Here is a 72,089-nt window from a genome sequence, read left to right on the forward strand (position 1 = left end):
TGATTTAGTTATCACTATTAGTCATAAAGCATCACAAACTGCTAAACTGGATTAAATCTGAGTGGCCTAGACAGAGACTGCCTTTCTTCATCACCTGGGAAATTGCAGGCAATACAGTATGTAAACAATCTAATTTTAACTATTGCTTAGAAAAGGTTATGCCTTTTATTAATTATGAGCTCTATAAATTCAATTGATAAGACATCCTTCTTGATTATTAAAACTGAATTAAACCATAATAATAATAATAATAAAACAGATTTCATATGGCCCCAAAAATCATTTTGTTTTTGTCAAGCTTTTAATAAAACACTGATAATTTGTGTTTGTTGTAGAATTTCAATCAATTGGACATGGTTTTTGATTACAAGGGTACAAACTGTAGCAAGCATATGTTTAATCACTGTTATAATTATGAGGGGTCCTGGAAAATATCTCCCTTCTAAGTGGTTCCTGGCCCCAAAGATTTAGCGAACCGCTGGCATAGACAATACATTCTAAAAAACAATAAGTGGAAGGCTAACATGTAAGGAGCAAGCGTTTGATCATAAATTTGATTTAGAGATGGCAGTGAGCACCCTCTTGAGGACAAACCACCAGAATAAAACCAAAAATCAAAAATAATAATTATAATAATAAAAAAAAACAGCTCATGCTACATGCACCTATTGTATAATGAAGGACACTGAAGATGTTTTGACCCTTGTATTGAGTGCTAATTCATTCATATATTTACATTACACATGTCTGTCTTAGTAACTGCACTATATAGTGCTTGAATACACTTGTTTGGCGTTACTGCATGTTTTGACAATTATTTATGACAAGATTTCAGCAATATTTAATTCTTAGTTAAACTTGTCAGTTCTACTACAAGTCCAGTGTGTTGACTGACCACGAGATGATTAGACATCAAGTAAGGCTTGCTCTTTGGAAGACTTGAAATAATGCTGCAGCTCTTTTTGAGCTTTTAATCTAATATACTTGTCCTTCTCATGTTGTTTGTAAGTACTAGAGTTGTTCTTCCATCAGAGGTTTGCTTTACTCTGCAAAAAGTAGTTTTCTTTTTTTGTCTTGTTTACGGTTCAAATATTGTTAGACAAGATCAAATTTAATTAATGATTTAATATCACCTCACTAAATATTGTTAGATTTTTGCCAATTTATCCAAAGTTAAAGTAAAGGGGATAATCCAAGGCCAACTGTGCATTAAACAATTTTAACGCATGATGTGGAGGCAAAGAACCTCACTTTGTGTCATTTCTTTTGAAGATATCTTAATATACGTGTTACATGCTGCATGGTTATATATTTTTATAACCATTTTTATATGAATAAAAATGTCTGCCTTTGATTTCATTTCACTGTTGGAATTTTAGTAGTGTTTTTTCCCCCTTTATTACTGATGTGATCTCAGTCTCGGTCTGGTATTTCAATTTCTACTATTTACATATCTCAATGCTTTTGCTAGCCAACAAGTTTCTCAAGCAAATGTAAAAACAGCAATAATATTTTTTATTTTTCTTTCACCTGTATATGTTCTCTCACAAACATTTTTATGAGGGTTTGCTAATTTCTCAGGGAACACAATATTTTTGCTGGTAAATATAAATATCCATAGTATATTAATCAAGGACATAAGTCATAATGAAGTATAATTTTTAATTTCTCGTATTTTTTTTCAATCACCAAATTCCCTTAGGGAACAATACAATATGAATTAGAAATGAGAAAATAATCTAATTTTGTAAGTCTCCTTTTAAGTCAGCCACTTTATTTATTACTTTCTTAGTCACGAAAATGGATGAATTTTAAACACAACAAATAACTGCTCCACTGGTCTTGATGCTGTGGTCACTGCGCTGGATGCTTGGTGTCGATGAAGAATGTGGTCAGCTGTCCTTTGCCCTTCACGTTGACCACTCCTCTCAGAGTTATGATGTAGCCCATCGTTTGAGCCACCTGTGCCGTCTCCTCTGTCACCTGAGAACACAACAAACATACACCTGAATGAGAACATCTGGAGCTGTATTTGTCTCATCAGACCCAATTAATCAATTGACGTTTACAGCTAGTACTGTATTAACATGCATCTCAAATTATGCTGGAGATCCCACTTAGACTTTTTATTTCAACTTCAAATATGCTATTTTGATCATATATTTAGAATTGATATGGATTACTCTAATGCTGTGTTTCTATGTTCTTATATTGACATTTACATTTATGCATTTAGCAGACGCTTTTATCCAAAGCGACTTACATTGCATTCAAGTTTTTACATTTTATCAGCTCTTACTTTCCCTGGGAATCGAACCCATGACCTTGGCGTTGCTAGCGCCATGCTATACTATTTGAGCTACAGGAAAGCTCGCAATATTTACTCCCAGATCATTTTTTTTCACTCAGGTTTTGTGTTCACTTACAAAAGTTTAGCAAATTTCATGGTGAATGCAAAATATCTGTGAACAAATGCAAATTTTCTCAGGAAACGCAGAGTATTTGTGAACCATTGCAAATTTCTTGGGGAATAAAATTTGCGAGCAAATCCAAATTTCTCAGGGTACACAAAATATTTGTGAAAAATTTAAATTTCTCAGAAAACGCAAAACAATTGCGAGCAAATCCAAATTTCTCAGTGAATGCAAACGTTTTGCAAACAAATACAAATTTCTTAGGGGAATGCAAAATAATTGCGAACAATTGCAAATTTCTCAAGAAACGCAGAGCATTTGTGAACAAATGCAAAGTTATTTTTTTTTTATTAGTTTTGAAGCAGTACATTAGACAAAACATACTTAGACGATACCATAAACACAAAACGTGGAACACAAAGTAAGATGTACATGTAGTTATGTGGGATATATGTAAAGCAATTGTTTGGTGTATGTGTATATCTCTGTTATGCATTTCCAAATATATATGTGGAACAGCCTATTTGCAAAATGTCATCGCAGGATATTTGTAGAGGAAAAGAAAGAAAAAAAAGGAGAGAAAAGAAAAGAAAAAAGGAGAAATATATATATATATATATATATATATTTAAAAAGTAAAGTAAATAAAATAAATAGAAAGGGAAGAGAAGAAAATAAATAATTAAATGGATATACAGGTACATCTCAAAACATTTGAATATCATGAAAAACTGCATTTTTTTGTAACTTATTTCAAAAAGTGAAACTTTCATATATTTTAGATTCATTACACGTAAAGTAAGACATTTCAAAAGTTTTTTTTGTGTGTTAATTTTGATGATTAGAGCTTACAGCTCATGAAAGTCAAAAATCTATTATCTCAAAACATTAGAATATTTCCTAAGATCAATCAAAAAAAGGATTTGCCAAACAGAAAAGTTCAAGTTCTTTAAAGTATGTTGATTTATTCACTCAATACTTGGTCGGGGCTCGTTTAGCACAAACTCCAGCATCAGTGATGAGTGGCATGGAAGCGATCAGCCTGTGGCTCTGCTGAGGCACTATTGAGCCTTCAGCTCGTCTGGATTGTTGGATCCACTGTTGCTCATCTTTCTCTTGAAAATATACCATAGATTCCATATGGTCAGGTCAGGCATGTTGGCTGGCCAATCAAGCACAGTAATATCATGCTCAGCAAACCACTTGGAAGTGGTTTTGGCAGTGTGTGCAGGTGCTAAAGTCCTGCTGGAAAAGGAAATCAGCATCTCCATAAAGCTTGTCAGCAGATGAAAGCATAAAGTGCTCCAAAATCTCCTGGTAGATGGCTGCGTTGACTGTGGACATCAGAAAACACAGTGAACCAACACCAGCAGACGTCATGGCAGCCCAAATCATCACTGACTGTGGAAACTTCACACTGGACTTCAAGCAACATGGATTCTGTGCCGCTCCACTCTTCCTCCAAACTCTGAGACCTTCATTTCCAAATAAAATGCAAAATTTACTTTCATCTGAAAAGAGGACTTTGGAGCACTGAGCAACAGTCCAGGTCTTCTCTCCACAGCCCAGGTAAGACGCTTCTGATGTTGTCTCTGCTTCAGAAGTGGCTTGGTAGCTCTTTTCCTGAAGACGTCTGAGCGTGGAGACTCTTGATGCACTGACTCCAGCTTCAGTCCACTCCTTGTGAAGCTCTCACAAGTGTTTGAATCAGCTTTGCTTGACAGTATTCAATGTTCGAGCAGCCTTGTCAGCGCGGACATCTGCCTTTAAATCCGGAAACTCTGACGATCACAAACAAGCCAGTTATGATCTCAGGAAATCAATCAAAGCTGCCAAACGACAATATAAAAACAAAGTTGAAGAACAATTCAAAACCAACAACGCAAGAAGCATGTGGCAGGGTATCAATAACATCACAGATTTCAGAGGGAATAAACCAGCTACTGTGAACATTGCCGCCTCTGTACCGGACGAACTTAATCACTTTTATGCTCGTTTCGAGGCTCACAACACCGCCCACACAGAGCGCGCTCCCGCGGCTGTAGCAGAAGAGGCGAGCGCACTTTCCTTTTCTGTCGCAGATGTAACCCGATCCTTCCGACGGGTGAACATCCGCAAGGCTGTGGGTCCCGATGGCATCCCAGGCCGTGTGCTCCGAGCATGCGCATTCCAACTGGCCGGGGTTTTCACAGACATTTTTAACCTTTCCCTCTCTCTGTCTGTGGTTCCCGCATGCTTCAAAAAATCCACCATTGTGCCCATACCAAAGAAAAATAAAATCACATGCTTGAATGACTGGAGGCCCATTGCTCTGACACCCATCTTCAGCAAATGCTTTGAGAAACTCATCAGAGACTACATCTGCTCTGTGCTGCCTGACTCACTGGATCCCCTACAATTCGCATATCGCAGAAACCGTTCCACAGACGACGCTATTGCCTTCACCCTGCACACTGCTCTCTCCCACCTGGAAAATAAGAACACCTATGTGAGAATGCTGTTTGTGGACTACAGCTCAGCATTCAATACCATAGTGCCTGCCACACTGGTTGAGAAGCTCCAGACTCTGGGACTAAACGGATCTCTGTGCAGCTGGATCCTGGACTTCCTGACAGGCAGATGTCAGGTGGTCAGAATGGGCAACAACACTTCATCCCCGCTGACCCTCAACACTGGTGCTCCTCAGGGCTGCGTCCTCAGCCCACTCCTGTACTCCCTGTACACACACGACTGTACAGCAACACACAGCTCCAACGTCATCGTCAAATTTGCTGACGACACAACGGTGATAGGCCTGATCACTGACAACGATGAGACGGCCTACAGAGAGGAGGTGAGAACCCTGACTAAGTGGTGTCAAGAGAACCACCTCTCACTCAACATCGACAAGACCAAGGAGCTGGTGGTGGATTTCAGGAGACAGAGCAGAGAACACACACCCATCACCATCGACATGACACCTGTGGAGCGAGTAAACAGCTTCAAATTCCTCGGTGTTCACATCACTGAGGATCTCACATGGTCCGCTCATACAGATGCAGTGCTGAAGAAGACACACCAACGCCTCTTCTTCCTGAGACGGCTGAGGAAGTTTGGAATGAGCCCCAGCATCCTCAGATCATTCTACACCTGCACTGTGGAGAGCATCCTGACAGGCTGCATCACCGCCTGGTTTGGAAACAGCACTGCTGGCAACCGCAAAGCTCTGCAAAGGGTCGTGCGAACTGCCCGTCACATTGTTGGAGGTGAGCTTCCCTCCCTCCAGGACATCTACACCAGGCGGTGTATAAAGAAAGCCCGGAGGATCATCAATGACTCCAGCCACCCGTCCCACAGACTGCTCTCTCTGCTGCCCTCAGGAAGACGTCTCCGCAGCATCCGATCCCGCACTAGCCGACTGAGGGATAGCTTTTTTCCTCAGGCTATCAGGCTAATAAACAGTAAAAACTAATACACCCTACAGCACACTCCCACTTTACAATATACCACGCACTGCACTTTAATTCCAATACAGTTCAAACTGGACTACCAGTACACTACTGCACTAATACAACAATCTTTTTGCCAGCACTGGATACCCTCCAATGCACATCCATGACATTGCACACCCGGTTTATATATAATCTGCTGCATCTTCGCATATTACTGTGTGTATATAACGTAGAATGTGTACTACATACTGTGTATAATGTGTATCGGTAACTGTATGTCTGTCTAATAGTACACTATGTGTACTGAGTATATGTATGTGTATATTACACATTGTCATCTGTATAAGTCTGTACGTATGTATGGTAATGTCTATATGTAAATTGTTTATATGTAAATTGTCTATATGTAAATTGTTTCTGCAGTGTATGGAGCACGCTCTCAAGAATTTCACTCACGAAGGCACACGTGCTGTGGTGATGTGACAATAAAAGTGATTTGATTTGATTTGATTTGATTTCTCAAGCTTGCGGTCATCCCTGTTGCTTGTGCACCTTTTCCTTCCCAAATTCTTCCTTCCAGTCAACTTTGCATTTAATATGCTTTGATACAGCACTCTGTAAACAGCCACAGCTTTCAGTAATGACCCTCTGTCACTTACCCTCTTTGTGGAGGGCGTCAATGTTCGTCTTCTGGATCATTGCCAAGTCAGCAGTTTTCGCCATTATTGTGGTTTCAAAGAACAAGAAAAACTTTTGAAATGTCTTACTTTACATGTTATGAATGTAAAATACATATGAAAGTTTCACTTTTTGAAATAAGTTCCAAAAAAATGAAGTTTTTCACAATATTCTAATTCACCCCGTCAAGGTTTTTTTTTTTTTTTTTTTTCACAGTCTTGAAAATCCTGGATATATGATAAAGCCTCATTATAAAAGTGTGATTTCTAAATAGTAAATGAATAAAACTTCATAATTTCATGGGCATTTTTATGCCAGGCTCTAAAAAGGTAGAAATACTGAGTAAAACATTTTTGAGTTTATACGAATTAACGTGAGAATCCTTCTCCATAATCTGTGTGAAGTAAATAATGAACAGCTAGAAATGAGGCCTGAATATTTTAATGGATAATACAGAGTCAAAAAGGTTGGGAACTGCTGATCTAATTATCAATCTAAAACATTAAATGCAGTTTAACCAGTTTTTATAGTATGATTTACATCAAAATGAATTTCAGTTTTGCATCCTCATGTCTAACTTTTAATTGTTCATTTTGTTCATTTTCTGGTGTAAATAAATAAGCAAGTTGTCAGAGTTTGAGCAGAGCAGATTTCTGAGGCTGACACAGAAATGCTTCCTTAAATTACATCACAAACAGATTTATATTTTTATAGTAAAACATACATCACCTGTATTTTATCCAGGACTCCTGTGCTGTCCATCCTGCTGGCCACATTAACTGTGTTTCCCCAGATGTCATACTGAGGTTTATGAGCGCCGATGACGCCTGCGATCACAGGGCCGTGATTTATACCTGAACACAACACAACACCAAACGCAAGTCAATGTTATGGTAGATAAATACGGTTTTTCAATGTTTTCAAAAGAAGTCTCTTCTGCTCACCAATGCTGCATTTATTTAATGAAAAATCCAGGGACAGCTGTTTTCTATGTGAATATCTGTTAAACTGTAATTGATTGCTATGATGCACAGCTGTATTTTCAGCATCATTACTCCAGTCTTCAGTGTCACATGATCTTCAGAAATCATTCTAATATACTGATTTACTGCTCAAGAAACATTTCTGATTATTATCCATGTTGAAAACAGTTGTGCTGCTCAATATTTTTGTGGAAACTGTGATACATTTTGTTTTTCAGGATTCACAGATGAATAGAAAGAACAAAAAGAACAGCTTTTATTTGAAATAGAAATAGTTTGTAACATTATAAATGTCTTTACTGCCACTTTTGATCAATACATTTTGATCCTTGATGAATAAAAGTATTAATCTAATGTCTCTTGAGCAGTAAATCAGTATATTAGAATGATTTCTGAAGATCATGTGACACTGAAGACTGGAGTAATGCGCTCACAGAAATCAATTACAGTTTAACAGATATTCACATAGAAAACAGCTAGTTCAAACTATAATAATATTTCACAATATTTACTGTACTTTTATCAAATAAATGATGCAGCCTCGGTGAGCAGAATGTTTTATTTTCTCTCTCTATATATATATACATATATATACAGGTGTAACTTGAACTTTTCTGTTTTGCATATCCTTTTTTGATTGATCTTAGGAAATATTCTAATATTTTGAGATACTGGATTTTTGACTTTCATGAGCTGTAAACTCTAATCATCAAAATTAAAACAAAAAAACGTTTGAAACGTTTTACTTTACATGTAATTGTCATTAATCTGGTCTATGAACTTCCGTTAACTCACCACCAGAGGTCACTCACTCACCACAGGGACTCTTGCACTACACTAACTGTTGCACGCCACCTCAGACTACAATTCCCATCATCCATTGCACTGACGACACACACAGCTGATTGCACTGATCACACACCCTACATAAACCATGGGCTTCCTCTCTCCCGAGTATTGGTTAGCATATATCCTAGCGATAGCTACTCTATGGAGGCCACTCAGTTGTTAGTCTTTCCTTGCTAGTTTTCGCGTGTTTGATACCTGCCCGTGTTTCCTGGATTAACCCTTTGCCTCGCCGTTTGGACTTTGTTTGTACCTCGTTTGGATTATTGCTGTGTACCTGGATTATCTCTCTTTGCCTTGACCCTGTTGGATATTGTTCGGCGATCGAAGACCCACGCTTGCCCTAGGACTACTCTTTGTCTTGCCATTTATATACTTGTTTGACCCATGTCTGTTTGATGACCGCGCCTTTTAATAAAGCTCTGCAAATGGTTCCTCTTGCCTCATGTCTCGTCGGCCCCATAACAGTAATGAATCTAGAATATATGAAAGTTTCACTTTTTGAAATAAATTACAAAAAAAAAACTTTTTCACGATATTCAAATTTTTTGAGATGCACCTGTGTGTGTGTATATATATATATATATATATATATAGGGTTACATATATGTAAAAAAAATCTATGAGTAATAGGGTTAAAACATTTATTTTATTCTATTGTTTGTTTGTGTGTATGTGCATTGTCCATTCATTTCTAAATTGGGGATGATGTTTTTTATAGCTTTCTATACTTTTACATTTCTACATATGTATGTCATTACGTAATGTAGCGTAAAAGTTTGTTAGAAATACACATGTGAAAAACCGTGGTGTGTACAATCAAAAAGGCTTAACTTTAGTGATTGGACGCTTAATGGCTTAAACCCGCCTTCCCAAATACGTGCATGTAACGCAATTGGGTAAATAAGAGGAGGGGGGAGAGAGAGAGAGGATGGAGAAAAAAAAAAAAAGCGTCATGAGAAGTGGGTCGTGAGTGAAAAACTAACAATATAAGAGAGAAAAAAGTGATTTTAAGTTTGTTTAATTTTGTTTAAATCAAAGTCTATTCGTTATTGGACTGTTGAGATACAGTTAACTCACAATATGGGTTAACATCGCGGTTCTTATGAGTTATACTGAGTTTCTACAGACGTTGCTGCCTTTAATCGAGACAGCTCACCCGTTTGCATCGTCTGTACTGAGGTGCGTGTTGAAACTTTCACATAAACGCTGTCGTGGGATGTTTCTTCGTGGGACACCGGGGACTGTGAAATGCACTTTTGAAATCCGAAAGGCAAGCGAGTCTTCTGGCTACGAGGGAGAGAGAGAGATGGCCATCATCCGGATAGCGCACCCAGCCACCGGAAGCGTTGGGTGTTCCTCTGGCAACGGGGGATGATTTTTGCTTTCCAGGAGGATCAAATTATTAAGGCTCTAACAGATTGCGATCGACAAAAGAACGAAGGTACCGTGTTTTCGTTGTGTGTTTGCTCACTTGAGTGAAGCGGGCAGTTTAAGTTTTCAGGGCCTCACCGCACTCAAGCCACGACACAGGCCTGCAACGGGGGGGTGAGTACAGTGGTGTGTGTGTGTGTGTGTGTGTGTGATTGTGTGGGCCCACTGGTTATTAATGTTTAATTCTGTTGACATTGATACTTAGAGGATATTTTCTGCAGAGTTAAGTTTGAGTTATTCGCTCGTTTAAGGACGCTGTCATACTTGAAACTAACCAAATCATTTACTGTGTCATTAGTAAACTGTGTGCACTGCATAAGTGTAAAACGCCGTTGGGTGTTAAGTGGTTTCAGATAAATTGTAACTTCGCATTTCCTCTAATTTGAGCAAGTATTTTGCTTAAGTTTCATTATTTCACTTTACTATTTCATTAAATTTAGTATCTTTATTTGTTAAATCCTCTCTTTATTTGTTTGAGAGTATTGTATTTGGGGAATACCTCTTATTGAAGTAGAGCTCATACACATATGTAAGTTAAAGAGATCTTTATTCAGACAACACGTATAGTAAGGAAAAGAGTATATAGTGTAGTCAAAGAGGGGGGCCTTAATCCAACAACATAAGGCATTTAGTTTCTGAACCTGGTGCTGCTCCTTACAACTTCCTAGTTCAGAAATGTAGGGGGCGCTACACACACACACACACACACACACGCATATATATATATATATATAATATACTGAATAAAGTCTGTGTTGTACCGATCCTCAGTTTGAAGCTGTTGAAGGAGTGTATGTTGATGTTCTCCAGTCTCCCCATCAGAGCGATGGCGAAGTCCAGCATGCAGCGGATGTTACTGCTGAACATGTCGTAGATCTGTAGGCGGTAGAACCAGATGAAAACTCACACATGCAAACATGTCCTATAAAACACACACACATGCACCAGTGCTATACCTCTCTCTCCTCTGCTTTGGTAGGTTTGGTCAGTCCAGCCGCTGCCATGTAGGTGCTGCCGATGGTCTTGATCTTTTCCACGGTGCTGAACTTGGGCTTGTTAAGGAGCTGTAAGAGAAGATTACAAGGCAGGTGGGTTAAAACGATTACAAACAGATGGATAAACAGACATCAGATAGATAATCACCTCGTCAAAGTCTGAAATGATCTCGTTGAGGAAGCGAAGGCACTCCAGGCCGTCGTTGTTGACACTGCTCTCGTTGTAATACTCCTTGAAGAAATGCGGCACGGACGCGAACATCACGCAAACACACTCGCACGACTTACTGTACAAGTCCTGAAACACACACACAATCAGTACTATCACAGAAAACTAATTCACATCATATTTGAGCCATCAGACATTTATGGCTCATATAGTGAGAATATGGAGGAAAAAACAGCTAATTTTTATTTAGACTCAAACTGAGCAAAAATATGCAATTTGCTACAGATGCTGATGTTTATATGATGAAATCAATGAGATCTTTCTAACAATAGAGCAGATACTGATATAAAATGATCTAAATATCAGTGGTCGCTCTATATCCCCAATAATATATCTTAGTAAGATGAGATTGAAATGATCCAAACATATAATGCAATGCTGATTGAGAGATGAAGAAATAAATGCTCCTCAGATGTGAGATGTTTTGGAGGCTTGTGAAGATCATTCCTCCGCTGAGGAACAGTGAAAGTAAAGCTTCTGGAAACAAACGCTCCTCAAAAGATCCTGATGATCAGATTTGAGACGCACTGATTTTTCTAGAAAATGATTGATGGAGAATCAAGTAAAGCTGAGCTGCTTCAGTCCAGTAAGAGTTCATCTGGAAATATGACTGCAGTTATTCTGACATTTACTTGATCAAAATCAGTCAAGATTTAACACGAGAAGCAGCAGCTGAAGCTGGACGCTTGTACAATTACACTAAAAGAGCTTTTACTGGATAAAAAAAAACTCTAAACTATCAATCATACAACAGAAGACATGAGGAGATTGTCAGTAAAACTGCAAATATCGAGGCCTTTATGTATAAAATATGATACAGTAGTGCTGTAGGGTTAGCATCCATCCATTCAGAGATGTTAATAAAATATATTAATACGCCTCTAGGTGGCGCAGTGGAGTCAAAGCGCCTCCTCTGTGATTGTTTGACCTGGTTCTGGATGTCTTTGCCGATGAAGAAGTCTGTGACGTGTTCTGGCAGAAGGTTCTGCAGCAGGAGTCTGTTGACGTTCTTGGTCGTCTCCATCTCCTCCATCTCTTTATTAAAGCACTTCTCCAGCAGGAACTCGGCCCGAGAGCCCAACTCATCCTGCACCATATCAAACACACACAGATTACTCCAATGACACGGCCTGATCAAGTGGGAGGCATTTTTCCATTAGTTACTTCCAACAAAACAAAAATATGTGTAAAAGAGAAATGTTCCACTAAAACTATTTTGTGGTTTTGCTATTTTGAGATATAAAATGGTGATATTTTATCATCATCTTCATGCTACTATAGATTTATATATATATATTATATATATATATATATATATATATATATATAATTATTACATTTTTATTTTCTGCTTTATTTTAACTTTAAAGTTTAAATAATGTTTTTGTGCTTTTATTATTTTTTCTATTAGATGTATTTATATCTGAAATATGCATGTAGTTTTTTTTTTTTTTTTTTTAGCAATTTTCAGTTTTAGTTCAGTTTCAGTTTCACTTTTAGCTTTTATTTTAGTACAAACTAAATTAAATTTAGAAATGTTGTCTTGGCAACTGTTACTTGTGTGTTCTTCCTTCGTTTCCTTTTTGCCCTTATTTGGTATTTCCTGTTCTAGTTTCCAGTCATTAGTTAATCATTCATTCTATTCACCTGTTTTGTGTTAATTATCTCGTTTACTCCTTTGTTCCTGTTCCTTTATAAGCACTCAGTTTGATTTGTATCTTCGTCCTGTCTACATGTTTAATAAAGGGAAAAGAGTGAGTTGATGCATCATCGTGTTCCTTATCTTTCCTTATCCTACCTACAACCACATATCCCGTAACAGAAGACAGGACCAATACCGAGGATGAGGTTGGAAATAGCCTCCATAAACGTGCGGCCGAGAGAAGAGGGGATGGGATATCTTTCCAGGGGATGGGATATCTTTCTCTTCCCGAATGGATGGTGTGTGGAGGAGTACGTGTAGGAATTCATAGCGACCAGCCACCAAGCCTTCTGCAACGATCTTACGCTTATGGAGGGTTGAGAATATTCTCGCCGTCTGGGAATATGGCAAGCCCGCCGTCCGGGAATATGGCAAGCCCGCTGTCCGAGAATATGGCAAGCCCGCCGTCCGAGAATATGGCAAGCCCGCCGTCCGAGTATATGGCAAGCCCGCCAGAGAAGCGCAAGTGCCCTCCAGTGCCTGCTCCTCGCAAGTGCTCTCCTGCGTCTCCGCTGGTCCCGTCCAGCTCTCCTGCGTCTCCGCTGGTTCTGTCCAGCTCTCCTATGTCTCCGCTGGTTCCGTCCAGCTCTGCGCTGCCCGAGCGCCCCCAAGAGTCTGCGCTGCCTGAGCGCCCCAAAGAATACGCTCCTCCAGAGCGCCCTCAAGTGCCCGCTCCTCCAGAGTGCCCTCTACTCCCCGCTCCTCCAGAGCGCCCCACAGAGCCCGCTCCTCCAGAGCGCCCCACAGAGCCCGCTCCTCCAGAGCGCCCCACAGAACCCACTCCTCCAGAGCACCCCACAGAGCCCGCTCCTCCTCAATGGCTCCCAGAGGGGAACTTCCCCAAGAAAATGTGGGGGTGGGGGCATATAGTCACGACCTGTGTGGCCAAGGCCACGGAGCTCCCTGATCTGCCATGGCCATCCAAGCTCCCCCCTCCCCAGTGTTACTATTATGGCGCGGGACGCGCCTTCCAGGAGGCGGGAGTAATTGTTACGTGTGTGTTCTTCCTTAGTTTCCTTTTTGCCCTTATTTGGTATTTCCTTTTCTAGTTTCCAGTCATTAGTTAATCATTCATTCTATTCACCTGTTTTGTGTTAATTATCTCGTTTAGTCCTTTGTTCCTGTTCCTTTATAAGCACTCAGTTTGATTTGTATCTTCGTCCTGTCTACACGTTTAATAAAGGGAAAAGAGTGAGTTGATGCATCGTCGTGTTCCTTATCTTTACTTATCCTACCTACAACCACATATCCTGTAACAGCAACAAGATGAAAGAAAATAATTTAATGTTTTTATATATTTTATTTCAGTTAATGTTTAAGTAAAAATGTTTAACGTTGTTTAGTATAATTACCCAATAAAAGGTTTTCTGCTATCCAATGTTAATTTATTTACTATTACAGTTTTTAAAAAAAAATTAGATTATTTTTTTTTTTTTTTCTATTTTAATTTTGGTCCAAGTTTTAACAAAATTTTGTTGCGTGTTCCTATTAGTTAAAATATGTATATTTGATACAAGTTCTAATTTATTTAGTTTTACTTATTTTAGTACTTCAACTTAAACTAACTGAAAATGAAAAATGTTTCAACTAGCTGAAACAGAAAAGTGTTTTTTTTTTTTAAGTAATAAAATTATATTTTTTTTAAATATAGTTTCTATTTTTATTTTGGGATTTAGGTAACTATAAAAACCCTGCTGTGGTCAGAGGATTCTAACAGTTATAAATAAATATGAAGACCATAGTTGAAAGACACACTAGTTGAATACCATCCTTGACTCATCAGCTGAGCAATATATTTGAGTAAACAGCACTTATCTTGTTTCAGATATTTATAATGTATGAATCAGTTGCTGTAACACCCATGATTCCCCACAGATGAAGGAAGCAGCACCATTCAAAGACAAAAGCTACTGCGTTTCGAGAAGTAGCTAGTCATCTGGAGCGGATTACTTTTTATAAACTTCCCTATTACTGAATACATAATATCAAACTAACACACACACACACACACACACACACACACTCTCTCTCTTACCTGTCGCACAAGAATAAGGGAAATCAAGTAGAAAATGACCAGCCAAATGCCGGACATGATCTTGGGCTCCTTAAGAACTCCCGGCCTAAAACACACACAGTGAGATATCACAATAAATATTAATGTCTGCTCAATTTATTGACTTTAACAACAATCACGGGGTTTCTGGACACGTTTGAGTTAAAATGCAAAGAAACATAGAAACAGCATCTGAACCTGGACTGTTAAACAAACTAAAGTCACAAAATCAATACTTACTTTATTTACCTTCTTAATTCATGTTCTTGCTCTTATTATGAATGATTAATCAGTGACATAGTAATAAAGAAAAAAACGTTTGTCTTCATAATCTTTCATCAAAAGTCTGAGATAACTAATCCTTCTTATTTTTCAACTGCCTGTAATAAAAATAAACTTTATTCCTTCCAACCAAGTCCTCGTGAATTAAGTCCCACCTACATTAAATTCTCATTAACTATATGAAATACGCCACATTATTGAAGTACATTGGGCAGCATGTGCCACTTCATGGTGGCTTTATAACTGAATGTAATATGAATTTAATATATATTCAGATACCGGTTTCAACACATTCTAAACTAAACTTACAATTAACTGTGCTTATGCTAAATATTCATACAAATGTAACTGCATTTGTGCTAAATATTAATGCAAGTGTGTGAGTGTGATTCATTATTTAAATTAGGTCTGCACAATGAATCAAAATTAAATTAAATTATAAACCGTTTTTAATACAAATGTATTGTTAAAATAGTAATATATTTGTCTTCATTTTATAGTAAAAATTATGATAACTGTTAATATTATTGTTGTTCTAAGAGTTCAAATTAATAATCCAACAATAATAATTGTATTGTATCAATTGTATTTTTATCAATAATAATAATTTATTATAGTTGTTGTAAGTTAAAATTAATAATATAATAATAATGTTGTTTTGTATTATTATTATTATTATATATTATAAAAAAATACAATAATAATAATTTTCAAATTGATTACTTTTCTAAATATCACTGAGACACTATTACTGTCAGTCCTGTGTCTTGTTTCCCCCTCCTCCCGTGTCTCTATGTTGCCTTCCTGTTCCTGTCATTATGAGTTGATTAGTCCCTAGCCCTGTTTAATTAGTCCACACCTGTTTCCGTTGATTTCCTTGTGTTTATAAGCCCTGTGTTTCCCTGCCCCTTTGTCCGGTATTAATCATCATGTGTGTTCTTCCATCCCCGAAGCTCCACGTTCCATGTTATTGGTTTTTGGAATAAACCTCTGAACTGCAAATCTCCGTGTCTCCTCGTTCCTTGCCCCGAGTGCTACGTGACAGAATACCGGACCAACACAGTAAGCGGCGCTTCTCTTCCCCCGTTTGTTTCCCGTGCCGGCTCCACGCACGTGCCCTCCCGTGCCGGCTCCACGCACGTGACCTCCTGTGCCGGCTCCACGCACGTGCCCTCCCGTGCCGGCCCCTCGCACGTGCCCTCCTGTGTCTCCGCTGGTTCCGTCCAGTTCCGCGCTGCCAGAGCGCCCGACAGAGTCCGCGCTGCAAGGGTGCTTCCACAAGAAAATTTGGTCCAACTTTATATTAGGTGGCCTTAAGTACTATGTACTTACATTTAAATTAATCATTTGTTACAATGCACTTATTGTGTACATACATGTTTTTTTTATTATGTGTAATTACATCTGTAATTAATTTCTGTAATTACCTTTATAATTACGCTGTTGACCCATCCCTTACACCTTAACCCACCCTTAAACCTACCCATACCACCAAACCTGCCCCTAATCTTACCCATATCCCACCTCAATAGCAGAAATAGTGTTTTGCAATACAGTATGACCACAATAAGTACATTGTACTTATTTTTTGATGTAAGTACATAGTAGTTAAGGCCACCTAATATAAGGTGTGACCGAAAAATTTTTGGGGGGGGGGGTTTGGGGGTAAGAGGGTCACAGCCTGTGAACCCCTTTTCACAGAACCCCTCGGGCGGTCCGAGAAAATAGGGCCGTGGCCTCCCGAGTCCCCTGACCCGCCAGGGCCTCCCGAGTCCCCTGACCCGCCATGGCCTCCCGAGTCCCCTGACCCGCCATGGCCTCCCGTGTCTCCCGTCCCGCCATAACTCTGGGAACGGGCCCCCGCTCTGGAGGCCGGTAACCCTGGCCCCTGATCCCTGGAGGCCTCCAGAGCGCCCACCCCCCCTCCCCATTAGATGGTATGGCGTGAGGACACGCCTTCCGGAGGGGGGCGTAATGTCAGTCCTGTGTCTTGTTTCCCCCTCCTCCCGTGTCTCTATGTTGCCTTCCTGTTCCTGTCATTATGAGTTGATTAGTCCCTAGCCCTGTTTAATTAGTCCACACCTGTCTCCATTGATTTCCTTGTATTTATAAGCCCTGTGTTTCCCTGCCCCTGTGTCCGGTATTAATCGTCATGTGTGTTCTTCCATCCCCGAAGCTCCACGTTCCATGTTATTGGTTTTTGGAATAAAACGCAAATCTCCGTGTCTCCTCGTTCCTTGCCCCGAGTGCTACGTGACAATTACAGCTTAAGTAGGTTTGAGCCCACTATGTTTCAAAGTAAAAGCAAAGACATTTTGGCAACACTTTATTTTAGGGTCTCGTAACTAGTTGCTTATTAGCATGCATATTACTAGAATATTAGCCATTTATTAGTAGTAATTAAGCACATATTAATGCCATATTCTACATGACCTTATTCTCCATCCCTAATCCTACCCAATACCTAAACTTAAAAACTACCTTACTAACTATTAAGCAGCAAATTAGGAATTTAAAAGTTAGTTAAAATTGTCATTTTTTACACTCATTACAGACACTGGATCTTATATATCACATTTAAATAAAATACAATATATATATATATATATATATATATATATATATAATAAAATAATGGCAGTACACCGCGTGCATAATTATTAGGCACATCGATTTTCTGATGATATTTGTTGCAAGAACATTTGACCAATTCCAAACCACATCAATCTTAATAACTACTATTACTTTTGTATTTAATCATTTATAAGTGATATATAATTGTCCATGAAGGCTGGAAGTGAAAAACTCCTTATATTCAGGTGTGCAGAATTATTTTTCTTTTACAGATAAAATGAGCCAAAAAAAAGATAAATATAATCAGAATATCAACGTGCCTAATAATTATGCACTCGATGTAGTCCTGCAGAATCATGTGTGTGTGGTTGGCTCTTACATGCTGTTGTTGCTGTAGAGCTGTTTGATGTAGCAGTCGGAGCGTGGCGCGTAAACGTGCAGGAAAAGCGCAAGATAAACCACCAAAGCGAGGGTCAGGAGGAAGACTTTAACAGACACACTCACACGCACAAACACAATCACGCCCAACATCGCCAGCAGACAGCAGTAAAGGTAATACTGCACACACACACACAAACACACACACACACACACACACACACACACACACACACACACACACACACACACACAATAACATCATATTAACATATGATCAATATAACATCAACACTAATGCAAATGATCTATTGATCATTTATAATATAAGATAAAAGCTCACCGGGACAGTGTAGAGATTGAGAGTGTTCAGCACTGTTGCATTGTGGGAAACACTTGAACAGTTATCACCTGGGATAAAAACCTACAAAACAAACAGATGAAGTTTAACGCTTTGTGCAGACAAAAATACAGACATTCTGTACAGACAGACATTTAGAAATGTACTTTCTTTTAAAATAATCCATTTGATCTTTATGGGATAGAGGATTGATAGAACAACAAGAAATTTAGTTCTTCAGTAAAGGCTAAAACAAATTAAATGCATTTTGATAAAATATGTATATGATGAGTATAGACTTTTAGACTTTCTTAGAGGATGTTCAAGCTAATAAAAAGCAGCAGGTAATAGTAACACTTTTGTGCTGTAGTTTTTACACAGACATGTTGGATTCAAACAGGATTAAAATCACAGTGTTAGTTTGTGAAGAAATACTGAACAAACATCAATCAACTTTTAAGGCAAGAAACCCCAGGTGAATATTGAAAATAATGACAATACTTTCCCAGTTGATTGATTGCATTAAGAATTACAAAAAAAAAAAAAAAAAAAAACATTGCAATTACAAGTTTATTTAAAAATGTTTTGTTCAAATGTGCAAAATAACTGGATGAAGTCAGGTTCAAAATTCTTGTTTTATTTTGTTGACATATTAGAGTTAAGAGTTTTTCCAGAAGGGATTTAGGATTTCTCTTTTTAACACTCTATAAACCAGAAAATACTATCAATAGCCAAAAACATAAATTTTTTGCCATGCTTTAGCAATAAAATGTTGTATAAGTTCAGGTGGAAGACATCAACAAATCCCTCAGTAAAAACCTTCAGAATATAGAGAGGAATAAAAATGCTAAATTTGGTGTCTGTAAGTGAAGCTGAAATGGAGATAAAACTCACTTTAGGAATACTGCCTTTAGAGATATGCATTATAATAGAAATCTACAGATGCAAATAGATGAAGTGCATGATGAAGTGCAATGATATATCAACAAACCCCTCAGTAAAAACCTTCAGAACATACAGAGGAATAAAACTAAATATTGGTGTCCATAAGTGCTGCTGAAGTGGAGAAACAACCCCCATTTTGAGAAAACTGCCCAGAAAAACATGTTTTGTAATTGAAATCTACAGAAGCAAATAGATAGTGTAATAACAAAACTCATGTGAATGATATATTAATAAACCCCTCAGTAAAAACCTTCAGAATATTGAGAGGAATGAAACTGTAAATTTTGGTGTCTGTAAGTGCTGCTGTAGTGGAGAAACAACCTCATTTTGAGGAAACCTCCTTATAGATATATGCATCACAATAGTTGAAAAGCATTATAATGAACATTTAAACGTGTATTTTGGCTGTTTTCTTTCCACTGGTTTGAAAGTACATGCAGCATTACAAACATCTATCTGTGGTGTATAATCTGCTTTTATGGTTTTGGCAGCTTTGACTCTTTTGTCTCATCACAAACAGTCCTGCCGCTCATGAGCTGATGTTTGTACAGGTGTGTCTCAGTATGTAGCTGTTGACTCACTATGTTCAGCATTGCCATGAGCAGCATGATGAGCAGACAGAGAAACACCAGCAGCAGCCGCAGTGCCGCCCTGGTGGCCACACCATCAAACAGCGTTGGGACCCAGCAGATGCTGCGGGGAAACTTCGAGTGCCAGCGCTGACACACAAATACATATCACAACATTAACACAAGATTCAACCTAGAGTAATTATAAAACATCCTTTAGTCCTTTTTTAATTAACACATTATTCGTAATAGTAAGCATTAACCACTTAAAAAGCCACAACATCATACCTTCAGGAATTTAGTGAAGACCACAAGCACAATCAATATTTGGACAGGGAAGGTGGCACCGTATGACACCGCCAGCGCAAAGTTTCTATATGTACACAAAGAAATGCGTTCATTTAGGAAAAAAAATGTGAAATGTAGAAAAAAGACTTTTAGACTTTCAGACTTTTCCTTAATGTATTAATGTGTGTGACGAAATAACAGGCAATGTGCATTGTTAAAATCAACAGAAAGCCTGTAAATGGTTTCATTTTAGGATATTTAACAAGAAGAAATGTTTTAATCATTATTGATTGGTAAAAGTGTCTCTGTATGTATTTGTAAAATCAGATATAAAGGGAAGATTTTTTATATATATATATATATATATATATATATATATATATATATATATATATATAAATTCACAAAAATCTAACCTTTCATTGGCTAATAAGAATTTAAAATGGGGGGAAATATCACTATTAAATCAATGTTTTTCTCTAATACACATTGGCCACAATTAACGCCACCCTTTTATTCAATACTTTTTGAAACCTCCATTTTGCCAGTTTAACAGCTCTACATTTTCTCCTATAATGCCTGATGAGGTTAGACAACACCTGACAAGAGATCAGAGACCATTCCTTCATCCAGAATCACTCCAGATCCTTCAGATTGCCAGCTCCATGACAGTGCTTCTTCTCTTCAGTTCACCTCACTCATTTTCTACAGGGTTCAGGTCAGAGGACTGGAACGGCCAGCAGAAGCTTGGTTTTGTGCTCAGTGACCCATTTTTGTGTTGTTTTTGAGGTTTGTGTTTGAATTATTGTCTGGTTGTAAGATCCAAACATGGCCCATTATAAGATTTCTAACAGAGTCAGTCACTTATTGATTTTTTATCTGTTGGTATTTGATAGAATCCATGATGCCATGTGTCTAAACAAGATGTCCAGGACCTCCAGCAGAAATATAGGCCCACAACATCAAAAAGACAGCAGTATATTTCATTGTACACATGGGGTACTTTTTATCCCTGTGTTCACCAAACCCATCTTGAGTGTTTGCTGCTAAAAGCTAATTTTTTAGTCTAATCTGACCATATAGACGGTGGGCCGAGGGTCCGTATCTGCTTTACTTTTCGAAATGGATGATCCCCATGGAGGGAGAACCTGGATTTGTAAAGTTGGGACGGTTGTTTTATTCTCAACGATATGAAAAGTGTTGCCACTCCCATTTATTGCACATTTTCCCAGAAATCATAATGCACGAACCGTAAATTTGCAGGCAAACGCGGTTGCCTACTATATCAGTTGAGCCAATAGCGCGGCAAGATACTGACATGGGATTATTATTAACCAATCAGATGTAGTTTATTTAGAACAGCTGTTACACGTCACAGATGATTTAGCTATCAAACATGAGCAGCAGCAGCGCATTGATCATCGTTAAGGACATTCTTTGTGTGATTGTAAGTATTCATTTAATTATAATATATCTATATAAAATGTTTGTTTTGTACACTGTGTTGTTCAAACATGTGTAAGCGTCTCGTTAGTGTCGTTTTAAGTTGGGTAACGTTTCAGCTGGCGAACTAGTAGTAGCCAGAGCCGTCGTAGAATAACATATTTAACGGCTCTGGCAGTAGCTAGCATCATGCGATTACATATTTGATTTGGTGTAAACATTCCATTCTAACGGTAATACTTCGTCCAACTCACATAGACTACAGCTCCACTGTATGTTGGCGGATAATTACCTCAGACCGTTTTGCAAACGTTAGCCAAAAACTCAAGGCAAACATGAACCTGTTGATGTTTTAAGACAGTTAGAACTGTATGTAATAGAAATAAGATTATAACTATCAAATAACATAAACTGCATGTAAAAGAAACAAGATTATAAGTATAACTATCAAAGAACATAGGCTATCAAAGAGAGCTGAGTTATAATGTACATAAACATGTCATACAGATTTACTTCTGCAGGAGTAGCCAACACACAAACACACCACTCCCCACATGTGTACATGCATACACGCATGTGCCCTAGTCATCTTCAAGTGACTTATTGTCACAGTTTACACACTGACAGAGGTTTGTACATGGCAGCTCATGCAGTTTACATGTGCATCTACCCTTAACACAATTCGTTTTTTTTTTTACATGAGCAGTGCACAAGTTCCAGTATGGCCTCTGGAGCTGGCGGAAGTGTCATCCAGTCCACTCCGTAGAAATCTCCTAACATCTTCCAGCCATGATTTACAGGAGGAGGAATGTCTGGCATGCAGGGGAAAACTTATGCTCCATATATTGGTTCCACCTATTCCCTTAACGTGGGTAATAAACCAGTTTCACAGCGTTCAGGTGCCCGGCCTTGTTAATGATGCCATAATGCAGGGTGTTTTTATTATATTACTGTTAATTAATTGTATTTATCTATATTAAGTTGGCTTGAAGTTTCTATATCTTTTCTAACTGGTTGGACTTAGTTTTCCTAAAAATAACGACTAAAACTCTGGAAAATCCCATTGACTTCCATCGCAGAATGTTCAAATTGAGCCAAGGCTACGGTGGCCCAGTAGTGCCCAACACAAACTCAAATCTAAACTCCCTGAGGTCTTACACTCAATTAAACTTCCTTCCTTCCTTCATATCTATCTTTTTTTCTATCTATATTTCTTTCTAACCTTTCTTTCTATATTTCTTTCTAACCTTTATTTTTTATCTATTCTTTTTTTCTTTCCACCTAATTTATTTTATTTTTATTTTTTTTGACCCATATATCGAACTGTATTGCCTTCACTTTCGGGCTAGGCCTTTTCAAGCCAACTTAAAAGTTTGCCAACAAATTTCATCTAGTTTTTTGTACTAATCTTATATTGTTACTGCAACTACACTGCGCACATCTGTATATGTTGTTCATACTGTATATCTAATCTGCTCTTATATATAATATATTTAATTTATATTACTGTAACCTATACTACTTTCTTAACTGTATACTACTGTCCATACTGCACTGTACAGTACAGGTCAAAAGTTTGGAAACATTACTATTTTTAATGTTTTTGAAAGAAGTCTCTTCTGCTCATCAAGCCTGCATTTATTTGATCAAAAATACAGAACAAAAACAGTAATATTGTGAAATATTATTACAACTTAAAATAATGGTTTTCTATTTTTATAATATAAAAATAAAATATTTAAAATATCATTTATTTCTGTGATGCAAAGCTGAATTTTCAGCATCATTACTCCAGTCTTCAGTGTCACATGTGACATCCAGTCTATCACATGATCCTTTAGAAATCATTCTAATATTCTGATTTATTGTGAGTGTTGGAAACAGTTCTGCTCCCTAATATATTTGATGAATAAAAGGTTAAAAAGAACTGCATTTGTTCAAAATAAAATTTTCTTATAATATAAATCTTCTTTACTATCACTTTTTATCAATTTAACACATCCTTGCTGAATAAAAGTATTGATTTTATTTAAAAAAAGAAAGAAAAAAATTACTGACCAGTAGTGTATATTGTAGTTACAAAATATTTCTATTTTAAAAACATAGCTTTTTTTTTTTACTTTTTATTCATCAAAGTATCCTAAAAAAGTATCACGTTATGAAAAAGTATTAAGCAGCAGAACTGTTTCCAACTTTGATAATGAATCATATTAGAATGATTTCTAAATGATCATGTGATAATGATCCTAAAAATTCAGCTTTGTGTCACAGAAATAAATGATAATTTAAAGTATAATAAATTGAAAATCAATTATTTTAAATTGTAACAATATATAACAATATTACATTTTTTCTGTATTTTTGATCAATTATAAAATTTTATTAAAAATAGTAATGTTTCCAAACTTTTGACCTGTACTGTATGTCTAATACTGCACCGCCTGTCTATACAATATAATACCAACCTTCTTTTGCAGTTTCTTCAACTAATACTGCCTTCTCTCTTCTCCTTTGTGCTCGTTTTATCTTCGTGATATTTGTGAAATGGCTGTAGCACTCCCTGTGGTAGCCAGTGTTAGCTGGTTTGACTAACTGGTTTGTAGGTTCCTGGCTTTGTAACTTGTATGCCTGTACTGCCTCTTCTGCAATGATACCTTCTCTGCCCTCAAGGTCTTTCCACAGAAACACTGATTTAATAAATTTCTCCCAACTTATGTCTGTGAAGGGAATGGTGGGTCCACCATTTCCCTCAAATATATGCATACAGCACTTCATGTTTTGCCATTTCTTCCAAGTAAACATGGGCGGGAAAAAGAGTTGTCTGTCTCGTTTTTTCATGACGTTGTGTTTCCAAGCAAGCCATTATGTCAAATGTGTTAAATCAGAAGGGTATATTTATTAAAGATTACAAAGAAATGACAGGACATCGTCTGACAAAAGGTGGTTACATAAAATAAAAATAGTACAAATGGATAACGTTACTTCTACATTCTCATTTTGTCAAACTGAATATGTAGCAAAATTAGGTAAAATAGTTCTTATCTTAAATAGAATAATCTGAAATCCTGGGCGCGAAGCGCGCCAGTGTGTCGCGTCACCAACACCGACACTTTCCACGCACGCTATTGGATGAAGGCAACAAATACGTCATGCAGGTCGGACCCCGCACGTAGCTGCTTGCTCTATTCGCCGGGAAAATAACCTGGAAAAAGTTACCGATATTATAGTAATGGACAAGGTGTGTGAGTGGCAACAATTTTTATTTGCTTTGTTGAAAAGCGTAGCGGTTACATATAAAAAACTGGGTTATCCCTCACCACAGATCGTTTGAAAACACGAAATCTCCCCTCGGCCCACCGTCTAATAGAAGCCAGTCTCATTTGAAGTTCCAGTCGTGTCTGATAACTGAATATGCTGGAGTTTGTTTTTGGATGAGCTAGAATAATTTTTCTTGAAATCCTCCCAAACAACATGTGGTGATATAGGTGCTGATTGACTTTTTTTTTAAAGGTTTTCTGACCCTGAGACTCAACTATTTTCTGCAATTCTCCAGCTGTGGTCCTTGGAGAGTCTTTAGCCACTCAAACTCTCCTTCTCACCGAGCATTAGGACGATATAGACACATGTCCTCTTCCAGACAGTTTCGTAACATTTTCTGTTGATTGGAAATTCTTAATTGTTGCCCTGATGGTGGAAATGGGAATTTTCACTTCTCTAGCTCTTTTCTCAAAGCCACTTCACTAATTTGTGAAGCTCAATTATCTTTTGCTGCACATCAGAAATATATTCTTTGGTTTTTCTCATTGTGATGGATGATTAAGGGAATTTGGGCTTTGTTTTCCCTCCTATTTATATTTCTTCAAAACAGGAAATCATGGCTGGATAATTTCATATTCATAATCACCCTGGAGTGCTCAAAATTGTGAATATGAATGGGGATATACTTCAGAGATATTGTACTCATAAGAATTTCTAGGGGTGCCAATAATTGTGTCCAACGTGTATTAGAGAAAAACATTTATTTCATCATGAGATTTTCCCCCATTTTAAATTCTTTTTTTTTTTTTTTGTTAACAACTGTTTATTGTTTTTTTTCCGGGAACAGTTGCCCAAAACAAAAAGCAGCTGTACAAATCCAGAATCCATCCCACCCCTCGGCAGACCCCCAAAATATAATAAAACAAATAAGCAAAATAAAATAAACAATAATAATAAAAATAAATTAATATTAACAGATAAATAAATAACAATAAAATAATTTTTACAAAGATTTTAGAAAAGATGGCAAAACATCAAAAGCCGAATGCCACAAATCCACAGCCTTCACACTAGATCCATGTATACGAGAAGTTGAGAGTTCCATCGAGATAATGCTCAAAAGATACACAGTCCAGGTTACACAGCGTGAGGAGCATCCCAACATTTCCAGAAAATCCAGAAAACCTGTACGTTTGTGAGGGCCATTTAGCCCATTAATATTACAACTCAGAGTATTAAGGTTAGTCATAAGTATCAAACAGAAGTACTGCATAATAAGACAAAATACAAGTTTGAGAATAAAACCAGTTGAGTCTACCATTAAACCACCCCCACCCTCCCCATCACTATTAAAAAAAACATAAAAACATTCCCATGAACTATGGCAGATCAAACCAAGAACAAACCTTGATCTGCCAGCACCCCTTAATATGGTCCGTGGCGTCAACAAAAACCTTCACATTACTGAAGCACCAGCATTTGACCCCACAGTCACATATCGACTAGGCAGTATTTCTATTTAAAAATAAATAAATAAATAAATAAAAGAAAGAAAGAGACAGAATAAAACTTAAAATAACATCATTATCAGTAAGCGATACTGTATGCACAATGAACTATGAATTAAGAAGTGAACATTAAAGTGACCAGTGAAAGACACAGTCACCTAACCATTTAGAGCAACTCTTCTCCGATTAGACAGCAAATGTCCAGCTGGAGTTCACTGAGAGTTGGTGGATGAATGGGATCTGAGAAAATCTCTTGCTTCTTCTGGGGAGTGTAGCATTTTAGGTTCACCTTGATTGAGAATGACCTTCAGCGTTGCAGGATAAAGGAGAAAATTCTGGATGCCAACTTCTCTCATTTCCTTCCTAATTGGCGCAAATGCACTTCTTTTTGTGGTGACCGGAGAAAAATCTGGAAAGAAAGACAACGTCGCTTCATCGGAAGTTTTCACCGGGGCATGAAGTCTAGCAGCCCGCAGAATGAGCTCCCTGTCCGTGTACCGCAGCAGTTTAAAGATGAAAACCCGTGGTTTAGCGTGATCTGAGGAGAGCCTTGTGTACACGCGATGCGCTCGCTCCACTTCAATCTCTTTACCATCGGGCAATCCGACCAAACGCAGATTGCTACGCCTATTGCGATCCTGTAAGTCCACAACCTGTTGCTCGAGTGCAGCAACTCACCTATCGTGATCTGTGACAACTTTCTTTTGGTCTCTCATCTCCCCTGTAAGAAGATCCAGTTTAGAGCTTGAACAACTGACATGCTGACAGCTCCTGCTGTTTCCGATTGTATGCCATCAGGGAAAGTATTATTAATGAATAAAATTTAAAATAAAACAAAAAAAATCTGCAAAAAGGGGCCAAACGTACAGAGCTCTAATCCAGTGCGACTAGGCTCATGAGCACGTTGTCACGGGCTGATGAGGCACAGGCTCAGGAAGACGAAGGTAAGTCAAACAAAAGGTATTTTAAGAATATTCAAGAGGCAGACAATAAAACAGGCTTACATTGACGAGAACGGACGAATACAAAGGGAGAACAGAGGATTTATAAAGGATGGACCAAACACAGGAGATTAATGAGATGATTACAAACACAGGTGAACTGAATGACTAATTAAACAGAATGGAGAAAACTAGGTCACAGGGGAAAACAGAAAACCAGACATGTGACAGTTCGCCCCCTCCCGGCAAGGCGTGACCCCACGCCGTAATATAACAACTGAGGAGGGAGGGTGGGGGCTCTGGAGGAGGATGTGGAGCAGGAGGGTGGTAGAAAAGAAAAGAGTCCAAAAAATAAGTCCATGGGGGAGTGGAGGGTGGGAGGAGCCAAGGGGAAGCCAGGAGCAGGAGGAGTCCGATGAAAATCCAGAGACCAGCCAAGAAGAGGCCCCAGGGCGGAGTCGAGGGAGGGAGGAGCCTAGACGACACCCTGGGGACGACTGACGGAGATGGAGCCGATGGAAGGGGAGCCCAGGATGGAGCCGAACAGATGGAGAGCCAGGGTGACATCGAGGACCCGGAGGGCCAAGGCGGAGTCCGTGGCACAGGCGACTGAGGCGGAGGCGGGGATCCGGAATGCGGCGGTGGACCCGGAGTGACAGAGGACGAAGGTGACGCTGAAGGGAAGGAGGAGCCTGACAGAGCCGGAGGGGAGGAGTGACAAGGCGTAGCCGGAGGAATGGAGCCCCAAGGCGGCGGATGGTCGACGACTGACCTATGAGCCAAGGTGGAGCCGATGGTTCGGAGGGCCGAGATGGAGTCCAGGGTTCGGAAGCTGGAGGTGGAGACAGGGGATCCTCACACCTTGGCAGAGCTGGAGGCTGGAAGTCCCGCGGCGATGGATCAGAGTGCCAGACTGGCGCAGACTGAGGGTGAGCTGAGGGGCTGACAGGCACCAGCGGGACTTGGGCTGTGGAACTGACTGGCTGGAGAGGAGGCGGGAGAGGGAGGCTGGGAGGGAACACGGAAGGACTTGAGCTGGATGGAACCAGCGGAGACACAGGAGATTCAGGGCTGGACGGAACCAGAGGAGACACAGGAGATTCAGGGCTGGACGGAACCAGCGGAGACACAGGAGATTCAGGGTTGGGTAATACCTCTCCAAACCAGTCAATCAGATCCCATTTGAAGATGTCCTTAAGTTCCTCAGTATAATTGCCAGTGGCCAGTTGCAGCTCACCCTCAGCGTAGGTGGGGCTTCCCTCCAAGCCCTCGATCTCCACTAAGACTCCCTCAGGGACAGACGATGTTGCCGGCTCACGCACTTGGTCAGACCACTCCTGAGGCTTAGGCTCCGGGGTGACGATAGGCTCAGTCGCGGGTCTCGGATCTGGCTCATACATCACAGCAGGCTCTGGCCCTCCGTCTGGAGTGGGCTCCGGCGAAATCTCCGTGCAGTAGGATGATGGCTGGCTGGTCACTGGTTTGGGAGTGGGGCTGGAGATGTCCTCATCAGCGGGGCAGACGGAGAAGTATAGTCCATTCTTCTCCAGCACCCACTCCACACATGCGGCAAAGTTGTTCCGAGGACCGCTCCCGGGGAGGCGTGCCTTAGACCGCTCACTAAGGCTAGCGATTTAAAACACACAAAGCGAGCAGTCAGGATAGTGCGTTAGGCACGCCAATTCAACAAATTCCCTGGTGTAAATCTCTAGGGAGCGGTCCCTCTGCTCCAGGCATAGCAGGGCAACGTTGGGATTATCCATGGTGACGGGGTGTGAGAAAAAAAAAATACTGGAACCAAAAAATGCCGCAAAAAAAATGTATGGGTCCGTTCTTCTGTCACAGGCTGATGAGGCTCAGGAAGACGAAGGTAAGTCAAACAAAAGGTATTTTAATAAGAATATCCAAGAGGCAGACAATAAAACAGGCTTACATTGACGAGAACGGACAAATACAAAGGGAGAACAGAGGACTTATAAAGGATGGACCAAACACAGGAGATTAATGAGATGATTACAAACACAGGTGAACTGAATGACTAATTAAACAGAATGGAGAAAACTAGGTCAAAGGGGAAAACAGAAAACCAGACATGTGACACACGTCACGTGACTCCCCCATTTTAAATTCTTATTATCCAATGAAATTCTTATTATCCAATATATCTTATTATCAACAACACATATGCACGGATATTGTTTGTTGATTTCAGCTCAGCATTCAACACCGTCATTCCCTCCAAGCTGACCACTAAACTTGGAGACTTGGGTGTTAACACCTCCCTTTGCAGCTGGATTATGGACTCAGCATGTTAGGTCAGGCCTCACCTGCTCCACCACCATCACACTCAACACCGGCGTACCACAGGGCTGTGTGCTGAGTCCATTTCTCTACTCCCTCTACAGCCATGACTGCAGGCCTGTGCATGGATCCAACTCCATCATCAAGTTTGCTGACGACACCACAGTGATTGGCCTCATCAGAGACAACGATGAGACTGCCAACAGGGAGGAGGTACAGCACCTGGCTGCATGGTGTGCTGACAATAGCCTGCTCCTCAACACCAGCAAGACAAAAGGAACTTATTGTGGACTTCAGGAAGAAGAAAATTGGAACGCATGACCCCATCCACATTAACGGGATGGTTGTTGAACGTGTCTCCAGCTTCAAGTTCCTGGGAACCCACATCTCGGAGGACCTGACCTGGACCACCAACACATCCAGCCTAGTCAAGAAGGCTCACCAACGCCTCTTCTTCCTTAGGACACTGAAGAAGAACCACCTGTCTCCAACCATCCAGCTGAACTTCTACCGGTGTGCAATTGAAAGCATCCTGACCAACTGCATCACAGTCTGGTATGGGAACTGCTCAGCTGCTGACCGCAAGGCACTACAGAGGGTGGTGAAAACCGCCCAACGCATCACAGGGACACCACTTCCTGCCATTGAGGACGTCCAGAGAAAACGCTGTTTACGTCGAGCTCGCTGCATTCTTAAGGACTCCTCTCACCCTGACCATAGACTGTTTAACTTACTGCCCTCTAGGAGGCGCTTCAGGAGCCTCCGAACAAGGACAAGCAGACTCAGGAACAGCTTTTTCCCTACAGCTGTTTCCCTACTAAACTCTGCCCAATGATACCCCCCCTCACACACCACTACAAACTTTTCACCCCTCCCCATCATCAAATCGATTAAAAAAAAACAAAACAAAAAAACAACCAACCAATCTACACACTGAGTACTATGTACTGTAAATTTTTATTTCTATGCACTTTCAATGTTCATTGCACTAGTGTTTATATATCTTAATTTATAGCTTATTCATATCCATTTGTAATTATTTTCATAGTTTTTGCTCATAGTGTACATACATTTACTGCACAATCCATCTGTATAGTATGTTCATATCACCCATCTGTATATCATACTGATAGTATTTAAAAACTTGTAAATTATGTCCATAGTACTACTGCCTTATCTGTATATTCTGTACATATGTAACATATTGTAGGCACTGTATATCCTGTACCTCTGCTTATTGCACTTCTGGTTAGATGCTAACTGCATTTCGTTGCCCTGTACCTTACATGTGCAATGACAATAAAGTTGAATCTAATCTAATCTAATCTAAAAAGGTTAGATTTTTGTGATTTTTTAAAATAAAAAATCAAAAGGATTAACAATGCAGATTTATTTTCACAGCCGCCTTTGATCATATTTAACAAATGTGCCGATATTTTTGGCCATGTCTGTATATATATATATATATAATAGAACCCCTTTAAGCTAAAATGTCTTCATCGTGTCCCCTGAGATTTTAAGTTTAATAATTTTTATTACAATAATAATTCTAATATAATAATTAATACAATTGTAATATTTCAGAAATTTTAATATTCACGACATGCTGTTACGTGACGTGCACCAAGGAAGGCAGGAAATGGCGAGTTCGGGAAAATAGGCTTTAATGATACAAAAGTTCCAATACTCGACAACACTAGACATCAAACTGAATGCTTATAAAGCAAACGGAAACAAAGGAGTGAACGAGATCATGACAAAACACAGGTGAACGGACTTAATTAACTAATAAGGAACTAACGAGGAAAACCGGAACAAAACCAAATAAGGGAAAACAGGAACAGATAGATGAAACAGAAAAAGACCAGATGTGAACTTCTAACACATGCAGCTAAACAAAATATATTGAATCAGTTTTAGTAAGTGTTTTATTTGGATTTTTTATTATTAATTTGAACATTTACTCACTTTTGCGAGGTTAGCATCTGAACCACAAACACAGAGATGAAGATGAAGGCCAAACAAATGACCGAACGATGAAGCCCCTGGACATCACTTAACGAGTACTAACACAAACATACACTCACAGTTAGAAAAAAAGTGTGCAAATCAAAAACAAATGGATAACACATGCTTTTACACAAATAAATAATCACACCTGTTTCTCCAAATGAAAATTGTTAAACAATAATGTCACACTGTTCAGCTTCGCTCGTCTCCTAAACAATGAAAACATTATATTTATTCAAATATTACTTAATGACTCATTCACTGCGAAGACCATAGATTCATGAATCGTTTGCTCACCCTTCATTTTCCAGAGCGTCTAATGAGTCCATCAGTCCATTTTCCAGAACTTGTGAAGATCTGAGAAAAGAAACAAATAGGAATTACAGCGTTTTTACACCAGAGAACCAAATTCAGAGCATGTGTACTTGAACAGCAAAGCAAACTGTGTGAAAGTGAACTTTGAATGAATAAACCTTTAATTTTCACCTTGGAGTGTTAAACTCTGGGATCTCCTGCTGATGACAAAATAAACTAGTGTCAGGAATTAAAATGCAGCGTTTATGTTTTCAGTATATGTTTGGATGGTGTTTATGATTGACATTGACCGTGGCTGGCTGTGATTGGCTGGCACTGCTGTAAGCTGTGGGCGGGGCTGCGAGCGAAGCCTCTGGTTGGTTGAGTCCAGAAAATGGTATGACGCTTCTCCAGGACTGCAGGTACTGCGACATCCGAACCGACGCGCGGAGCTTCTGACGGTTCACCGGTTTGTTGTCCACCTTCAGCTCGTTAGTCTGAGACACGAAAACAACCAGAAACACGTTACTGCTTTTATTCAACACGGACACCTTAAACTGATCAACAGTGACAGTAAAGACGTTTATAATGTCATAAAAGATTTCAAATAAATGCTGTTCTTTTGAACTTTCTGTTCATCTGTGATTCCTGAAATAAAATGTATTTCGGTTTCCACAAAAATATTGGGCAGCACAACTGTTTTCAACATGGATAATAATCAGAAATGTTACTTGAGCAGTAAATCAGTATATTAGGATGATTTCTGAAGATCATGTGACACTGAAGACTGGAGTAATGATGCTGAAAATAGAGCTGCGCATCACAGAAATAAATTACAGTTTAACAGATATTGACTTAGAAAACCGCTATTTTAGATTATAATATTATTTCACAATTTTTACTGTGTTTTGTTTAAAAACTGTAAGTGCAGCCTTGGTGAGCAGAAGAGACTTCTTTCAAAAACTGTATTACTATGGGAATTAAATTAAATGGGAATTTTCACTGCTCTAGCGCTTTTCTCAAAGCCACTTCACTAATTTGTGAAGCTCAATTATCTTTTGCTGCACATCAGAAATATTTTCTTTTTTTTTTTCTCATTGTGATGGATGATTAAGGAAATGTGGGCTTTGTTTTCCCTCCTATTTATATTTCTGTGAAATAGGAAGCCATGGCTGGATAATTTCATGTTCATAATCACCCTGGAGTGCTCAAAATTGTGATTATGAATGGGAATATACTTCAGAGATATTTTACTCATAAGAATTTCTAGGGGTGCTAATAATTGTGTCCAACGTGTATTTGAGAAAAAAACCCCATTTATTTCATAATGATATTTCCCCCCATTTTAACTTCTTATTATCCAATGAAAGGTTAGATTTTTGTGAATTTTAAAAATAAAAGATCAAAAGGATTAACAATGCAGATTCATTTTCACAGCCTTCTTTGATCATGTTTACCAAGGGTGCCGTTATTTTTGGTTATGACTGCATTTTAGATTGTAATAATATTTCACAATTTTTACTGTGTTTTGTTTCAAAACTGTAAGTGCAGCCTTGGTGAGCAGAAGAGACTTCTTTCAAAAACTGTATTACTACTATTATATTATTATTATTATTATAAAAAAAAACACTGTTGTGCAGCACTTTATTTGACAAAGATATTCAATAGTATGTCAGCACTTAAGCTAGTAAACCATTATTCATTAAATTTTTGAATTAATCAAAAGTAGGGTCGTAATCAAACACAAATTGCAACAAGGACTAGAATCTGTGATCATTAAACCTCAAAATTAAAAAAAAAAAACACGACACAAAGGTCTGCAACAAACCAGATGAAACTGAAGAAATTATCACAGAAATAAATTACGATTGAATAAATTCTACAAAACAAACAAACAAAACCTGCAGCACTTCATTTGACAAAAAAATAAAGAAGATATAAATATAAATGATTTTATATTCCCAATATGATTACATTTTAAAAGTATTGTTAAAAATGGTTACAATTTTATTAATTTAACTGTTTAGACAGAATTTGGAAAAGAAAAATGCATTTCATAGGTTCCGATGACAGATAACTGATCTATATTAGTCAACAATTATGATTAAAGATCACCTGAGGTGTTGTATGGTCATTTTCTGTATTAGGATCGATGACCAGGTATGTTCTCCTTGCCTTCAGCGTGGAATCACGACTCCCGCCGTTTCCTTCCTCCACCTGGTATTTCCCGTCCAGGTGAGCGAACGTCTCCTCTGTGATGTGGACCCTCCTGTGAGGAACCACCATCATCATCATCATCATCATCATCATCATCACTGATAATACTGCAGTAATCAGATGTGAGCGGTGTAAAGTACCCAGCCACTCCTCCAGACTCCATGTGATTGGCTAGAGTCACGTCATCTGACCAGACGTCGTACTGCCACTTCTGAAGGCCAATCACGCCACACAGAACGTTCCCCGTGTGAACGCCAACACGCATGTTGACGTTCACGTCCGTCGCCTCCCTCAGTTTACTGCAGGGGTCAAAGGTCACAAATCACTGCACGTCAAGACAGAAACATTTTCTTATAAAAAAATTTACTGATATTAAAAATATGAAACATTTTATTCCAGCTAGTTGTCAAGCTGATATTTTGTAAAAAATAAACTAACAAACTAAAACTAATAAATAACCATTAATAAAATGTATAGACATTTAAAAAACAAATAAAAAAGACAAAAACACACAACAAAATAACTACGTTTTTAGTTAAAATGATAGAATAGAAGTCAATAGAACAGAATGATAAACTCTAAATAAATATTCATAAAAACTATAAAAGTATATCAATGATACTAAATTAACACTGATGCAAAGATTGTTTTGGAAAGCACTTTGTTTAGGCTGTTTTGCCAGATAAAAATAGTGGATGATTAATAACAATATTAATAATAATAATAATAATAATAAAAAAATGTATACAAATAAAAAATAATTTGAAAATAATAAGGAAAATGTATAAATGACAAAAAATTACTAAAAATTTAACTGAAAACAGAAAATAATGAGCATTAATAAAAACAAAGAGTAAATTAAAAAAATTAATAAAATTAACAATAAATAATATGAAAATAATAATATGTGTCCCTGGAGCACAAAAGCAGTCATGAGTAGCACGGGTATATTTGTAGCAATAGCCAACAATACATGTATGGGACAAAATTATTAATTTTTCTTTTATGCCAAAAATTATTAGGATATTAAGATCATGTTACATGAAGATATTTGGTAAATTTCCTAACATAAATATATCAAAACTTTTTGATTAGTAATATGCTAAGAACTTAATTTGAACAACTTTAAAGGAGATTTTCTCAATATTTAGATTTTTTTGCACCCTCAGATTCCAGATTTTCAAATATTGTCCTATCCTAACAAACCATACATCAGTGGAAAGATTATTTATGCAGATGCATAAATCTAAATTTGAAAAAAAAAGGCCCTTATGACTTTTTTGTGCTCCAGGGTCACAAACAAATAATAATTGGAAAATATTAGTATAATAACAATAATTTGAACACAATAAATTGAACACACAATTACAACACATAAAAAAAGTGAAAACAGGAACTATAACAATATTAACAAAAAACTATTATAGTCTATTAATGATACTATTATAACACTGAGACAAGGATGCTGATTTTTGGAAGTTGGGACTCACTTTATGGCTGTGCACATGTCTAGCCCCATCTGAACACAGTTGCGAGCGTGATGAGAGATGGGGTCAGGAAGACCCGACACGCAGTAATAGCAGTCTCCCAGGATTTTAATACGCAAACAGCCATTCCTCTGCAGAGACAAATCAGAGAAGAGAAAGAGTTGAGTGAGGAAACTCAAGAGAAACACAGAGAAGAGCAGAAACACAGATCTGTGCACCTTAGCGATGTCGTCAAAGCGGCCGAAGAGCTTGTTGAGGACGGCCACGAGCTCCTCAGGTGTGCAGGTGCTGGACAGGTGCGTGAAGCCCACAATATCAGCGTACAGGATACTGCAGAGACAAAATGAGACTTTACAGTTTTTAACAATCATTTTTGCTCTAATAACAGAACCTTTTTTAAAGAATTTTTAAAAACTCTAGACACAAAACTCAAAACAGTCATTATTTGTAACACAGGCTGTCCAATGGTCAAAATTTAGCATATTGCCTTCAAGTCTTGCATTTGCAGAAGCATTGGTTCAAAATACTAATTTATTACGAAATATCATAGGAACATTACTTTAGATCACCCACACACAAGATACCCATAGTTTCATTGTGTAGTTGTTAGTACAATCATTAAATATAGTTGTTCAAAAGACATGATGCAGCTTTTATTATGGCTCTACACATTCGTAAATCATTGTAATAGACTAGAGAGAAAAGTACAGACACTGGAATCATTAAACATTTGAAAATTATTGATGCAATAATCAACTCACAACAGGTTTAAAAAAAAAAAAAAAAAGAATTTAGGTAAGAAAAATTAGATAAGAAAAGTCACAGTTCCTCACTGCTCTTCTATGCTTTTATCAACCCTGTCTTGTGGATTTGGTCACAGGTTCTCATCCACATCATAATGGATGTTTTCATTAGTTAAACATCTTGGAAAAATCTTCTGGCATGGCTAATCCAGGCCTGACATTAGTCTCCTGTGATATCATTGCATGCATCATCTATGGCCTGGAGAAGAAGGACTTGTTTGTGAGGAGCCTATTGTGAACCCTCCACCTCCATGTGGAGGAAAACTCCTCAGTCGGGTTATAGTCAGGAAAGGAGAGTATGGGACTAAATACAAGGTGATAAACTGTGATCTAGTTGTCATAAACTGTCAAGCATATTTTCTACACATTTCTATTAGACTTTTTATAAATTTGCCATGAATTGTTCAAGTGAATCTTGACTTTCAGTAATGAAGAGAATATAAATCAACCAATGACAAACCGATTCTCTGAAATAGCTCAAATATACATCTCATTAACCTTCAATTGGAAAGCGTATATAAAAAGAGGACAACACAAGACTTACAAATTCTGATAGTGGACTTTCTCATTTTTATTTTCGCCTTTGTGCACATATTTATTTTTCTTTTCTATTTTACAATGACATTGTAATGCTTTTTTTTTTGGTCAGACCACTAGTAAAAGTGTAACTGTGAATCATATCCAGTCTTTTTCAATCAATATCCCACATACAGTAATGTGTACATTTGTACTTTTGAAAGGATATATGGCATACATAAGAAGTGCAGTCTTCTGCATTTCAGTACAGTAACTGTCATCAGGTAATACTAACAGAGTGCAGTTATATTGACAACATGACTAAGCATTTTGCCTATCTTTTTTGTGAACAATGACACAAGGACATCAAGCATGCAAGAGGATTTTACCCCCGCTGCCAGGCCAGGGCCAGTATAGCCTATGATGTTGAAGAGGTTCTTTGGCCTGTCCCAGACCAAAGACGGGATACTGGGGCAGAATAATTATTTTTGTTGTTTGCTGTATTGTACTGTACTCTGAGGAATAAAACATTTGGGGAGTACCACAAGCAACACTTATTACCGTTTTTGTAGTATTGTTTTGAATTGATCTCATCAGTGTGTAAAACTGTTGTAGTGTGTGCATTTTTGACTGTTTGTGTGTCATGTCTGAGAGCAAAGTTAGTTTTTTCAGCAAGATTTAATTGTTTTGAGTGGATAGCTTCATTTTGACCTGAATATAGGAACTTTGGTGAATTGAGTTAGAAGTTATAGATTCGTGTTTACTGTTTTGAGAACATGAGGAATAGTTTCAAGAAATGTGTTTAAGCAATCGAGAAAAACTGTAAGAGATCGGATTGTGTGCAGCATCAATGATGACAGAATTCAAAGACGTCTGCTGGCGCAAGCAGATCTAACTTTTGACACTGCCTTGAAAATCGCTCTCTCGGTCGCAGCAGCAAATAAAAACATTCAAAATCTACAAAAGCCCCCCTCTGTCTTGTGTCACAAAGTGAAAAACTCCTCCACGCCAACCTGCAGTAAAAAAGAAAACCCTCAGAATAGTGGGCAGTGTTATAGATGCAAAGACACAAATCATACGGCTGCTGTCTGTAGCAAAGTTCTTCCATCCCAGATCTGTACCTTTCGCTATGTGATCTAAAGTTGAGGCAGAAATTAGCAGACGGCAGAAGGAAAACATAATCACCCCTGTGAAGTACTCAGAATGGGCAGCACCAGTTGTACCCATCCTCAAGCCTGATGGTTCCATTAGACTGTGTGGAGATTATAAGATCACGATAAACCAGACCTCGCCTTTAGAACAATATCCCATACCACGAGTAGAGGACCTCTTCACAACCTTGTTCGGGGGGGGCTCATCTTTTTCAAAGCTGGATATGAGCCATGCCTATCAGCAGATCGTAATGGATGAAAATTCCAAGCATTATCTCACCATCAACACTCATAAGAGAATGTTCACATACAATCGCTTTCCCTTTGGAGTGGCTTCGGCACCTGCGATATTTCAAAGGACTATCGAAGGGTTGCTGTGAGGATTAACCCATGTGGCTGTCTATCTTGATGATATACTGGTCACAGGGGTGACGGATGAAGAGCACTTGCAAACTCTGGATGTTGTGCTCACACAGCTACAAGATGCTGGTCTGCGCCTAAAAAGGAACAAATGTGAATTCCTTCAAAAAGAAGTGCGTTACTTGAGTCATCTGATGGATGCCCAAGGTTTACACCCATTAAAAGACAAGGTGCAAGCCTTGACAGAGATTTCGTGTCCGACCAGTGTCACTGAATTAAAAGCCTACTTGGGGTTGCTGAATTAATATAACAAGTTTCTACCCAATTTGTCCAGTGTCCTAGCTCCCCTCCACAGACTGTTAAGAAAGGGCACTCATTGGTGCTGGGCTGATTCCCAAACTAAGGCTTTCCAGAAATCAAAGGAACTCCTGCAGTCTGCAGATGTGTTAGTACACTATTCTTCTGAGAAAGATTTGATCCTCTCGTGTGATGCCTCTTCATATGGCGTGGGGGCGGTGCTTTCACATCGGATGAAAGATAACACCGAGAAACCCCTAGGGTTCACATCCCGTACCCTGACACCAGCAGAATAACGATATTCCCAATTAGATAAAGAAGCTTTAGCCATCATCTTCGGAGTTCAAAAATTCCACAAGTATTTATATGGTCGCAAATTTACTATTTGCACAGATCATAAACTCCTGATATTCCTTTTTGGAGAAAAGAAACCCATTCCACAGATGGGTTCCCCTCGGGTTCAAAGATGGACTCTGCTGATGAGTGCATATGAATACACAATGGTGTATAAGTCCAAAGACAGCTATCCAAATGCCGATGCCTTAAGCATGGAATTCGAACCAGTCAGTGCCATTCAAATCACAAATTGGACAAACAAGGGTGTGGTACTGTCACAAGTTTGTAATTATGTACTGAAGGGTTGGCCAACTCAAGTGGATCCACAATTCAGCCCTTACCACAAAAGGAAACTAGAATTGAGTGTGCATGATGGATGTCTGCTCTGGGGAGCCAGAGTAGTGGTGCCCAATCAGGGCCGGTCCATGCTTTTAAAGCTGTTACACCAATCACATACAGGAATGGCCAAAATGAAAGGATTGGCTCGATCCTATTTTTGGTGGCCTGGGATGGATAAAGAGGTTGAGAGGAAGTCCCAACTTTGTGTGGAATGTATGAAGCACAGCAAAATGCCTCCTGTAGTGCCACTGCACCCCTGGGAATGGCCTGAGACACCATGGTCCCGTATTCATGTGGATTATGCGGGCCCTTTCTTGGGAAAGATGTTTTTGGTAATTGTAGATGCCCATTCTAAGTAGATGGACATTTATCCCATGACCTCGTCAACATCGCAAGCTACCATTGAGAAACTTCGCCAAAGTTTCAGCGTTTTTGGATTACCTCAGATTCTAGTTTCTGACAATGGCTCTTGCTTCACGAGCACAGAATTTGAAAAGTTAATGAGAAACAATGGGATTCGTCACGTGAAATCTCCACCATTCCATCCTTCTTCTAATGGATTAGCAGAAAGTGCTGTCCAAACGTTTAAAGAAGGCATGAAGAAGGTAAAAGGGAATACCTTGGAAACCAGGTTGTTACGATTCTTATTCAACTATCGGATCACCCCACATTCGACGACAGGGTTGTCACCTTCCGAGATGCTCATGGCTAGGAAGCTGCGATCTACTTTCAATCTTCTCTTGCCAGACATTAAAGCCAAAGTACTGCAAAAATAACAAAAACAACAAGAGAATCATGACAGAGGTGCCAAGTTGGGAGTGTTCATGACTGGAGATGACGTCTTAGTGCGTAATTACAGTTACGGTCCCAAGTGGATACCTGCTGTCATTGTGAATGCCTCGGGTCCAGTTTCCTATACGGTTGCTGTTGGGAGTGGACAAATCCTGAAGCGACATGTTGATCAAATCCGAATCTGGCATACGAACGAGAGTCAGGACTTCACGTGGTTAACAGTACCCTCAGAGAAAGGGTCTCTGCTACCTGAAATTCCCTGTTCTACAGACATGGAGACCACACCCAAAGTTGTTTCAAGCCCGAGCACAGAAGAAAAGGAAGCTGGGGAAGAGTATCATTTGCCTGACAACCTACCAACTGCTCCGCAGTTGCGACGTTCCTCAAGGGAGAGACGTTCTCCTATTCGTCTCCAGGACTATGTTAGATAGCTTAAACATAGGTGCAACCAAGTTATAAGAATAATTCTGAGAAAAGTGGTTTTTTTTTTCCTCACTCTGAAAATGTATTTTGTTCTAAGTTGCTATTAGGGGTATAACTTCTTACTTCCTAGCATTTTACAAAGAGTGAGTTCCTTTCTATTTGTGTGTTGTAGAATGTTTAACAATATTATTTGAACCAAAATGGGGGGGGGGTATCTTTATTGTAATACTTTAGGTTAGGTGCAGTTCAGAAAGGGACTATGTTATTATAGATAGGCTGTTATTATTTTATGATGCACACTTCTGTGTGAGGAAAAAAAGCTGTGTTCGTCTGTTCTGGCTTTTGGAGATTAAAAAAGTCTCATTATGTTGCCTCTTTGTGATCATTTAGCACAACACCACAATGTTGTGTCATTTTGAACCAGTGATTTTAGTTCAATTAATAGAAGATCTTTGGCTCATGTGTATTGCATCCAAGCATTTGGAAAAAGTCTTGAAAAAATTTGTATTTTTGATCATTGGTTGCGAATTATGTGGCTAGAGTTTTGAAAAACGAAACAAGGTCCTGTTATTAGTGCAAAAATGATTGTAAAAAAACTGTAATCAACTACAGTCACTGTCTGTGAGGGGCTAGGCTTCGGTTTTGTGTGTAATCACACCTTACTTTACTTCAGGGATGTACTGGCCATCGGGAGTACCGGGACATTCCCGGTTGGCCGATCACGGAAGCGAGGGACCGCCCCCATATTAGGACTGCATAGTCAAATTAAGCACTGTTTTCAAATTACAGCTCATGCGAAACTGCAAAAAGCAAATACTCCAAAAGTGTGAAGGGCACTAGCAATGCCTCCAGCAGCAGCGCTTAAAAGCAGAGCGGATCAGTCACCCGCACAGCTCTGAAGAACGGGCCGAATGTAAACAGCCACAACTATTACCCCTTTTCCACCAAAGCAGTTCCAGGTGCTAGTTCTGAGCCAGTGCTATAGCCGGTTCTTAGTTGGTTCGACTGGCGAGCGCTTTAAGAACCGGTTGCTTTTCCACAGGCTAGAGAGCCGATACAGAGCCAGGTCTTACGTCACTGAATACGTTTCATGTTCACTGGCGCGGCTTAACAGGCTTGTTCCAGGTGCATCAGCGCCACGCAGATCGATCGATCGATCGGCACACATCATACTAAAGCACCGCAAGAGCGATCCAAATGCATAAAGAGCCGTCTGCTTTCCAGTCGCTCCCGCAGCACCCCGATGCCTCGTACCGAACGGTCCGCGCAGCGCCAATCTATACTGGACAAGCCTAAACAAACTATCAGCAATGGCGGACGTTGCGTTTCTATTGATGTTCATGGCTTTGCGAACCTACATCGGCATCCAAACACGGCGAATCAAACGAATCAAAATATATTTCAAATATGGCGGTCCAAGTTTCTGTTCGTCTTGTTGGTCACGGTAACCCCGACCCCAGCTCCTGATGCAAGCGGTTCTTCCTTCTAGCCCAGCAATGTTTTGGTGCTACTTACGAACCGCTTTTCCTGGTTCGGAGCTGGTGCTTTGGGTGTCGAAAAACAAAGAACCGGTTTGAAACTAGGCTCTGGCTCCGAACCAGCAATGGAACTGCCTTGGTGGAAAAAGGGTATATGTAAACTGACAAAAAAAACACAGATTCATGATTATTTGTCAATTCAGCACCATCATTTAACTTGCAGACACTCTACGGTATGCAATATGATATCAACAAGGAAAAAAATATTTCTGCTTAAAATTGGACACTATAACAATATCTATAAACATTTTCATTAATTTTTAATTTTATTTTATTTTTTAAAGTTTGTTGCCTCAAGGCAACATTGTACCACAATGGACAAATTTTAACATTTGGCATTTTCATGCATAAAAAATAAATATATTTATTCATTTAATTGCCTTCAGTGTCCTATAACGGCGTCCAGATGGTAACAATTCAAAGGCGTAGTTCAGAGGGTGCGTTATATCTCCACTTATAGCCAAAGCTTTCCTCCTAACTGCCATATCATACAGCTGATCAATCGATTTTTGCTTAACCTCTATTATTTTGCTTGCCATCATTATAATCCTATTTAGTTTGACTTTATTTACTGATGTTATTCGCCCAAACCAAGCCGTTATATTGTACCCTAAAACACTTTCAATTAAACTAATATAAACTCTTTGTAAAACACTTCTTTGAAAATTCTCTCAATTTCCATAGCAAATATAGACTCTGATTTGCTTTCTTGCAGATAAAATTCACATTACTAGAAAAAATTCATTTGCTATCAATCATAGTTCCCAAATACTTAAAAACCTTCACAATTTCCACTGGTTGATCACATAATGTCATTTCTGTTAAGGGTTCTGGGTGATTTAAAATCAATTATTTTGTCTTCCCAACATTTATCAGTAGAATAAGTTCCTGTTGCTTTACACCATTTTTCTAATTTCAAAACATGCTCTTCTTCATACTCATAATCAATACAATCCTTCCATAAGAGTGCAACCAGTGCCATATTGTCAGTGTATTTATACAGTTTATAATTTGCACTCTGCATTTGCATCTCATTTGTATAGACAGAAAATAATAGGGGTGACAAAACGCATCCTTGAGGTGCTCCTGAAAACACAATATTTGATTTAACCCCCCTGATGCAAACTTGTTGTGGTCTATCTGTTAAGAAATTTGTAATCCAGTGAATTATTACTCCGTTCACTCCTAAAACTAAGAGACGTTCTAAAAGTAAATGTATCGGCATTGTATTAAATGCAGATGTGTAATTAATAAAAAGAACACATGCATATGCCTTTGCTTGTTGTAAGTGACTAACAATTGTATCAACCATAGTGAGCGTAGCATCCTCTGTCCCTCTTTGAGGCTTATACGCAAGTACATATAAGTGCTCAGATACATATGGTTTAAGATGATAAATAATGACCCTTTCCATACATTTAGCAAGTATTGATGTTAAGGCTACAGGGCGGAAATCTTCAAATTTTTTAGGAATGGGCCATATAAATGACAATTTCCACATATTAGGCACAGTCTGAGAATTTAATAAAAACTGAAAGAATTTTGTTAAAGGGTCACGTTTAAAACATGGCCCCTAAGGCCATCTCGACCTGGCGCTTTACAGGACCTAATTTGCTTAAGATAAATTCTAGTGTGTTCACTTCTCAAGCAGATTGGTGAACCCACAGGAATCCTGGTACTAGTTTCATCAACCTTATCTCTGTTGCTAACTACATCATATCTTCCGTAAAACAGGTTTAAATCATTAACCCATTTTAAAATATCTGTGTCTGTAATGTCATTATTTACACCTTTCGATCATGTCCCATCATCTTATTTAACCCTTGCCAAGCACTCCTTGCATCATGATTTACTAACTGATCCTCTACCTTACTTTTAAAATAAATTTTAGCTTTTTGTATCATAGCTCTTAATTCCTTTCTTTTTATCTTAAACTCCTCAAGATAATTTTCAGGAAAGGCTGTATTTTTCTCATTAAGGTATTTCTTCAGATCTTTAGTAATGACCATGGCTTGTTATTTGAAAAGATTTTAACCACTTTAGTATCCATTACAGTTTCTTCACATAACTGAATATAAGAAGTGATACAGTCTGTTAATTCTTGAGGGCCTATGCAAGAATCGAAGAAAACGTCCTCTTTAACATGTCCTCTTTATCCGTGTTCCAAACCTATAATAGGTGCTCTACATATGGCCCTATATGCATTCTCAATGTTACCATAACACAGATCCAATGTGCGAGAGAAACGGATTGGGCAATCAATATATTGCTGCAGGTTCGGAAGAGTCTCACTTAATGAAAGAGTATTAAAGTCCCTCAGACTTTGTCAGGATTCTATTAAAGCACTCTGAAATGTGCTCACTTCATAGAAAAACAACGTAAATGTGCACGTGTGTGTGAGAGAGAAACAGGGTGTGTATTTTCTGTGTGTGTGTGTGTTTCTGTTTTTTGCATGAGTGTGTGTGTGTTTCTGTTTTTTGTGTTTTTGCATGAGTGTGTGTTTCTGTTTTTTGTCTTTTTGTTTATGAATGTGTGTGAGAGTGTTTCTATGTTTTTGAGTGTGTGTGTGTGTGTGAGAGAGATTGTGTATTTTTGTGTTTATTAATGTGTGTGTGTGAGTGTGTGAGAGAGAGAGAGTATTTCTAAGAGTGTTTTTCTGTGTGTGTGTGTGTGTTTTGTGTTTTTGCATGAGTGTGTGTGTTTTGAGTGTGTGTGTTGTGTGTGTGTGTGTGTGTGTTTATGACACATGTGATGTGTGTGTGTGTGTGTGTGTGTGTGTGTGTGTGTGTGTGTGTGTGTTCTCACCTGACGTCTCTGTGTTGTCGTACGTAGAGACTGTGGAAGTTGGGTCGGTTCTCTTCTGCGCTGCATTTAGCCGACAGACGCGTGACGATCTCCGTCTTCAGCTCCACAGCGATGTACCGTGGCAGCACCGACAGCAACAGATGCTCCTGCACACAAAGAGTTATTCTATTAAACACTGTGTTTATTATTGATGCATTATTTATTTAACTTTTCAGCTCTGTTCCAAAGCCTAAAACAACATGCACACGCTCAGAAACCCCCTGCGGAGACACACTCTTCATGCTCTGAATGAAGTAGATCTAATAATAATAATAATAATAATTCATTACATTTATATAGCGCTTTTCTGCTTTTTTTTCTAAGCACTCAAAGCGCTCTACATTGTGAGGGGTGGTGTCTCCTCGTCCACCACCAGTGTGCAGCATCCACCTGGATGATGCGCCAGAACACCCACCACACACCAGCTTACCCACACAGACTGCAGGGTGAGCACCCCCTGCTGGCCTCACTAACACCTCTTCTAACAGCAACCTAGTTTTCCCAGGAGGTCTCCCATCCAGGTACCGACCAGGCTCAACCTGCTTAGCTTCAGTGGGCAACCGGTCTTGGGCTGCAGGGTGATATGGCTGTGGCTTAAAAAAAAATCTATACCTGGTCACGTTTCTGCTTGGCCTGTGTGGCGCGGTTTCTGCTGAAGTCCTCCCGCTTCTTGCTGGACTTCCTGCGAGCATGTTCAGTGTGCCACAGGTGAAACACACCTACGGTGTTAACACACACAAACAGCACTGCGTTCGCCAGCAGCTGACACACACACACACACACACAGAGAGAGAGTTTTTGAATATGTGCAGTGGCAGGAAAATCATCTGGCGTCAGCCGACAGTCACCATTTGCATATAACATTTCCTCTGACCAGCCATAAACCACTCAGCTGTGTATGTTTACATATATGTATGTGTGTGTGTGTGTGTATGTACATTTATATATATATTAATTGTAATAATCCAGTGAGATTTTTGAGATCTGATCTGATCATCATCCAGTCTGTCTGGAATAACATGAAGAAACAGAACAAACTAAAACAGACCAAGAAACCTCCTGCAAAGCTCCTGAGAAACTCAGCTCAAGTGCACTGAGGACAAGAGCTGCTTTAAACAGAAAGCATGCTAACACCAAATGTTGATTTCATTTAGTTCATAGAAGTTCATTGGTAAAGAAAATTTATGACATATTTGACAGCATTTTACAGCATTTTTACTTGAGTGCCTAAAACTTTTAACAGCACTGTTGTGTTTGTGTGTGTGTGTACTAAGATGTTTTGTCTATCCTTGAGTGCTGATTGTCATAAATATAAGGACTTGTGAATGTATGTTAGCCATGTGTTCCTGTCATCTTGCAAACTGACTTCCCAAAGTATTTGGATTCCGTTTTTTGTTGCTTGTCTTGTGGATCCAAATAAAAGAAGAAAATGTGTGTGTGCGTGTGTGTGACCAAATGTCCCCACAAGGACAGTAAAACCTGAATTTTTTTATATTGCGGGGTCCCCTGTGGTCCCTACAAGGGAAAAAATTATGTTTATGCAAACAGGTTTTCTGTAAGGGGTAGGTTTAGGGTTAGGGGATAGAAAATATTGTTTGGTGAGTATAAAAGTAATAGAAGTCTATGGAAAGTCCCCACAATTCACAGAAACAAATGTGTGTGTGTGTTACCTGCACGGCCAGGTCTCGTGTCTGTGGGCTGGTGACAGACACATACACACTGATGACAACGATGTGACAGACGCTGGTTCCGATGCCGAAGCTCAGAGCCCATGAGAACGGGAGAGGAAGAACTGTATAAACGGACAGAGACAGGAAGAGGAAGAACGCGACCTGATGAAGAAAAACAACCACATCACAACCGAAAATCAGCAGTTATTAACAACAGCTAAAACCAAAAAAAGTGTTTTGTTACTTTACATTAACATTAATTACAAAAAATAATTTAAAAAGTAATAGTTAAAAAAATAAAAATTAATTAAAAATTAAATTCATAAAAAAAATAAAAAAAAAATATATAGTTTAGCATGATGTACTAAAATAACTAAAACTAAACCAAAACCAAACTTAAATCGTTGCACTCAAATCTTGTTCAAACCAGGCATGTTCATACTATATGCAAACTTAAATGAGTGACTATTAAAAAATGTATCATTCAAATTTTAAATAATTAAAATATAGAAAAGTAGACGTTTCATGCTTCTTTAGGAATCCTCCGCTTTTTAACCAATATATTTGTATGACTTTTCCAGATTTCCTGGATGAGGATTAAGGATGTTTAGAAATATTTTGTACTAGCAGTTTGTAATGAAATTATTTCTCACTTTGCATAACCAGAAAAATGTAAATCTTCAGATATTAGTTCACATTTAAATCATTTACATCACTTTTCCTTGTTTAGAAACCACACCTAAAAATACTTCAAATTATGTAATTACATTTATATTCAAGATCAGTGTACTTGCAGAAAGCATGTTTCTGGCTTTAAAAATAAATTAAATTAAAATAGCATCCTTGTCATGAGGACTAGGACTAAAATAAAGTGTAAATTAATCTAAACTATGATCTTCTGATCTAATGAGCGTCCTCAGCTGACCTGCTCCCAGGCCGTGACGACACCTCCGGTGAAGATGAAGACAAAGGCGATGATGAAGAGTATGGACCAGATGAAGAGCGCCAGAGGCGTTTCTCCTCGCCGAACCACCGGCAAACAAGGCAAACACAGCAGCAGCGACACGCAAACACACAACACCACACACACCACTGCAAACGCCGCCACGTGAACGCTGAGGCTCTGGATGCGTGAGAAAAACAAACACTTCACCAAATCTACATTTAGACAATGTCTTTCAAGCATTACACACACCTGCTAAAAATGTGCTTATGCTCAGGCTAGGAGTTTCTTCTAGGTTTGTGGAAATGTGTCTCTGCATCAGTGTCTCAGCAATGGATGCTCTGCAGTGAATGGGTGCCGTCAGAATGAGAGTCCAAACAACTGATAAAAACATCACAATAATCCACACCACTCCAGTCCATCAGTTAATGTCTCCAGAAAACAAAAGCTGAAACAAATCCATCATTAAGACGTTATAAACTAAAATATGAGTCCATAATCCATTATAACGTTTCCTCCAGTGAAAAAGAGGTCTGGTCTGAATCAGGGCTGCTCGATTATGACAGAAATCATAATCATGATTATTTTGGTCAGTATTGTAATCATGATTATATTATTATCTGTGCTATATGTTTTTTTTTTTTAATGCAAAGTATTCCATGAACAGCCTACTACAGAAATGGAATAATCTAATTTTAAATAAAACAACATAGTCTTCACTGTAAGAATTAATTTTTCTTTTTTCCTTATTAAAGCTACAAAAGTTTTCCAGTCAAGAGCATTGAGTGATTTTGTCTTGTGTTGTTTGATTAGTATTAAGAGCAGCACGGATCCAATGTACTGTTACACACGTATTTTCATTCTCAACTGTTTATGTCCATTTATTACATGACCAATGAGGGTTTTCGTGAATAATCACTAAGTGCTGCTTTTTTTTTTACTAAAAGATGACTTTACATGTCCGTGTTCTCCTCCGTCTCTGAGCGCATATACACAGAAATCCTCCTGAGAAAGCGCAAGTTCTCTTTCGTGCTTTTAAAACATGACTAAATCTAATCAACTTTTAATCAATCAAGCATGTCCCTTTTTGCAAAAGTCACTGTGGTGAGGGGGGCGTGGTTAGCGGAGTCTGCAGCGGGAGAGAGAGTTGGGAGACGAGCGGTGAGTAAGTGGGTCAAGTGCAAGATGACATTCACCTGTTTCTCATTTCCAGTGATTGGCGGGGAGAGAGTGTAAAAGCCACAGAAAGGCAGACGACCAGGAGAGAGACACTGACTGAGGACTCGGGGAGAACGTCTGTGGCTGTGAACGACCCAAGTGGTGAACTTATTGTTTATTGGAAGTGCCGGAGAGCACCAGTATTTCTTTGTTTGTTTAAAAGACTGAATAAATTACCCGAGCCTCAGCCACGCCGACTCTGACTTCTTCCTTCCTTCCCACGAACTGTGCTACAGTCACGTTACATGATTATGGAAGAGCGAAAGCATGGGGCACAATCGGAATGGGGCACAATCATTTTATCTCGATTATTGTATTTTCATAATCATTGTAGTCTGAAATCGAAATAAAAACTGTATTTAAATTAATTGCAGAGACCTAGTCTGAATCAGGGGAGAAATCTGCACAGATCAAGCAGCGTTTACAAGCCAAAACCGCTCTAAACAAATATGTGGCTGGATTTTGATGTGAGAGACAACAGGAGAAGCACTCTTTCACTGGAGGAAGCATTATTATGGATTATAGACTCGTATTTAAGTTCAAAACATCTTAATGCTGGATTTGTGTCAGCTTTTGTCTTCTCCAGATGTTATCTGATGGACTGGAGTGGCGTGGATTACTGTGATGTTTTCATCAGCTTTTGGACTCTCATTCTGACGGCACCCATTCACTGCAGAGCATCCACTGCTGAGACACTGATGCAGAGACACATTTCTACAAACCTGATGAAGAAACACACTCATCCTGATCTTGGATGGCCTGAAGGTGAGCACATTTTAAATTTTGGGTGAACTGTTCCTTATAGTGATCTTCTTAATCATGGAGGATCAAGTTTTTCCAGCAGGTATACACACAAAATCATGCATTTTATTTAGCAAACAACAATGTGAGTAACCGATCAGTGTGTCTTACCCGGCTGGTGGAGGGGATGATGATGATGATGGTCACACAGAAGAGGATGACCAGCACTACTCCAGGCACCAGCAGCGGCGTCTCCTCCAGACAGCGCAGAAACACCTTGTTCACGGCGCGGAAACAGGAGCACGCGCCACAGCCGTACGTCCGCCGGGATTCGCTCGGTTCATCATCCACTATGAACCTGGTGCGAGAGCTCTGAGAAACCTCAGTGGTGGCATTGGAAGTCCTTGAGGTCTCAGATAATGTCGCCAAACTGTGTTTCCTGTAAATGCCATCGGGTTCAGCCCAATCTGTGGAAGTGCCTGAGATGTTCTCAGAAGAAGAGCTATTGCTAAGTGCATTTCTGCTGCGATTGTTGCGTTCCACGTCCGGATTGGGAGCGCTGCCGCTGAAGGACGCCGGGGACTCACTAAGACGGTTCTCATCTCTCAATGACGTACGTGGTTTCTGGGGTTCGGGGACGTTCCCAAGCCTGGCGACACCCAGCTCGATGGAGACCTTTGAGTTGTCCAACATGCCAGTCTCTGGGTTTTTGTTTGTGCTTCGTTTAATGTTTACTGTCCAGCACAGTTTCAGCAAGATAAATAAAGTCTGCTAAGGAGGGGATAAATTGTCCATTATCCAAAGCAGATCAGATCAATTCCGAGGGTTTGAGACCAATCAAGACGAATGTTTTCAGAGCTCCTCAAGCTCTTCAGGTCTCTTGAAGTAAATCCATGTAGGGAAGCACTGTTTCTCTCAAAGCATGTCAAATGTGTTAGCCGTTACTTGAAGGACACTATGGTAAAGAAGATCATTATGTCAAAAGAAACACCTGACACTTCAAATGAATATACAGTATTATGGGCTTCTGTGTATCACCACAATAGAAGAACCATTTTTGATTCCACAAATAACCTTTCAGTGATCGGTTTTTAAAAGAACAATTTTTAAAAATACACACACAAACGACGCTGTGCTGTGACTCTCTCTCTCTCTCTCACACACACACACACACACACACACACACACACGTACACACACACACACACGTACAAACACACACACACACACACACGTACACACACACACAATGCGCAAAATTCCGCATTTAAACAGTCAACAGCAAATACTTAAACTAATTACAAAACATACAGTCGCTGATTCAGAAGCGCTAGATTGTCATAGCAAAGTTAGAATTACCTCCTCTCCTAGGTTCACGAAACGGGCGTCCATAAAATGCATTGCTGTTCTGTTGTAAGTAATCTAAATGATTCCTAAATGCATCTACTTTCGGAAGGGCAAATAAAGTGCTTTTGCTTTCTCATAGAAACACACAGCGTCTCCCTGAAATGGCTTCATCAACACTTTACTGAAAAGTTACTTTACACGGTTACTGAAGCCATGCCTTCTTTCTTTGCGTGAACATTTGGGCGGCTTTACACAAATATTTCCACATTGTGACGTAGACATGTGGGGGAGTGTTTGAATGAGGCGTTTTAGGGGGCGTGGCAGAGTCTTAACTGTGATCAAGAATATCTCTTTGGGTTTGAGACTTTAGTCTTTTCAACTTCAGGGATCTTATCTATGCACATTCAGCTTGTAACACTCCAAAGAGAAAGGAAAACTTGAAATCGCATCATATGACCCCTTTAAAGGTTTTTTTGGGGAACCAAAAATGGTTCTTCTATGGCGTCACTATGAAACCCCCCTTTTGGAAACTTTATTTTTGATACTGTGAAATATCTAATTTTACATCACTTAAAATAACAGCTCCAAGTGACGCCAGAACAGGTTTGGATGCCTTGCGTGCAAGAAATGCAATGAGAAACATGTAACTTCACAGCCAAAGAAAAGCTGCAAGACAAGAGTTTGCACTGTATGTTATTTTACACTCTTGAAAATAAAGGCTAAAGGATTTAATTAGCATTGATGGCTCTGTGAAGAATGGAAACTTTCCATTCCACAAAAGGTTCTTCAGAGATCTAAAATGTTCTTCACTTAGAATTTTTTTTATTTTACTGCATCAAACCCCCTATTGAACCTTTATTTTAAAGATTGTATATAAAATGGCGGTAACTTTATTTTAAGGTGTCATAATACAGAGTAATTACCTAATTAAGTACTTAGTAGTAGCCATTGTTCTTACATGAAAAAGAATGTACTTACCATGTAAATAAGTTATAGAACAGCCTGTACTTACAGTTTGTAATTATGTAGATGTAATAGGCAGCTACTGTTACACATATGTAACAAACAGAGTTACATGGTAAGTACATTTTGTTTCATGTAAGTGTCGCGGCCCTCCCGCTCCGAGCAGGAATCGAACCGCGGTCTCCGGCCATGGCCTCCAGCGTCAGTCGCTAGAGCGCCACTTGAGGTGGGGGAGTGAGGTTTAACCTGCACAGCACTTACCTGCTGGCCTCTGCTACATAACTACAACAGCTACTACTAAGTACTTAATTAGGTAATTACTCTGTATTATGAACACCTTAAAATAAAGTGTTACCAAAAAGGCATCTGGTAAATGAACAAATATAAACTTTAGATTACTATATTGTAAAAACATTAGCAATATGACAACAGGAACATGAACTCCAAACGGTCAAACACACGCTAACAAATGTTCTTATTCTTTAATATTTTGATATAAAAAAACTAAATAAATAAATAAACAGAACTCAAACACATTCAAGTAAGAACAGAAGAAGAACAGCTGAGACAGCAGGGATATTTATATAGAGAGAGTCTAAACTAACACAAACCTACTTTTGTCACGTTCAGAGTGAATTTAGGTGAAGAGGATTAACTGGATACAGTGAATACTTCTTCCACGCACACACACACACACACACACACGCACGCACACACACACACGCACACACACCTGTCTTTGAAGCAGGATAAAAGTTTGATTCCAATCCTGCTTTGATTGTTCAGTTTGTACGTCAAACATTACTCTTACAGCTCATGCACTGCAAAAAAGTTAATAATGACTTTCAGAGAATATTACCTTGAATTAAGTACCATTCAAAATGTTTTTTTTTTTTTTTAAGAAATTAATACTTTTATTCATTAATAAATAAAGTGATAGTAAAGATATTTATAATGTTACAAAATATTTATATTTTAAATAAATGCTGTTCTTTGAACATTCTATTCATCTGTGAATCCTGAAAAATAAAATTTGTCACGGTTTGCACTAAAATATTGGGCAGCACAATTGTTTTCAACATTGATAATAATCAGAAATGTTTCTTGAGCAGCAAATCAGTATATTAGAATGATTTCTGAAGATCATGTGACACTGAAGACTGGAGTAATGATGCTGAAAATACAGCTTTGATCACAGAAATAAATGAGTGTGTGTGTTTATTTATTCACATAAATATTTCACAATTTTACTTTATTTTTGATCAAATAAATGCAGCCTTGGTGAGTAGAAGAGACTTTTAAAATCCCTAAAATCTCAAACTTTTAAACAGTAAAAATGCCAATAGGGTAGGGAAAACAAAGTAAATGTACCTTATTTTAAGTTTTTACTGGACAACAAAAATGTTGATTAAGAAGATAGAAGCATTTGACATAAAATCACCCCTCAGGCCTTCAATGAAAGTCACTAACACTGACCTCAGATCAGCTGGTGTTTAACACTGATCTGGGATCAGAGCACTTTTCTCTTTCTCAGTCTCTTTTGAAGCAGTGAGTCACAGACAAAGCCTCTTACAACAGCGCATGAGTCAGTGAGCAACAAAGGGCTGTATTTAAGTTATTATCGCTGGATCTGATCTTACCTGCTCTCATCATATCAAAGGAAAGCCTATGGATGTTTCTTTGAGGAAAACTTCACTGTTGTCATCTTCACTGTCTGTGTTTTTCTGGATTCCTGTCATAAAGACTTTTGTATAGTTGCATTAATTTGCATATGTGGCCTTTTCATATGACACTGTTTTCCATAAACTCATCCCTTATTTTCCCTGTAACTCACACCGAAGGTCAGTAAAATGACATCCATCAGTATTAAATTAATCATGAGCCTCAAACTTAAGGAATATAATATTAATCAAAGCAGCAAACCCTGGAAAATTTGGTGGTGCATGAGTTGAGCAACAAATATATTAGTCAACATTTGAAGTGGATCAAAAAAGTTAATCAAAGCTGTCCTAAGACAAGAACGCATTTTGGTTTTAGGACAACTTTGATGAAAGGTTTTGATCCACTTCAAATGTTGGCTAGTGTATTTTATAGACTTCATTTTCATTTTCAATGTTTTTTTTTTCCCTATGTAAATAACAAAAATAGTTGCTTTATCCCACTACTGATTTGCATTTATTTATTTGCCATAAACAATTTACAATGCATTTTATCAGTATGTGCTTTGTTGGTACTGTAAATGTCATGAATCTGGTTTATGAACTTCTGTTAACTCACCACCAGAGGTCACTCGCTCACCACATGGACTCTTGCACCACACTAACTGTTGCACGCCACCTCAGACTACAATTCCCATCATCCATTGCACTGACGACACACACAGCTGATTGCACTAACGACACACACAGCTGATTGCGCTGATCACACACCCTACATAAACCTTGGACTTCCTCTTCCTCTCTGCCGAGTATTGTATAGTGTATATCATTCTCCAGCGATAGCTACTCTACGGAGCCCACGCAGTTATCATAGCCTTGCCTTGTGTGTTTTCTAGTGTTTTGATTCTTGCCTGTGTTTCCTGGATTTACCCTTTGCCTTGCCATTCGGACTCTGTTTGCACCTCTCTTGGACTATTGGTCGTGTACCTGGATTATCTCGCTGCCTTGTCCTGTTGGATATTGTTCGCCGATCGTAAATCCACACTTGCCCTAGGATTGCTCTGTCTTGCCTGTGTTGTTCCTGTTTGCCACTGAATGAACCTTGCTTGTTTTGTAACCACACCTTTGAATAAAGCTTGCAAATGGATCTGCACGTCTCACGTCTCGTTCGCCCTGTAACAGAATACTCGGCCACACAAAGGATCCAGCAGCTTCTCATGTGGATATTGGCCAGGTATGGACACTGTAAGACTGTTATTAACCCTCGAGCAGGGCTTGCGATCGCTCGAGGATTATGTACAAGAGTATTTAGAGATCGCTTATTATTCTGATCTGCCAGACTGCTCATAGATTTTAAATTTTTTTTGTGAACCAGCCGCTCAAATTGCGATTAAGCTTTGAAGGTCCCCATTCGTCTCTAAGTGATTTTATGGATTATGCTTTATTGACTGTTGCGTTCACTGTGGGTGTTGCGGAGGAACGCGACACCGCACTCACTCGTGTAATGGTGGCTGCACCAGAGCACGCTCACAAAATGGCGGCGACAGCGGAGCTTGATCGCAAAATGGCGGACACAACAGCATCCCGTTCTGCCACCACTGCCAATCCTGAATCAAGCCAATACACTGCTGATCGTCATGAATCCAGCCAAGTCACAGTTGATTGTCATGATCTAAATCAAGTTACCGTTGATCATCGTGAATCAAGCCACGTCTCAGCTCATCTGCCAGAGTCTCTTCACGTCTCTGCTGATCTGCCTGAGTCTCTTCACATCACAGCTAGTCATTCAGAGACCTGTAACGTCCTGTCCCTCACACCCAGATACTCAAGGTAAATTCTTCGATTTCCTAATCTGGTATCCAGTGTGAGAGATACACTGCTGGTGTCGGCACGCGCAGCTGGAATCTCAATCCACTCACTCTAACCCTTCTGTTCCTGAACTGATATCCTTGTCTGAAGCGCTTTCCATGACGGGGATCACTTTGTTGCGTTTGGGCTGCATACACCACCACAGAACTGCTTCCACTGTGATGTCTCCAGAGGTGGCGGCGCATGCTGCAGAACCTCCCGAAGTGGCGGTGCTCGCTTCAGCTCCTTGCATGGTGGTGGCGCCCAGCAATTCATGTCCAGGCCGTCATATCATGGTCGAAGGAACCGTAGATGAGCACTGTCCTGTTAATGAACTTTACCTGTTTCCTGATATTACCACTGTAGAACCTCCAGAGGTGGCGGCGGCTGCTGCAGAACCTTCAGAGGTGTCAGTGGTAACCACCTATGAGTCCTCGTCCTGCCCTGTCATGGTTATGGAGGCCATCTGTGAATCCTCGTCCTGCCCTGTCGTGGCTATAGAGACCATCTGTGAACTCTTGCCTTGCTTTGAACTAGCCACTGAGGCCATTAATGAACCTTCCTTTGCCCATGTTACAGCCTATAAACTGTTGTCCTACCTTGAGTCAGCCGAGGAGGCTGGTTGTGAATTACCAGTCCCATCAGTCACAACTGGGTGAACTTCTTGACTGTTGCGTTGCGCCTCTAGGGTCCGTTTGTGAACTCTTAACCCTGCCTGTCATTAACACAGAAACCATAAATGCACACCATATCTGTCCCGTTAACCCTATCACTGCCATGGAAGACTTTAATGAACCATCTGTATGCCCTGTTAACCCTGTCATTATCAAAGAGACCGTAAATTCTATGCCTGTCTCAGTTTTCCCTAGGCTCCAATCTCTGCTATGGGTTCCTGATCTGTTGCAGTGCTCTCCTGATCTGTCTTGGTGCTCTCCTGCCTTGTCTGCTCCACCGTGGCGGTCTCCTGCCCTGTCTGCTCTGCATTGGTGGGCTCCTGGTCTGTCTGCTCCACCGTGGAGGTCGGATGTCTCGCTCTAGTGGTCTTCTGTTCCGTTGGCTATGTCATGAATCTGGTCTATGAACTTCTGTTAACTCTCCACCAGAGGTCACTCGCTCACCAGATGGACTCTTGCACCACACTAACTGTTGCACGCCACCTCAGACTACAATTCCCATCATCCAGGGCCGTAGATTACGTGGGGGATGCGGGGGACGTCCCCCCCCCCCACTTTTTATAAAAAGTAAATTCGTCCCCCGCACTTTTTCATTGGACAGTTGTGTTCTCGACATGTTGAGGTTTTAATGGAGCAATGTATATAAATGCAGAATTATTTAAAATTCAAAGAGACAAGATAATTTATACATGACATTTACGTTTCCATGGCAATCAGTCACTCAGTTTGTGACGTCACGACACGCCCAGGCTCGCGCCCGCGGTCCCGCGCTGTACATCATTCATTATTCGGTCGAGATGAGTTCAAAGCGGCAAAAAACTCTTCACTACTTTTTTACGAAGAAGTCAAGCAGCGTAAATTGTCATGTGGGATCCGAATAGTGTTGCACAATGTTGAGTGACTCTGCCTATTGCTCTTTTTGAATAATTAGCAAGTTTTGATGTTCATTATATGGAGAAATAAAAAGCTGCCTGGACAAACATGCACTTATTTATTTTCAGTGTATTTTTCCGTAACTCTTTTGTAACGTCTTTTATTTTAACACATATGTATGTTATCAGAACCCTTCAAATAAGAATAAAGATAATGTTGAACTCAGATTTGACAGCGTTTGCAGCATTGTGACACTCTGCCAATTCTACATGATGTATTTCAATTAAGTATGCAAGCACTGATCTGATACAGGACCGATCTTCATTTAGGGCTGCTCTGTCATTATTGCACTAATTTGACGTTTTTGTGTTGTCAAGAATGAAGAAGAAACAGTCAGCCTAGGTTTGTTAGCAGAATCAGGACAACACGCAAGAAAAACAAACTTCACAGCTGAGAGGAACTGATAAGAGTGGCTTTTAACACCTGGCTGTTTTTATATTGTATAAAATATATTAATACACAAGCGTTTGTAGGATTATATATGGACCACTCATAGAAAACACATAATTAGTCAAATATAGAAAAATAAAAAATAACATTATTATGATGAACAACTTCTCAGCTATCATTTTTAACTACAGTAGGTAATTATTAGCTTGCATATTGGTTGTTTATTAGCACTTAAGCACATATGAATTCTGTATTCTTCATGACCATATTCTGCATCCCATAATCCTAAACTTAACAACTACAACAACTACCTTACAAGCTATTAATAAGCAGTAAATGAAGAGTTTATTGAAGTAAAGTCATAGTTAATAGTGAATATGTGTTTATCATTCTAAAGTGTTAAAAAATGATTTAGGATACAAATGATTGGTTATTGTCCAGCAGTGTACTTAATGTGTTATTTTCTTCTGTATGTCACTATTCCCTGTATGTACATGTTTCAAACACTACTTTATTTGCTGTAGACGGAGGCAGAAGTGAATTCACAGATGAGAGTGAATGAGGCAGAAAGTTTCAGTGAGGCGTCAGAGGTAAAGATTATTTACAGCATTGTCTATGATAAGATATTTCTTATACCTTTTAACATAGACTAATCAGACTAATGTATAATAGAACAGAACAGAATAAAGAAGTATGTGAATGTGTAAGTATCCATTACTGTGTGCCATGTACTGTACATACAACACACACAAAATACAATCTGAAATATGTAAACAATAGTACCCTTATGAGGACATCTTTGTAACTTATACTCAAAAAGGTGCACATATAGAGTACCAATATGTACCGTAACGTACAACTATGAAACTTTTTGGGATAAATAAGGTACAAAGATGTCCTTTTAAGGGTACTGTCCCAGCTACAAGCTGTTGTATTTCTTTCTTTCTTTTTCTTTTTTCTATCTTTCTTTCCTTCTGTTTTATAATCATATATAACAATATAATCATAAAGGTATGATTCAAAATAAAACCTGTCAATTAGACAAGGGTTAACTGCTGAAAAAAACAACAACAAAGAAACAGGTATAACACTAGACATTCCGTCCCCCCCACTTTTGAAATGATGGCTACGCCCCTGCCATAATCCATTGCACTGACGACACAGACAGCTGATTGCACTGATCACACACCCTACATAAACCATGGACTTCCTCTTCCTCACTACCGAGTATTGTATAGCGTATATCACTCTCCTAGCGATAGCTACTCTACGGAGCCCACTCAGTTATCATATCCTTGCCTTGCCTTGCCTTGCCTTGTGTGTTCTCGTGTACCTGGATTATCTCTCTGCCTTGCCCTGTTGGATATTTTTCACCGATTGTCGACCCATGCTTGCCCTAGGTTTACTCGGTCTTGCCTGTGATGCTCCTGTTTGCCACTGAATGAACCTTGCTTGTTTCGTAACCTCGCCTTAGAATAAAGCTTGCAAATGGATCCGCACGTCTCGTTCACCCCGTAACAGTAAACGGGTAAACATTAATATTTCTCAGACATTACCCAGAAAGTCAAGAAAATATGACTTTTTTTTTTAACTGAAAAATGTAATTTAATACAATAATATTAGAATCAACATTTTTAATTATTTAATTTTAAAATGATAATTTATTTATTTTTTTGCTCTTAAGAATTAAGTGCTTTCCTGAAACTCAAACACTACAGCATGGCACTTGCAACGCCAAGATCATGGGTTTGATTCCTAATTGAAATTCAATGTTCCAGTTTAAATGGAACCTAATTGGATTTTAAAAATTACACTTATTACACTTATTATAATTATTATTATTTTTTTAAATATAATCAGGTTAAAATAGTAAACCTTCAACATTAGTACTTTTCATACACTACCAAAAAAGCATGAGAACATAAAACTGAGAGAGAAAAAAGAAACATTTGTTTTTCACTAAACCTTAAACACAGAATTTTAAATATTTTATAAAAAAAAAAAAAAAAAATCATTGTTAATAATCATTGTTTGTTTTCCTGTACACAGTACAGTATGGTGCTCGATACCCACCAACATTGGTATTGCTAAAAAAATTTACGCTTACAACGCAATGCACATTTCTTTGATTAAAAACATCTGCCAATAGTATACATGTAAATACCCTCTGAGGGAAGTTGAGAAATTTAAATAATAAAAATGTATTAAAAACATGATATTTGCAGGTCAAATTGGCCCGCTAACACCACAATAGTAATTTCACAAAGTATGTTCTAGAGTCTCAAAACTTGACATTTTCATGACCCTAAATGATCCTGGGTTAACCAGTATTTCAGACTGATCCAGGAACGTATAATTATTAAACACCCCTATTGAAATCATTAGAGTGTCCTGCTCTGTTTATGTTGTGTCTGACTGCGGCTGGATGTGTTCCCTAAGAATAAAATCCATTACCTTGTGTTGCTAGCGCTGTGCTTTAACAGCTAATTAATCCGACCATATACCAAATATACCAGTCCGGTTTCTAAAATCAAAGGAACCGATCTGGACCATTGTAGCTTGACTCGGTCCAGCTTGTGTAATAAAGAATAGAGATGCGAGTTTAATCCTCCAAAGGTTGGATTAAACATGCCAATTTACTATTGGCAGTCTTTCTAGAAAGAAAATCACTAAAAGTACCATTACAGATGCCGGATTGAGTCAATTCAGATTTTGAGGATGTAATAGGAGAAGATGACAGAGCAAAACACAGCATCTTACTCTACTCACACTGTTTTCATGTGACAGAGCTGAATATATAAAGCTACTGAATCTGACACATCACTCACTTGTTCATTCTCATTGTAATAGGGTTAACATCACAATTTCATTACAGTTTTAGTGAAAAAAACTCTACGTGATCAAAACAAGACACAGTTCCTCTTAACACACATTAACCAAAGTGTTCGTTTCTTAAACATGTTCTTTTCTGCCTGTAAAATCAGATACAAAGTCAACATACCTCCATTCTGTCAGCTTTCATCCACTCGCTCTCTCCGTCATTTGAGTTCTCAAAATAGTTGGCGGTTCCATTTTTTTTTTTGTTCTCTTGAACTTGACAAACCGGTTGGACGGCATGACTGATGGTACAAAGGCCGAACCCAGAGGAACCCTGTCATATTTCATAACACTGAGCACTGCTGCCTTCATCAGTGACTGCTGCTGCTGTCATACCAGTAATAATAATCATATTACCAATTATATTAATATACACATGACAGAACAAAAGAAATGGTTCCTATTTATCTTTCACCTTTGCTGATTTAGACAATGAACCCCATTGATTTTTCATTTCATGGACAAAAAAAGAACACCGAGATCTTTCTCAAAATATCTTCATGTAAATTATTACATCATTCATGTAAATTAAGATAGAGGTTTGTGTAGGCAACATTTCCACTCATGAACCATGTTTCCTGGGGCTGGTTGCGTAAACTGCTAAGACTAGTCTTCAAAGTTAGTCATCTAATAATAATAATAATAATAATAATAATAATAATAATAATAAAAATTCTTAAAGACTGGTCGTAACTCTTTAAGTTAGTCACATAGAATGGTCAGTTTTGAATCAGAAAAGTAAGACTACAACTTGGTTAACTGCTAGATGGTCAAACTAGTTCTAAAGATGCAGTCACATTCAGGATGAAAGGAAAGGAACTGAAGATGGAGAAATCGAAGTACAAGTTGTTTGCTGAAGTTTGGGTAAATCTGAAAATCATAATAAATATTAATCCTCAATGCATTGCTGTGACATTTGGTTCATTCTTTTACTTTAACAAATATCTGATACTTCCGCCTGTAATTCCCATGTGATGTCTTCTGTTCTGGGAACTGATATGTCCTGGTGGAATTTGATCGGTGTCTGAATGAAGGGCTGAGGGATAAAAGAGCGGAAAACATGACAGCATCAATAGGGTATTGAAGCATCAGTGTCTTGTCTAGCTGTTGACTTCATGTCAGAAAGGCATCACTCCCTCTAGTGTTTGAACAATGACATCAAAGAGAACAAAACAAGTGACTTATAATTCTAAGTTACAGCATACTATATATGCATAATATGTGTATTTGCTGTACGAGTGGAATAGAAAAAGTCTCCAACAGAGTAGATCAAATTCATAACCAATTTGCTTTGTGTATAAGACTTCAAAACTTGAAAACAGGACTACTATTTCCAACAGATCTCTATTAGCCCTACATTTCTCCCTCTGTCACGGTTTGGTTCCTGTTTGCCCATATTTGGTTTTGTTCCGGTTCTTCTCATTAGTTCATTATTAGTCTATCATGGTTCATTTGTATCACCTGTGTTTATTAATCATCTCGTTTGCTCATTTGTTTCCTGTCCTTTATAAGCCTTCAGTTTGTGTATCGTCTTTGTCTTGGATTAATGATCAAGATTCAAGATTTTTATTCGTCACATACACAATTATACAAAGTATAACCAGCAGTGAAACGTAGGTCAGGTCCGCTCCAAGGACAGTGCAATTATATAGTATACAAATATTATGAAAAAGAAAAGTAGAAAAAGTAAAAGAATAAAATAAAAAGATAAAAAATATAAATATAAATGTGCAGGTCAGTATGTTGTTGACTTAAATAGTAATATAAGAGGAATGTGCAAAAGAATGTGTAAAAAAGTTGTACAGGGTAAATAGCAGCAATATGAGGTAGAGAAAAATTATTAATAACTTATTGATATAGTGATATTTACATGGAGTCAAGAGATGTTATGACACCAAGTTAGAGTTTAGGAGCCTGATGGCCTGGGGGAAGAAGCTCCTCCTAAGTCTCTCAGTTTTTGCCATCAAGCTACGGAAGCGTTTACCAGATGGAAGCAAAGTGAATAGTCGGTTACCAGGGTGATTTGAGTCCTTGATGATTTTGACAGCTCTATTTTTGCAGCGTTTGAGGTAGATGTCCTGCATAGAGGGGAGAGCAGACCCTGAGATGCGCTCAGCTAAGCGCACAACTCTCTGTAGTGCTTTGCAGTCCTGATTGGAGCTGTTTCCATACCGCACTGAGATGCACTGAGTCAATACACTTTCTATGGTCCCTGAATTGAAAGTTTTCAGGATTTCTGGTGAGACCCTGAATTTCCTCAGCTGTCTCGGGTGGTACAGTCTTTGCCTGGCTTTCTTAACCTGTGTTTGGATGTGTGTAGTCCAAGTCAGGTTCTCTGAGATGTTTACACCGAGGTACTTGAAGCTACTCACCCTCTCCACAGGGGTCCCACTGATCATAAGAGGAGTGTAGGGCCGCTGCTGTCTCTTCTTAAAGTCCATGATCAGCTCTTTAGTTTTGCTCCCATTCAGAGAGAGACAGTTGTCCTGGCACTATGATGTGAGTCTCTCTACCTCATCCAAGTATGCGGCCTCATCATTGTTGGAGATGAGGCCCAGAACCACAGTATCATCAGCGAATTTGATAATAGATGTGGAGCTGTGAGAGGACATGCAGTCATGCTTGTAGAGAGAGTAAAGCAGGGGACTCAGGACACAGCCCTGTGGGGCTCCTACATTCAGGGTGATGGAGTTTGAGGTGAACTGGCCAACTTCCACCACTTGAGGTCTGCCGGTGAGGAAGTCTTGAATCCAGTCACAGAGTGAGAAGTTTAGGCCGAGGTCTGTGAGTTTAGAAGCCAGCTTGATGGGTACTATAGTGTTGAATGCTGAGCTATTGTCAATGACTAGCAGCCTTGCATAATTCCCATTGTTGCTGTCCAAGTGTGTGAGGGAAGAGTGGAGGACGTGAGAGAAGGCTGCTCAACCTGTTGCTTCCTGACGCGCTGGACGGCAGAGTCGCGCCGCCGCCGTTGCAATCGAAGCGGCCGTAGAAGATGTTTAACTCATCAGCCAGCAACAGATCTGCTCTCACCTCAGCGGAGGATTTGTTTCCGAAGGCACAGATGGTCCTCAGTCCCTGCCACATCCGTTGAGAGTCATTGAGCTGTAAATGAGACTCCATTCTCTCTCTGTATCTGTGTTTAGCGGCTCTTACTGCGCGTCGGAGAGCATAGCACGATGCTTTGTACTCGCTCATATTCCCGGTCAGAAGAACCTCATTGTAAGCGGCAGTGCATTTGTTAACCGCAGCACGGATTGTTCTGTCCACCTACGATTTCTGGTTGGAGAATGTCCTTCTAGTCATTGTTTCTGTAGCTTGCTCAGTTAGCGTGTTTACAAAGCTTAATGCTACATCCGTGAACTCGCTGACGTCAGAAGAACTCGCCCAGAACATGTCCCAGTCGACGTTATCAAGAGCCGACTGTAGCATAGCCTCTGAGTGGGAGGACCAGCGCGTCACTACTCTCTGCACCGGGGGATCTTGAACGAGCCTTTGTTTATATTCCGGAGTGAGGAAAATGGCGGCATGGTCCGATTTGCCAAAAGCCGGTAGTGAGCGGGCTTTGTAGGCATTCTTAAACTGAGTGTAGCAATGATCCAGTGTATTTGGTCCTCTAGTTGGACAGGATACATGTTGATGAAAGTTCGGCATGACCTGCCTGAGGCTAGCTTTGTTAAAGTCTCCCGCGATGATAAAGGCAGCGTCAGGATGTTTGTTAATGTAGCCGCTGAGCACATCGTGAAGCTTAGACAAAGCCAAGCTGGTGTCTGCCTGTGGTGGAATGTACACAGCAGTAACAATGATCGATGAAAATTCCCGGGGCAGATAAAATGGGCGGCAAGTAATGGAAAGATGTTCCAGATGAGGCGAGCAGGAACGCGACAGAATGGAGATATTCCTGGGATCACACCAAAACAAAGAAGTTATCACTTGGCATTACAGCAGTGCCCGGGACCGAGCACGAAAGCCATGTTTCGGACAAACAAAGGATATTACAGTCCCTTATGTCCCGTTGGAAACTAATCCTGGCTCTAAAATCGTCCATCTTATTCTCCAAGGATTGGACATTTGCGAGCAGAATGCTCGGAAGAGGAGGACTATGAGCCCTTTTCCTGAGTCTGTCTCGAATCCCAGCGCGTTTACCGCGGTGTTTCTTGATCGTCGCCTCGGGGGGTTATTGTTCATCTCTGCGTTCCAAAGAATCTCCACGATGGATTCATGGATAAAGTGTCCTGGAACAGGTTGGTGTAGCGGTTTCCAATGTCCAAAAGTGTTTCTTTGTTATAGGTGATCAGTGCCGACGTGAAATGTGTAAAAAGAGAAAGTAAAAGTAAGTGAAAAAGTAAATCAAAGCACAATCTGAGCGGAGCGACCTGGACGGTGTCCAAACACAGCGGTGCCATCTTGTTATGTTTATTAAAGGTTTAAAGTGTGTTGATGCTACTTCATTCTCCTGACCCTTTATTTTAGTTGACTACAACCACTAATACCGTAACACCCTCAGTATATTTGTCTTGATTTCCAGTGCAGTCATCTAAAGATTCTTAAAGATATGCTTCATTTAATATCATTAGAAGTCTTGATTTCTGTGAAATTAATTAAAATGAACAAAGTTAATAAGTAAAAAACGACAAATATCTGCCAATGGGATTTTATATATATCAAATTTATATATAATTTTACATCTCCAGTAAATGTCTCTTGATTTAAAGATAAGTAGAGATTTATACTGAAAACAATACAAGGTTTTAAGACATGCAGAAACCCTGATTGGACAGGAAAAACCTACCAAAGTTGTGGCACAAAAACATTTAATGTTTTTATGGTGGGTCAATGCCAGTAACCTCACTATGGTAAACGGATCTAGGCAGGATTACTGTAAATGTGATCAATAGCCTACTCTTCTTCATAGCTACCCTTTTCACATAACTGTACAACAAACATAGTGAGTGTTTTGTAACAAAGTACATTTGTTTAATTTCACCATCACATCAATATATTTCAAACGTACGTGCGTTCCCGCCGTTGATCTGCTGCTAGCATCGTGAGAGGATTTTTGCGGGTTTCTCTCGAGTTCTTTGAGGAGATGTCGAATACTGTATGTTGTTATCAATCACTTCTAAGTAAATCGCTAATTAACTGCTACAATGTTCGTTATCTGCAATGTTTCCGTTTGCCAAGAAAGCTGCTTGTTTTGAGAGTGCATTCATGCATCGCTATTAACAATAAAAATGAACGAATTTTGTCCGGGAAAAAGTGCATCACTCTGCTGTCATGCAAAATGAAAATGAAAACATTGATCCGAAAAGTCAGGAACCAAAGAAACTGGTAAGAGGCGTATAACTTGCATAATATAAATTAATATTGGAATATTTTGGCAGTTTTCGTCTCCTGGCCTAGTCGATTTTTCAACGTTGTGCTCTACTTCAACCTGTATTCTGCACCATAAAATAAATTAGACTCAAATCAATATTTTATGTCCTTGTGATTATTTATGTTTTTAGTCGTGAAATAAGCCCGATAATATGGGCTTCTCATCGTCGACCTGACTACCAGTATCTTTGGCGATAAATGACCGACATCCCTCACATAATTGACCCAAAAATGAAAGGGCCTTTTTTTTGTTTTACTGACACATTGTTCGAAATCCTTAAAACGTTACTTTTTGTATCTATCTTTGTGCTATTATCAGGTGAGTTGTGGTTTTATAATGTATTCTTAACACTTTATAACTAAAATACAATGCAACACCAACACCAGTAGCTTTAAAAGTTCACCACCAGAGTTCGCTATTCTGTTATAGATCATAACATTGTTGTATTTGCATTTATGCATTTAGCAGACACTTTTATCCAAAGCGACTTACATTGCATTCAAGTTACAGTTTTACATTTTATCAGCTCTTGCTTTCCCTGGGAATTTAACCCATAACCTTGGCGTTGCTAGCGCCTTGCTCTACTATTTGAGCTACAAGAAAGCCTTGTGGTTGCTAACCGGTTGCAAGAAAGCCTGTGGTTGCTAACCAGTTCTTCACTGTTATTATCTGTTGTAGTAATACTGTCGTGGAGTCACGCTGATGCGCACACTTCACAGTTGTACCGTATTCCGTGCTGTTGCCGCTGGAGTTCCTTGAGTAAACTAGCATAGCACCCAAAGCTCCATTTGTATGTGTTTTTGTTGAACATAACATTTGGCGACGAGGATGGCTTTATCTCTGCCTCCCCCTGAGCCATTTCTGCACCATGCTGGGGCACCTGTCTTGCCGTGGGAGTGCTGGTATGTGTAATTTCAGACATACCTTGTAGCCGCAGGCTTGGATGATGTCCCGGACGGGAGAAAGCGCGCACTTCTCCTCCATTGTCTTTGGCGCTGAGGGATTACGGACCTTCCAAACGCTCGGTGCTGCAAATACATACTCTGAAAATGTCCTTTCAGTCATGCAACAGCATCAAAGGACTCATAGCATGCTGTTGAAACGACTAAATTTCAGACAAAGATGCCAACGTTCGGGTGAGTCAGCCAGTCAGTTTGTCGCTGATTTAAAAAGCCTTGCTGAGCCATGCAAATTCGGTGCGCTCCGTGACGAATTAATTAGAGACCAACGTATTGAAAAAACAAACAGTGCACGGGTCAGAGAGAGGCTGCTTATGGAAGATGATGGACTTACTTTGGATAAGGCTCTCACTCTGGCACTCCAAACTGAAGAAGCTACACAGTGTGCAGCCAAAATTGTAGAGACTAATGCAGCTAAAACTGATGTCACCTCTAAAACTGATGTACCTGCAAATACAGTCATGGATGATGAGTTCCAGCCTGCAGGTGCAATCATCCAACAAACACAGCCTCAGTCAAGTCGACAAAAACGGAAATGTGGCAACTGTGGCTCCATTCGTCATGCCAACAGGTCCCCAGACTGCCCAGCTATCGGCCAAAAGTGTAGACATTGTGGCAAGCTTAACCACTTTGCAAGGTGGTGCAGATCAAGGTCCAGTTCGCAGCCTTCACCAGCAGTAATTCATACAGTTGGTCCTCACTTAAGTCACTTTCTCTACATGTGGTGTGCAGCTGAAAGACTGTTGCATTTCTCTGCTTCTTGACACAGCAGCTAAAGTGATGTTGCGCTACAACTATCACCTCTGAAGCTCTGTGGTTATGGCCAAGCCAGCATTGCAGTGACTGGAGTAGTTAAACTGCCAGTAAAATGTCTACCAGTCCATTCTACGCAACTCAGCATGGCGATAATATCCTGGGTCTTGACCTGTTCCTTAGCCTTGATTTTTCTCTGCATGACAACAGTGGTGCAACCATTCTTCAGGTGGACTCTCCATGGCAGACACAGTTTCCAGCTCTATTAACTTTTTCCCACAAACACCATGACATAGTCTCTTTCCAACCCTAATTAGCCCAGCATCTTCATCATATTCGGGAGATAGGGACATTAACCGGCTATTAGATGGTAAGGGTCGGTTTGATGAGAGAGCCTTGACCTCCTCTGGAAATGAATCCCTTTGGGCTTGCTGAAGGAGAAGCCGCTCTGCTTCAAAATAATGATCGGCTTCATCTGTTTGGGAGGAAGGCTGAGCCGCCCCGTGTAGGCACGCCACTGTGGCCTTTACCAAGTCCTTCCATGTGTTATACTGATTTGCGTCTGCGAGTTGGACATCAAGACTAGTACACAGGTGCAGACAGAGTATGGATTTCTTTAATTCAGTATCCGGTTCAGGGTCAGCAGCCGGCATGGTTGGCCAGGAGGCTTCTGGTTGATGCAAGAAGTCTGCTCCATTAGCCCAGCAGCCTGATTGTGTCAACGCCTTTAAGGATTTTCCACGGGTTATGTCATCTGCTACCTTCTTTCCTGAATCCACAAACCTCTAGGTATTGACGTCTGTGAGGAACTGAATTTCAGCAACTCGAGTGCCTACGAAGACCTTATACCTGCAGGAGTCAGACAGCAGCCAGCGAAGGACGGTGGTGGAATCTGACTTGCCTGATGGTGACTCTGAACTCCCTTTGGAGGACTTTGGCCATCTACGCTCCAGTAAGTGCTGCACTCAGTTCAAGTCTTGGCATGGGCATTTGTTTCCTGGGTGCTACACGTGAACGCGCCAACACGAATGAAATGTGTATATGGCCATTCTTGTCTTCTGTGCGTAGATATGATACTGAGCCATATGTCCTTTCCGATGCATCACAGAAGATGTGCAGGTCTCTGGTGAACATTTCCTCGTGTAGCATCTGGGAATCTCTAGCTGTTCCAAATTGGGCAGTTCCTGTACCCACGTTTGCCATCTGTTTTGTAGGCTGTCAGACTTGATGAGGTTATCCCATCCCAGGTGAATTTTCCACAGATCTTGAACGAGTGACCTGCCACTCATAGATCTTTGGCTGCTCAGTCTTTTGCATGTTTCTCCACAGGACGCGCAGGATCGCCTTGTCATCTGGCAGTAGGTGAACCTGGTGAAATATACCTTTCACATCTGCGCTCACCGCCACAGTGTGCTGCCTGAACCGAAGCAAAACTCCAAGCAAAGATGGACCAAGTATGGGGCCAGGAATGAGGTAATCATTTAATGACTGACCCCGATACTGGAAAGAACAGTTAAACACAACTCTGTTTTTGCCATTGTGTCTCACCATATGGCGTGGAATGTACCAGGATTCGGCTGACTTCTCAGCTTCCTGAGGGGAGATTTTTGCCACATAGCCAGCCTCCTCTAGTTTGTCCATCTCAGTGCAGTATGCTTCAGACAGATTCGGGTCTTTGGCAAGTCTCCGTTCAGTGCTGCGAAGGGATGCCAGTACTGCTTCCTTTGGGGCTTTAAGAGTGACAGTATTTAGTCGTTTGAGCAACGGAGTGGCATATCATAGAATGTAGTCAACCTCTACTCTAGTAGTGCAAGTATGGAGTAGTGTGAGAGCCTGTTGGTCCTGTTTAGAATGAGTGGCTGCTGTTTCGTTAATGTAGGGTAGGGTGTCAATCTGCCAAAGACCCTCAACGTTCTGAAGTAGCTCAGCATTCTGACCGTCTACAGTGATGTTCAGACATTACTGGTCACAGCAGGGCCTTGAAGAGTCCAACCGAGTCTGGTGTGAACAGCTATGGGTGCATTAGGAGGTCCCATTCGTATGGACTACTGGCACAAGTAAATGAGGCATATCTGACCCAATGAGTAGCAAGTGTTGTGCTCGCTCAATCTGTGGCAATGGCAAAGACCGGATATGGGCATATTTGCGTTGGAGAGCAGCTATTGGATAAGAGTGTTCAGACAGTCTCAGGTTCTCGGCAGTGAAGGCATGATTAATCTCAAACTTCCTAGTTGGCCTGATTAACGGGGACACCAAGAAGGAAACAAATGCTCCGTTTAAGTGAAGTACCTCCTGACGTATTTTACGTAGGGTGAGCGTTTCAGGCACTGCAGTAAGGTTCAACTGTTTCACAGCCTGTGGTAATACAATACTATGCCCGGAACCATCATCTAGCACTGCATATGTCTCCATGGTTCTATCTCTGTAGTGGAGTAGAACCTTGACTACCTTCAGCATCACCTTTGGAGATCGGTTTGGATGATCTAAGTAGACCTGGGTAGGGGGAACATTGACTAGAAGAACACTCTGTTGTGTCTGCTGGGCTGCTTCATGGAGAATGGTAAGATGCAATTCTTTGCAAGTCTTGCATGCTCTCTTCAGGGTACAGTTGTCTGCAGGATGTGCTCTTCCACATTTCCAACACAGTTTTCCTTCCGTTATCCACTTCAATATTTGCTCTGTGGTCAGAAGCTTGAAATTTGAGCAAGAGTTTAGGAAATGGTCCTTTATTGTTGCAGTATGGACAGTATGGTTGGAACTTGGGAGTCTGAACTCTTGCTTGTCTTTGAAGAGGTGAAGTACTGTTAGTTGAGTAAAGGATTGAAGTGGATCTGTAGGGGATGATATTAGACTCAAAATGATTAATAGATGCACGCACAATTATCCATGTACGGCATACATTTTATGCATGTATTTTACTAACCACAAACAAATGTCTTTCATTTGCAAGGTACCATCACAACATTCTTGTTTGGCAAAATTAATATAAGCTATTCTGTGTCCTAAGACTAGTTAAGTTAGAACAAGTTCAATAAAACATTTTTATTATATTTCTACGGGCACAGTAGAATAGCCAAACCAAAAAGAAACAAAGAAAAGACAATGTAACATTCAAGCTTACACAATGGAATGCACACATTTGACTGGGGCTAGTGCCATCTAGTGGTCGCTGATTTTCTCAGCTGTGTGTGGATCGCGAGCTGTGTGTTTGTGTATTGGGCAAGGCTAAAAGGGCGGAACGAAAGTCTCAAAATTCAAATGATTCAAATAGAATCGACTCGGAAGAGATGTGAATGAATGCACGTGCGTCGCTTGATCCACATTCACATTTTAATCGCCACATGCACAAATTATGTTTAATACAAACTGTAACATTTGTATTAAAAAATAACAGGTGTACAGTTTCAGCTTATGTATCTAAATTATGCAGTGGAACATGCAGAGTTAAGCAGTATTAAACGAGTGTCGACATTTGACTTAACATAGACTGTAAAACGGATAACTTACTTTTTAATCAATCGCTCACAGAAGAAACAAACATGCAGTAGTCCCTTTTCTTGCACAATGAACAAGTCAGTCGCTCCGTCCATACATATATAGACTGCCTCCTGACACTTGTCCGGGCATGTCTTGACTTGTTCAGCTTTGTCCAAGCAATAAAGTTATAGACATAAAGATACCTTTGGGTAGGGCTGGGCGGTATATCGAGTTTGTATGATATATCGATATATTCTTTGTAATCGATTTGGTATGAAGCAATACCGTTAATATCGATATACAGTAGTTTGATATGAGCGCATCTGAAAAAATATCTAGGGAGGACACAGACGGAACTGCTGCGAAATAAATGCATATATGCATAATACAATTTGTTATTTAAACATATGACAAGCTTTATATGAAGGGCTTTAAAAACTGCTAACATGCAGTAGCCTATAGTTTATAGTTTCAGTTTAAAGCAGCTCGCGCTCGCCTCGTCAGATGCTCTGACAGAAAGGCTACGTGTGCCACTGACAGAGATGCTACTCGCGCTGTTTAATGTGTTTGAGATGTGCTGTTTTCCTTAATGCATAACCAGAGCCGGCGCCAGGGCACCTCCATCGGGGGGGGGGGCATTTAAATTTCAAGGGGGGGCACAAATCACATTGTGTGTGTGGGTGTGGGGTGGGGGGGGGGCGTGCAATCTGTGATTACGTGCAGTTGCTGACGCTCGCTAAAGCGTGCAATCGCTTCCTTATATGCGCTGTTTTATCGGTACTTTCGCTTTCAAAATCGAGCGCGTTCAGCAAGGAGGGAAGAGGATGGAAAGTGGGGGGGAGACAGTAACTTGTTTGGGGGGGCACGGCCCGCGAGTGCCCCCCCTTGGCGCCGGCCCTGTGCATAACTTACATTTCACAGGTATATTTTCCATCTGTAAATGTAAGAAAGCCATGGAAATATTTCCATTTTGCTGTCAGAAGTGCACAAGGTTTTGCTTTGCGATCCTCTGCTAAACTTCACAGACTTCATTTAGAACGAGTGCCACCGCGCGCATGCACGCCAAATAGACAAAGTGCAATGAAATAGGAGCACAATAACTCTGACTAAAATATACATTTTGCTGAAATATTTGTAGCTGGAAAATGTGACGTATAATTTTAAACCTACAAGTAAGTGTATGTATATGATAGCACTAACTGTAAAGGGTAATGGGATAATCCAAATAGCATTTTTACTCAATTAGTCTGTGCTTTTTTTTA

At 39.6% G+C, this 72,089-nt stretch overlaps 1 protein-coding gene across 1 annotated transcript; it reads right to left on the reverse strand.

Annotated features, from left to right (window-relative positions):
• Window positions 1-1,646: 1,646 nt before the first annotated feature.
• Window positions 1,647-60,436, reverse strand: LOC306879731 (adenylate cyclase type 4-like). Its single transcript, XM_079432886.1, has 26 exons — window positions 60,386-60,436; window positions 49,743-50,526; window positions 47,595-47,792; window positions 46,670-46,831; window positions 45,612-45,761; window positions 44,961-45,106; window positions 35,819-35,930; window positions 35,604-35,731; window positions 34,254-34,412; window positions 34,012-34,165; window positions 32,208-32,393; window positions 32,089-32,114; window positions 31,900-31,959; window positions 31,751-31,811; window positions 31,561-31,658; window positions 20,142-20,226; window positions 19,866-20,003; window positions 18,343-18,423; window positions 18,001-18,179; window positions 14,748-14,832; window positions 11,939-12,097; window positions 10,930-11,079; window positions 10,743-10,850; window positions 10,548-10,662; window positions 7,253-7,377; window positions 1,647-1,983 (listed from the first exon to the last, which is right to left on the reverse strand). Exons 2-26 carry the CDS (start codon window positions 50,262-50,264, stop codon window positions 1,855-1,857), a joined length of 3,516 nt encoding a protein of 1,171 aa, XP_079289012.1. The 5' UTR covers window positions 50,265-50,526; window positions 60,386-60,436; the 3' UTR covers window positions 1,647-1,854.
• Between the last annotated feature and the right edge of the window lie 11,653 nt (window positions 60,437-72,089).

This window comes from Barbus barbus, assembly GCF_936440315.1.
Source record: "Barbus barbus genome assembly, chromosome: 1".
Taxonomy (NCBI): Eukaryota; Metazoa; Chordata; class Actinopteri; order Cypriniformes; family Cyprinidae; genus Barbus; species Barbus barbus.

Excerpts from the sequence above, each read along its gene's own strand:
- LOC306879731 (XM_079432886.1), bottom strand. The coding sequence starts at position 50,264 with ATGTTGGACAACTCAAAGGTCTCCATCGAGCTGGGTGTCGCCAGGCTT. Across the intron at positions 35,732-35,818 it reads GCTTTGACGACATCGCTAAG|AGGAATGGCTGTTTGCGTAT; the intron begins GTGCACAGATCT and ends TTGTCTCTGCAG. Across the intron at positions 32,115-32,207 it reads GCCAATCACAGCCAGCCACG|GAGATCCCAGAGTTTAACAC; the intron begins GTCAATGTCAAT and ends TGTCATCAGCAG.